The sequence below is a fragment of the Triticum aestivum genome, chromosome 1D, assembly GCF_018294505.1.
Source record: "Triticum aestivum cultivar Chinese Spring chromosome 1D, IWGSC CS RefSeq v2.1, whole genome shotgun sequence".
NCBI lineage: Eukaryota > Viridiplantae > Streptophyta > Magnoliopsida > Poales > Poaceae > Triticum > Triticum aestivum.
This window is the reverse complement of record NC_057796.1, coordinates 210,748,722-210,815,220: the sequence shown is the minus strand read 5'-3', so window position 1 is coordinate 210,815,220 and position 66,499 is coordinate 210,748,722. Positions and strand designations below refer to the sequence as shown.

General features: G+C 44.2%; 2 long non-coding RNA genes and 1 pseudogene across 5 annotated transcripts; 2 read left to right on the top strand and 1 right to left on the bottom strand.

Annotated features, from left to right (window-relative positions):
- The first annotated feature begins 15,149 nt into the window (after positions 1 to 15,149).
- LOC123181036 (uncharacterized) lies at positions 15,150 to 21,667 on the top strand. Of its 3 annotated transcripts, none has more exons than XR_006491458.1 (11): positions 15,150 to 15,540; positions 15,673 to 15,717; positions 15,803 to 15,834; positions 16,575 to 16,669; positions 16,916 to 17,001; positions 17,339 to 19,459; positions 19,592 to 19,636; positions 19,722 to 19,811; positions 20,494 to 20,575; positions 20,835 to 20,920; positions 21,258 to 21,667. It is a non-coding gene; the product is annotated as an uncharacterized lncRNA (long non-coding RNA). The 3 variants fall into 3 exon arrangements; XR_006491457.1 differs by having other exon boundaries at positions 15,151 to 15,540; positions 19,722 to 19,753; positions 20,494 to 20,588; XR_006491456.1 differs by having other exon boundaries at positions 15,153 to 15,540; positions 19,722 to 19,753.
- A 776-nt stretch (positions 21,668 to 22,443) lies between these two features.
- LOC123181038 (uncharacterized) lies at positions 22,444 to 23,394 on the top strand. The gene is made up of 2 exons (XR_006491459.1): positions 22,444 to 22,562; positions 22,742 to 23,394. It is a non-coding gene; the product is annotated as an uncharacterized lncRNA (long non-coding RNA).
- A 914-nt stretch (positions 23,395 to 24,308) lies between these two features.
- On the bottom strand, positions 24,309 to 30,107 carry LOC123181035 (RNA-binding KH domain-containing protein RCF3-like; annotated as a pseudogene). The gene is made up of 8 exons (XR_006491455.1): positions 29,849 to 30,107; positions 27,757 to 28,387; positions 26,797 to 27,195; positions 26,421 to 26,696; positions 25,481 to 26,302; positions 25,091 to 25,146; positions 24,923 to 25,016; positions 24,309 to 24,798 (listed from the first exon to the last, which is right to left on the bottom strand). The product of XR_006491455.1 is annotated as an RNA-binding KH domain-containing protein RCF3-like (transcript).
- Positions 30,108 to 66,499: the final 36,392 nt, after the last annotated feature.

Sequence of the window (66,499 nt, the reverse complement as noted above, 5' to 3'; positions counted from 1 at the left end):
CGGCGGCGCTCCCGTGCGCGGAGAGGAGACGGGGCGCGGGCGGCTGGGCTTCGGCCCGGCGGGCGCGCGCAGTTTTTTTTTAAATACGTTCCGCGGAAAAATACTCGTAGAAAAATAAATAAAAGTCCAAAAAATATAAAATAAATTTTCCCCGTCTAGTTAGAAAATCTAGAATAGGGTGAACATTTTTTTGACACAAAAATAATTTTTTGAAAAAATGCAATATTTTTAATGCAATGAAAATTGCAAATAAAATCCAAATAAATTCCAATAAATGATTTTAACATTTTTCCTCCAGTATTTCAATTGTTTTGGAGAAGTCATATTTTCTCCTCTCATTTATTTTGTTTAATGAAATATTTTTCCGGAGAGAAAAATAATTAAAACCAAAATCCTCGTCTTATTATTTGATGAAAAAATCAAATATGAAAATTCGAGAAAATCCCCAACTCTCTCCGAGGGTCCTTGAGTTGCTTAGGATTTATCGAGGATTTGTCAAAATGCAATAAAACATGATATGCAATGATGATCTATGTATAACATACCAAATTGAAAATTTGGGATGTTACAGTTTTCATTTATTACATGCTTGAAGTCTTGAACAAGACTCCTTTTATACAAAAGGAAAAAATGACAAAGTAGTGCACAATTTCAAGTATATATTTTCAGTTGAAAATTTTCAAGTATATATGTTCCATCTGTTCATTGTGACTAAAACCTGATCGAAAGGTTCCGGTTGTTTTATTTAAGTTTGTTGTAGATGGTCATCTTTGTTTGTGAACTCAAACACTTGTATTACTCAATCACAGTATCAATACAATCCTCAGAAACTACCTCCAAAACTTCAGGAGGACCTGACCCTAACCAAGTCATAGTTCTATTATTAGAACGACCAAAAGACGCTAGCTTATCACTCGCCTTATTCTGTGAACGAGCAATATGAGTAATACAAGCTTGATGAAGGTTTAGTAAACCCCTAATCTCATTAACCAACGACGAATAAAGTGATCGATCAGTATCACCACAAGTGATCATAGCTACGGCAACAAAGGAGTCCATCTCAACTTGTATCGGTAAAGAAGTACGTTGGACCGCCGAAGATAGCCCCTCCAAGCACGCATAAAGTTCAGCCTCCAGGGCATCTCGGCAAAACAGTATTGCCCTGCAAGCAGAAAAGATTATTTTGCCAAACTCATCCCTCAAGATCATGCCAGCACCCGCATTATCACATGCCACAAAAGCTCCATCTGTGTTTAGTTTTATCCACCCATGCTTTGGCTTCTCCCAGCCAGGCAGCTTGGCCGTGTGCATATCACTTTGACCTCTTTTCTCCATCGTAATATATGTCTTTCCTTTCATTCACTGGGTCGGCACCACTGTCATTCTTGATGGCCATCAAAGATGCAAGATAACTCTGCAGATATCTTACGGATACATCCATCTGCGGCGCCGGTTTATAATGCACCACTTCATTGCGAGTATACCAAGCTCTCCAGAAAACAAGCAGAATCATACACCGTTCCATATCACTTCTAGGAGCTAGCAGTTGCAAAAGCCACTCCTTTCCACAGTTGACAATTGTCTGAAGCCGGGGTAAGCTCCAGATTTTTGCCATTCTCAAATATAGATCTCTTCCTAGTTGACACCTCAAGAACGGGTGAAAATTGTCCTCCGTGCCTACTCCACAGACGGTTAACATTTGAGAAAGCATAGGCTTTCCTACACCCTCTTATCTAGCCATTCATTTCTGCATCAAGATTCATGCGAGCACTTTTCTCTTTTTTGTTTCTCCCAAATAAAACAACATATGAACTTCAAACTTGGCAGCTCAACAAAACATTCTAACTAGAATGTTGGAAAAAACTTTCAGAATTTTTCGTGCAATATAAATACTAAAAAGTACATTTTTAATACAAAAAATCTAATTTCGTATATTTATGTTCAACAAAAAAATCTAAAAGTTTTTTCTCACATTCTAGTTAGAATGTTTTGGTGTCTTGCAAAGTTTGAAGTTCATATATTGTTTCGTTTTGAAGAAACAAAAAAGAGAAAAATCTGATGTAAGAAGTTAGTTGTGTAGCACGGATCTTAAAGCAACATTGTAGGGTATGGATAGGAGGTGTCCAGAAGCCCGAGCTTTATAAATCCGCGTCCCTCCACAGACTGGACAAATACTTGTGGTCTCCAATCCAATCTTATGCATATTTTTCCACGTTGGCAACCCATCGGTCGCAACTCTCCATGCAAAATTTGCCACCGTTGGCGGCATGCCACAGTTCCATATGAACTTCCAACAGTTTCTCGCATCGGATGGCGACGAACTAGAGGACGCTGCATTGGACCTATGTGCCTCATCAAACGCCAAATGGTACGCACTCTTTACTGAGAAGACCCCAACTTATCTGGCCCCCATGCAATGACATCTTCGCTCTGCCTGGGTGAAACTCTGATCTTTAAGATCTCGGCCACATCAGCTTGCATGAAATATTGGTTCGGAATTTGAATTTTCCAGGAGCCGTTGTCGTTCAGAAGGTCAGAGACATATCGAATGCAGCAAACACCCTGTCGTGTGATCGGTTTATACGAGAAGGGACATGGAATCCAGCTATCCCGCCACACCCGAATACTTCTCCCATTGCCTATTCTCCAAATTAAACCTTTCTTCAATAGCTCCAAACCATGACTAATAGCCGACCAGGACGATGAGGCATTACCAGCAAACACAGTATCTTCCAACTTACCAGCCGGGTAATATTTGGCTTTGAGTAAGCGAGCACACAAACTCTCCGGCCTAGTGATTAATCTCCACGCCTGACGAGCTAGAAGGGCTTGGTTAAATACTCGAAAATCTCGGAAACCAATCCCACCTCTTTACTTTGGCTGCATAAGATGATCCCATCCCTTCCAATGAACCTTCCTCTTCCCCTTCTCCGATCCCCAATAAAAATTCCTTACCATTCTCGTGAGATCGTCACACACCGAAAACGGTAACTTGAACACACCCATTATATACGTGGGTAAAGCTTGCGCGACAGACTTGATAAGCACCTCTCTACCAGGCTGTGCCAAAAATCCATCTCCCAACTGGACAAGTCTTTTGGTAAGGCTTGTTTGCAAATTCTGAAACTTACCTTTCGACATTCGTCCTTCAGGCGTGGGAAGACCCAAATACTTCTCCTCCAAAACCAAACTTGTGACGTTTAGAACGTCTTTGACCTGCTCTTGATTCGTGACCGGGCACGCCTCACCAAAAAATATCGAACACTTTTCATAGTTCAAACTTTGTCCCGTGGCCGTGCTGTAGAGATCCAAGGATGCTTTAACCTGCTCCGCCTGGTCCCTCGATGCCTGGAAAAACAGCATGGTATCATCTGCAAAAAGCAAGTGGGATATGCCCGGAGCTCTCCTGCAAATTTTTACTGGAGCAATATCGCCAACTTGCACTTTACTCTTCAAAATAGCTGAAAGTCCATCTGCCACAAATAAGAATAAGAACGAAGAGAGTGGGTCTCCTTTCCGTAGCCCACGCGACGGTGCAAATGAATCCAGGAGAGTTCCATTTAATTTTATTGAATACCTCACCGATGTGATACACGCCATTATCCAGTCAATCCATCGATGAGAGAACCCTAACCTTTGCATCACCTGCTTCAAGAAAGCCCAATCCACTCTATCATAAGCCTTGGACAAGTCCAGCTTATACGCACAAAAACTCCTTGAAGGATCCTTCTCCTGTTTAATATAATGTAAACACTCAAAGGCAACCAACGCATTGTCTGTAATCATCCTGCCTGGTATAAATGCACTTTGTTCAACCAATATTATATCATCCAGCAAGGGTCTTAATCTGTTAACAAGGTATTTTGAAATTATCTTGTATGTGACATTACAAAGACTTATAGGCCTATAGTCCGCCATCCTTGAGGGGTTAGATGTTTTTGGGATAAGCACAATGGATGTATCATTACCACCCTCAGGCATGACACCCGTACTGAAGAAATCCCAGACTGCAGCCAGCACACCCTCCTTCACCATGCTCCAATTCCGTTGGAAGAAACGAGCGGGAAACCGTCTAGGCCTGGCGCCTTCAATGGCCCAATCTGGAACAAGGCATCGGATATCTCCTTATCAGTAAACGGTGCACACAACCTGTCATTATCCGCCGGTGTGATCACTCGTTCAAACAAGCTTACTACTTCGGATGCATTCAGGGTAGTGTCCGCAGCAAAAATATTATGGAAATACTCATTTGCAATCTGGCTCATTGTTGTAAACTCCGTATGAACGATTCCAATGCTGTCCATTAACTCCCTGATCTTATTCTTCCTCGCCCTCCAAACTGCTTTACTTTGAAAATATTTTCTATTACGATCTCCTTCCTTAAGCCAAGCAATTCTCGATCTTTGCATCCACATCATCTCTTCCTGATACAACAACTCATTCATTTTATCCATCACTCTCCTTATATCTTCCATGTCCGCGTTCATATTCATAAGCTCCTCCAGCTAGCTTCTCGACTTGGCAAGTTCTCGTGTCACATTGCCAAATTTCTTGCTCCATGACCATAGTGCAGTCATCGTTTTAGACAAGGCTTCTTTCAGCTGCGGGAGGCTATGAATCTCCCCTACCGCTGCCCATGCATCTTCCACCACCTGTGGCAGCGCCGAGTCCCTCTCCCAAAAAACCTCATACCTTCTTCACTTATCCTTCACCGGTCCCGGGTCCGGTTCTCCTTTAAGAAACACAACGAGGTGGTCTGAACATGGAGACGGTATGTGCTCCACAGCAGCAAAGGCGAACAGATTACGCCAATCATTTGTAGCTACCGCGCGGTCCAATCTCATATTGACGTTAGCTGATACGTCTCCAACGTATCTACTTTTCCAAACACTTTTGCCCTTGTTTTGGACTCTAATTTGCATGATTTGAATGGAACTAACCCGGACTAACGCTGTTTTCAGCAGAATTGCCATGATGTTGTTTCATGTGTAGAAAACAAAAGTTCTCGGAATGACCTGGAAATCCACGGAGGCACTTTTTGGAAATATAAAAAATACTGGCGAAAGAATCAAGGCCAGGGGGCCCACACCCTGTCCAGGAGGGTGGGGGGCGCGCCCCCTGCCTCCTGGGCCCCCTGGAGCTCCACCAACCTCAACTCCAACGCTATTTATTCCGTTTCGCGGAGAGAAAAATCAGAGAGAAAGTTTCATCGCGTTTTACGATACGGAGCCGCCGCCAAGCCCTAATCTCTCTCGGGAAGGCTGATCTGGAGTCCGTTCGGGGCTCCAGAGAGGGGGATTTGTCGCTGTCGTCATCATCAACCATCCTCCATCACCAATTTCATGATGCTCACCGCCGTGCGTGAGTAATTCCATCGTAGGCTTGCTGGACGGTGATGGGTTGGATGAGATTTACCATGTAATCAAGTTAGTTTTGTTAGGGTTTGATCCCTAGTATCCACTATGTTCTGAGATTGATGTTGCTATGACTTTGCTATGTTTAATGCTTGTCACTAGGGCCCAAGTGCCATGATTTCAGATCTGAACCTATTATGTTTTCATGAATATATGTGTGTTCTTGATCCTATCTTGCAAGTCTATAGTCACCTATTATGTGTTATGATCCGACAACCCCGAAGTGACAATAATCGGGATACTTCTCGGTGATGACCGTAGTTTGAGGAGTTCATGTATTCACTATGTGTTAATGCTTTGTTCCGGTTCTCTATTAAAAGGAGGCCTTAATATCCCTTAGTTTCCGCTAGGACCCCGCTGCCACGGGAGGGTAGGACAAAAGATGTCCTGCAAGTTCTTTTCCATAAGCACGTATGACTATTTACGGAATACATGCCTACATTACATTGATGAACTGGAGCTAGTTCTGTGTCACCCTATGTTATAGCTATTACATGAGGAATCGCATCCGACATAATTATCCATCACTGATCCATTGCCTACGAGCTTTTCACATATTGTTCTTCGCTTATTTACTTTTCCGTTGCTACTGTTACAATCACTACAAAAACCCAAAAACATTACTTTTGCTACTGTTACCTTTATTATCATACCACTTTTGCTACTAAATGCTTTGCCGCAGATACTAAGTTATCCAGGTGTGGTTGAATTGACAACTCAACTGCTAATACTTAAGAATATTCTTTGGCTCCCCTTGTGTCGAATCAATAAATTTGGGTTGAATACTTTACCCTCGAAAGTTGTTGCGATCCCCTACACTTGTGGGTTATCAAGACTAATTTCTGGCGCCGTTGCCGGGGAGCATAACTCTATTCTCTGAGTCACTTGGGATTTATATCTGTTGATCACTATGAGGAACTTGAAAGACGACAGAACCAAGATTTTGCCCTAATCTACGAGGGGAGGTAAGGAACTGCCATCTAGCTCTGCACTAGATTCTCCTTCCGTTATTAGTAAGCTTGCGACACCTAAACCTGCTACTGCTATGAATTCTGATATGTTGCATGTTATTGATGATGCCACTTCTGCTATGCATGATACTTATGATGAAACTACTACTGTGCCATTAGGTGAATTTCTTGATGAACAACTTGCTAGGGCTAGAGAGAATGAAATTATTGAAGATGCTATTATTGATGATAGTGATGATGAAAGTTCTCCTAATGATTATGAATTGCCTGTTGTTCCTGAGGGTTATGTTATGAATGAAGAAGCTGCTAGAGCTATCTTTGCTTGCAAGGATAGATATGATCTAAAGAAATTATTAGCTAAATGGAAGCAGCAGTCTCTTAATGCTAGAATGAAACATGACCCTGCTTTTGCTACTTCACCTATTTGTGTTACTGATAAGGATTATGAACTCTCTGTTGACCATGAAATTATTACTTTAGTTGAATCTGATCCTTTTTATGGCCTTGAATCTGAAACTGTTGTGGCACATCTTACCAAGTTGAATGATATAGCTACCCTGTTTACTCATGATGAGAAATCTCGCTATTATTATATCCTTAAGATATTTCCATTCTCATTAAAGGGTGATGCTAAGACTTGGTATAATTCTCTTGCTCCTGGTTGTGTGCGTAGTCCCCAGGATATGATTTATTACTTCTCTGCTAAATATTTCCCTGCTCATAAGAAACAAGCTGCCTTGCGGGAAATATATAATTTTGTGCAAATCAAAGAAGAGAGTCTCCCACAAGCTTGGGGGAGGCTTCTCCGATTACTTAATGCTTTGCCTGATCATCCACTTAAGAAAAATGAAATACTTGATATCTTTTATAATGGACTAACCGATGCTTCCAAGGATTACTTGGATAGTTGTGCTGGTTGTGTTTTCAGGGAAAGAACAGTCGACGAAGCTGAAGTACTATTGAACAATATGTTGACTAATGAAAATAATTGGACTCTTCCTGAGCCAATTCCTGAAGAAATTGCTGAACCGATTAAGCCAGCTCCTGAGCCTATTCCTAAACCCACTCCGAAGAAGAGAGGTGTTTTATTCCTCAGTCCTGAAGATATGCAAGAGACAAAGAAATCAATGAAAGAAAAAGGTATTAAAGCTGAAGATGTTAAGAATTTACCACCTATTGAAGAAATACATGGTCTTAATATACCGCCTGATGAAGAACCACATTGTCTTGATAACCCGACACAGGTAGTAAAGGTAAATTCTCTCTATAGATATGATAAAGTTGAAATCCCCTCTACTAAATTCCATAGCTCATGCTTAGATGAATTTGATGACTTTATGGCTAGGCAAGAAAGTTTTAATGCTTATGTTGGTAGAGAGTTAAAGAATAATACTTTCGAGATAGGACGCGTAAACGATAATATGGCTAGAGTTAAAAGTGAACTCAAACTCATTAGCAAATATGCTTCTATGGTTGCTACTCAAGCTGAGCAAGTACTTAAAGCTCAAAATGATTTGCTTGATGAATTAAATAATAAAAATGACTTTGCTGTTAGAGTGGCTACTAGAACTGGTAGAATGACTCGGGAACCTTTGTATCCTGAAGGCCACCCTAAGAGAATCGAGCAAGATTCTCAGAGAAATAATTTAGAGGCACCTAGTTCTTCCAAAAAGAAGAAAAAGAAAAATGATATGACTTTGCATGCTTCTAGTGAACCTACTGTAGACACACCTGAGAATCCCAATGATATTTCTATTTCTGATGCTGAAACACAATCAGGTGATGAACATGAACCTAGTGATAATGTTAATGATAATGTTCATGTTGATGCTCAACCTAGCAAAAATAATGATGTAGAGATTGAACCTGCTGTTGATCTTGATAACCCACAATCAAAGAATCAACGTTATGATAAGAGAGACTTCGTTGCTAGGAAACACGGTAAAGAAAGAGAACCATGGGTTCAGAAACCCATGCCCTTTCCTCCTAAACCATCCAAGACAAAGGATGATGAGGATTTTGAGCGCTTTGCTGAAATGATTAGACCTATTTTCTTACGTATGCGCTTAATTGATATGCTTAAAGTAAATCCTTATGCCAAGTATATGAAGGATATCATCACAAATAAAAGAAAGATACCGGAAGCTGAAATTTCCACCATGCTTGCTAATTACACTTTTAAGGGTGGAATACCAAAGAAACTTGGAGATCCGGGGGTACCAACTATATCATGCTCCATTAAAAGAAATTATGTTAGAACTGCTTTATGTGATCTTGGAGCCGGTGTTAGTGTTATGCCTCTCTCTTTATATCATAGACTTGAATTGAATAAGTTGACACCTACTGAAATATCTTTGCAAATGGCCGATAAATCAACTGCTATACCTGTCGGTATTTGTGAGGATGTGCCTGTTGTGGTTGCAAATGTCACTATCTTAACGGACTTTGTTATTCTTGATATTCCCGAGAACGATAGTATGTCGATTATCCTTGGTAGACCTTTTTTGAATACTGCAGGGGCTGTTATTGATTGCAACAAAGGCAATGTCACTTTTCATGTTAATGGTAATGAGCATACGATACACTTTCTGAGGAAACAATCTCAAGTCCATAGCATCAATTCTATTGGAAAAGTTCCAACTATCATTATTGGGGGTTTTGAATTTCCTCTCCCTACTGTCAAGAAAAAGTATGATATTCTTATTATTGGGGATGTTCATATCCCCGTTGAGGTAACTTAATGTTATTCGAAATTTCTCCGGTTTCGTGTTATTCGGAATGAGTTTGTTAACAAGACTTGATCAACCTTGTTAGTGGATTCATTTTGATGATCATGAGATGGATGAAACTAGAAGGCACAACCTTCTGTACCCTCTTTTTACTTTCTGTTATTTAGAATAAATAAAGCAAAAATAGTATTATCTGTCTGTTTTCTGAATTATCCATGCATTAAAAAATATCCCAAAAATAAAAGTGCTCCAAATGCCCTGCCAATTTAGTCTGATTTTTTCTGGAATATTTGAGGATTTTAGGCACCGAGAACACTGCAGGAGGGGCAAGCACCTGGCCAGGAGGGTCCAGGGCGCGCCCACACCTATCGGGCGCGCCCCCTGCCTCCTGGGCCCATGGTGGCCCCCCTTCATTTATGCCAGCACCCACACACTCCATCTTCTTCCCAAAAAAATCCCCATCCAGCTCAAGCACGAGTTCTAGCTCATTTTGCTGCGATTTTCGATCTCCTTGCTCAAAGCTCCATTCACAAAACTGCTTTGGGAGATTGTTGCTTGGTATGTGACTCCTTCATTGGTCCAATTAGTTTTTGTTCTAGTGCTTTATTCATTGCAAATTTTTGCTGCATAGGTGACCATGTTCTTGAGCTTGCATGTTAAATTTATGAGGTCCCAAGCAATTCTAATGCATGATATAGGCTCTAGGCACTTGTAGGAGTAGTTGCTACCAATCTTGTTTAGTTTTATTCACTTTTATTTTGAAGTTACTAAAATTTCAGAAATTTTTCAGAAAAAAATTATGTTTAGGAGAATGTACCAAGGTGGTTCCTCGGTGAAGAAAGGGCCCAGAATTGCTATGCGTGAGCAAGATGTCGAATTACCGAGGGACGCGAATGTACGAGCTTGTGAGCTTGTGAGTGGCCATCCGATGATTTTATGGTTGAAGCAAGCTTTAAGGAGGAATTTAACGCGTATGTGCGTAATGCTGAACTGGAGGACTTCTTGCAATATAAGTGTCCTCAGTACTATCAATTGACTGATTCCTTTGTGCGGAGGTTCAAATATAACTGTACGCGTAACACTCCTAGTGTCCTATTTGATATTTATGATACATCTTATACCATGGACTTAGAGGATTTTACAACTGCTTGCAAACTCCCGCAGTGGGGTAATATTAATGATCCTCCCAAATATGAATTTAGAGATTTCCTTGCTAGTATTACTATGGGAGAATCCAGGGACATAGCACAAGCTACCATAGGGAGCATTCATTTTCCTGCTATACATTATTTTGCTCTCTTCATTGGTAGATGCATTAATGGTAAAGATGAAGCATGTCATATGTGTGTCCCTGATCTTTGTGTCCTCAAGAGTGTTGTGTTAGGTTATAAAGGTTATAACTTGGGGGCAATAGTTGCACGTAGGTTGCAGAATAATAGTAGAACTGGAGATTTATTTGGAGGAATTTATGCAACCCGTGTGGCTAATTATCTAAATATAGCCCCACAAGAGGGGGGCATGATGATACCTCCTACTTATTTAGATCGTGACCCTATGGTTAATCATCATTTTCTTAGGAGGAATGAACAATTCCTCCATTATCGACTAATCTATAACAGACGCAACATCGTCCATGTTACTCTTCATGCTCCTCTCCTTTTTGATTATCAGGCAAAAGGAAGATATGTTGTCACCAGGGAGGAAGCAGCTGAACACGAGGGGAGAGCGAAGGCTGCTCGCCAGCATGCCGCAGCTCAGGAGGCGGTTGCTGCTGCATCTCAGTACGACCCCAGCTACAACTACGGATATCAGCCAGGCGGTCCTTGGTATTAGACCAACTTAGGCCAAAAGCCTAAGCTTGGGGGAGTACGTATTTCTCACCGACTTTACATTCATGTTCACACACTATTCTAGTTGTCGGTGCTCATACTCTTTCATTGTATTATCCATGCTAGTTTAATTTTCTTTTTTTGCTTTCTTCTTGTGTGTTTGATAAACCTTAAGAAAAACCAAAAAATTAGTTAGTTTAATTTCCATGCTTGTAGTAGAATTAAAATGAAAACCCAAAAAGATTTCCCGTTCTTCTTTTACTTGTTGGGAGCTTTCCCGTGTAAATAGTTTTATTTTCTTTTCTTTCCTTTGGGGGTCGAGAAGACCATATTGAAAATGTTTAGTGGCTCTCATATGCATGATTGTTATTTAACTTAGTGCCCATATTATCTTGTCTTCTCTTTTGAGTTGAATGCTTGCAGATCCCAGCTTAATCCAATGCACGTGCACTATTATTATTATACACATCGTTCGGTCGTGCAAGTGAAAGGCAATAATGACGATATATGATGGACTGATTGAGATGAGAAAAGCTGGTATGAACTCGACCTCTTTTGTTTTTGTAAATATGATGAGTTCATTGTTCCTGATTCAGCTTATTATGAAGTAAACATATTTGCAATGACATTTAGAGATTATAGTTGCTTGTGCCATGCTTGATTAGCTATGAGTTATAATGGTTTACCTTGCGTGCCAACATGCTATTAGAATGATTGTGATGTGGTATGATGAGATGGTATCCTCCTTTAAATGAATTGAGTGACTTGACTTGGCACATGTTCACGCATGTAGTTGAAACAAATCAACATAGCCTTCATGATATTTATGTTCATGGTAGACTATATCCTACTCATGCTTGTACTCAGTGTAAATTAATTTTAATGCATGTTTATGATTGTTGTCGCTCTCTCAGTTGGTCGCTTTCCAGTCTTTTGCTAGCCTTCACTTGTACTAAGCGGGAATACTGCTTGTGCATCCAAACTTCTTAAACCCCAAAGTTATTCCATATAAGTCCACCATATCTTCCTATATGCGGTATTTACCTGCCGTTCCAAGTAAATTTGTATGTGCCAAACTCCAAACCTTCAAATGAAATTCTGTTTTGTATGCTCGAGCAGCTCATGTTTCAACTAGGGCTGCCTATATCTTCCATGCTAGGTGGGTTATTCTCAAGAGGAGTGGACTCCGCTCCTCATTCACGAGAAAGGGCCGGTAACCGGGATGCCCAGTCCCATGATCCAAAAAGATCAAAGCAAATCAAAATAATTAAACAAAACTCCCCCAGGGCTGTTGTTAGTTGGAGGCACTCGTTGTTTCGAGCAAGCCGTGGATTGATGCTTGTTGGTGGTTGGGGGAGTATAAACCTTTACCATTCTGTTTGGGAACTGCCTATAATGCACATAGTATGGAAGATACAACCATCTCATAGTTGTTGCGTTGACAGTGAAAGTATGCCGCTCAAAATGTTATTCAATCTCTATTTTAAAACTGAGCTCTGGCACCTCTACAAATCCCTACTTCCCTCTGCGAAGGGCCCATCTATTTACTTTTATGTTGAGTCATCATCCTTCTTATTAAAAAGCACCCGCTGGAGAGCACACTGTCATTTGCATTCATTATTATTGATTTATATTGGGTATGACTTGACTGGATCTCCTTTACCATGAATTACAATGTTTAGTCAGTCCTTGATCTTTAAAGGTGCTCTGCATTTATGTTTTGCGGTCTCAGAAAGGGTTAGCGAGATACCATCTTGTTATATCATGTTATGATTATTTTGAGAAAGTGTTGTCATCCGAGTTTTATTATTATGGCTCGCTAGTTGATTATGCTATTGATATGAGTAATTGTGAGACCTGGGTGTTATTGTGAGTATGGTTAATATTTGCTGAAACTTGAATGCTGGCTTGATATATTTACAACAACAAGAGCAAACAGAGTTTCTAAAAGTTTTTCTTTATCACTTTCAGTTTATCAACTGAATTGCTTGAGGACAAGCAAAGGTTTAAGCTTGGGGGAGTTGATACGTCTCCAACGTATCTACTTTTCCAAACACTTTTGCCCTTGTTTTGGACTCTAATTTGCATGATTTGAATGGAACTAACCCGGACTAACGCTGTTTTCAGCAGAATTGCCATGATGTTGTTTCATGTGTAGAAAACAAAAGTTATCGGAATGACCAGGAAATCCACGGAGGCACTTTTTGGAAAATATAAAAAATACTGGCGAAAGAATCAAGGCCAGGGGGCCTACACCCTGTCCAGGAGGGTGGGGGGCGCGCCCCTGCCTCCTGGGCCCCCTGGAGCTCCACCAACCTCAACTCCAACGCTATTTATTCCGTTTCGCGGAGAAAAAAATCAAAGAGAAAGTTTCATCGCGTTTTACGATACGGAGCCGCCGCCAAGCCCTAATCTCTCTCGGGAAGGCTGATCTGGAGTCCGTTCGGGGCTCCGGAGAGGGGGATTTGTCGCCGTCGTCATTATCATTAGCCGACCTCGCTCTTCTATTATCGTATGTGAAAGGCAGGCTCGTGAACCCAAGATCAACTAGATCACATACCTCCAAGGTATCCCTGAAGGCTATCATCTGTGCTTCCGCCCTCGGCGTGATCGATAAATGCTCAAAATCCCACATGGCTTCATTAAAGTCACCTATAACCAACCAGGGCAAATTATTAGCAACTTTCAGATTCCGTAACTTAGTCCACATTAGGTGTCTATTTTCCACCCATGGCTCCCCATATACAAAGGTAGCTCTCCACTCCGGTGCACCTTCTCGGGCTTTGATAACAATGTCAATAAATCTGTCATCCTTGTCCAAAACATCAACAACACATTCTTCCCTCCAGTATAGTGCCAAGCCACCGCTTAATCCATTACTATCCACTCCACAAAAGCCCTTCAATCCAAGTTTAGGCTGTGTTCGCTTCATGGGATTTTGATACTTTTCCAAAGGAATGTCCATTCCACAGTTTTATTTCCCTTGGCAGCGTTCGGATCAAAGGAAACATCTACAGTATCCCTATGGAAAGGTTCTCTCAAAGTGGTCATTCCAAAGGATTGTGTAAATCTGGTCTGATCTCATTTTTGGGCGGAGGCCCGAGGCAATCACTATGCAAGCTGAATAAAAAATTACTTCACATGGCACTGAGAGAAGCTAAATCGGTATGCAATGAATAAAATAATATATGTTGTTGCATTGCTAGTACGAACACCTCAGGAAGGTTTCCAATGAACCGGACATCTCTCCTTTTCTCATTCGTCTGTTTTGTATCACGCGTGATTGCACTGTACAACCAAATCCATTCATGTACTTTTTTATATTCCTTAGTTTTTCTGACCTGCATACCGAACGAGGCCTTAGCTCGGATCCGTTTCATCTTCTCTTCCTTTTGTCTCGTTTCACACAAAAAGACCAACATGGGGAACGCGACTTACACAACGTCGCTAGCTCATGAACTGTCCGGGTGTTCCCCCTCCCGGCAGTTCCAACTAAGGCAATTCATTGGGCCCGGCCATACGAGGCCTCTTCGAGCGCGCGGTGATTCCTGGCCGTTTGATGCAATTACTATTCATAGGTTTCACTCCCTGTCGGCTGGTAGCCGTTCAATTTTTTTCACCCTTGCGCTCCTTGTTTCTGTCTATGACTGTTGGGCTAGCGCGTGTGTGGGGTTCATCTGCAGTGACAAGGGGACGCTCAGTCCGCGTCGCTCATTGGGTTGGGGCGTGGCGCTCTCCTGCAGCCCGATTGGCGCACTGGAGTGTCGCGCGCGTGCGTGCTGACCCAGCCGCGGGGCTGACCAGGTGAAGCGACGCAGTCCAGCCGCGGGTGTGACCAGGTGAAGCGACGCGGCATGGGCTGGGGCACGTTGGGGGGTGGGATTTCCGTTTTGTACTCGCGCTTTCGATGCCCAGCCGTGTTGGTGGGGCGTGCTGCGGAGCGGGCCCGACTGGCAGTGGCTTGGGTGTGTGCAGAAAGGTATGTCCTGCTGTGTTGTACGCTGGGTAAAGCGGTGCGTGTGAGGGAGATGTTGGGTAAAAGGGAGAACCCGTCGCTGGTGAGAGGGGTTTGTTCTCTTTTTCCTGTGCCTACATGTGTTGCGTCGCTGCGCAAGGGCCCAGCGGCCCATGGTCTCCACATGTCGGCCGGGGAGGTGGTTGAGTGTGTGGTTTACAGCGGCTGGGTCCGTTCCGCTGCTGACGCCGTACGTCCCCCCTGTCCACTCCATTTTTTGTTTTATCTTTCTGTCCGTTAGATGCAAGCCGGGCTGGCCTCCATCCGCCCGCTTTCCTACTCGCCTTGCATGTTTCTGCCACTGCCTGTGGGTCTGGGTACATGCGTGTTCTTGTTCGTATGGTGGGCTGGTTGCTTCCTGTGTGGCTAAAATAATGAGCATGCCTTACTGTTCCTCCCTCGCTGCCCCTTTTGTTGCCAAGACGGCCTGGTTAGCCCTCGTCCTCCTTCCACTCTCGCTCTCACTCCCCGCCTCGCTCGCTCGGCCTGCAGCTCTTCGAGCCGTCTCCGTCCACCGCGAACGGTTGTGTTTGGAGTTCTTCGTCATGGTTGTGCTTCCTTCGCCTCTCGTGTACAATTGAGGTTCGAGTTCTTCTTCTCTGTCCAAATGTCACCGTCGTTGTGCTTTGTACATGTCGTGCGCCGGTTTCCCTTTCTCTTTCCTCCTGCGCTTCCGCTTCCTTGTTCTTACTTCTCTTCGTGTTCTTGCTGCAGGGTCATACAGCCTGCTGTTTAACGCTCGGCCTGCTGCTCGGGGAGGTAGGGTCTTTCTTGCTCGTCACATGTTCGATAAAATGCCTGTTTGCTCACACGTTCTTCCATGTTTCTTTCTCTTGTTACCCAGGTTTCCCGACGCCCGGGTGATTCACTGGCAAGGTTAGATGTGCTTTTGTTGCTATGCTTCTTGCTGCATGTTGTATCAGCTTGTGAGAAAGTACGACTTTGCTTGCTTTGTTTCATGGCTTGGCTGCTGTTCTTGCCTTGTGAGATCATGGCGCACCTTTTCTTTGTGCAACTATATGCATAAACTCATGTATACGGAGGTTAAGAACGACATGCAAATTAATTTGAGTTTCAAAGTAATTATAACAGCGGCAGTAAGTAATTATAACAGCAGCGGTTTGGTTTTCTTAGGTATACCATTGTTCAATAGCAAAGTTGTATAGTGCAATTGTAAGTTGTGAGCCTTGCAATTATTCTGTTTTGTTTGCCAAAAAAATATGCTGCTTCTTTAGTCTGAAGATTTGCTGTAGGCTGTGTTGTTGGCCAAAAAGTTTTTAGCATCAGGTCAAGCCATTTGGTGGTTTCCCACACTGTCAAAATATGTACTTTCCCCTCTTCTTTCTCTTCTTAGATCGTCTCACCTTAACTAGATGTGTTTAGTTAGTTTGATAATTGTATTAGTTCACTCCTTAAGTTTGCTGGAGTCTCTTGATTTTCCTTTCAGAACATTCTTATGGCTAATGCATTTACTGTTTTCTCTCTGGTGTCTTTTCCTTCCCAATGTTTTTTTATCGATGTTTTGCCTGAAAATAGTCCCTTGGTTAAGGTTCTCAGTCTTGGTTTATTTGAAAGATTTATCATGTTGGGAATTGATTAACTTGGCCCTGTCACAGGGATCTAAACTGACTGATGTTGATGCTGATGCTTCTGCCACTGCACCTGCTGAGACCGTGGACACTACGGTTGCTGAGACAACTAAGCTTTAGAGGTGCCTTCTCTATACAATGAAGCATAAGACACTATTAACTACGTGCCCAGACTGGAAATGGCCATATGGATCATAAAGAATTTAACACTACAAAACCACATACAATCAAACTTCTGTTCATATAACAATTGCAGTTTTGATGCTTCTGTTTTTTTGTTTTGCATGTTGGATTTCTGTTTCTGTTTATACAGAACATGAATATTTGTTTCTTATGTAATCCTTTTGCTGGAAACTTCCTGGTATTAGGGCGGCTGCTGTTGCTGCCAAGAACGTTTTAGCAAAAAAGCTAAAGTAGCGGCTGATCGACGCTTTGGGATGAGCGTGCATGTCTGGTACGTCCCTTTCTGCAGCCCATAGTCCCTTGGCTGATTTGTTCATGCCTTCTTTTTGGTTATTTTGCCACTGCCATGTTTTACATTGTGTTGTCGTTTACATGATAAAGACTCAGAACTGTGGTCAAGTTCTTTTAGAGAATTGATTTCGATGATACCTGTGTTCCCTTCTTACAGTTATCCTTGCCTTCTGGCTTTCAATTGAACTGATACATTAGTTCATATCTACGCCTTTTGTCAACATTTGATGCACTGCATATATTATGAGCTTTATTATGATGGCAGCTTATGCTATGTGGCTCTCTTGTCTTATGAACTGTCCTGTCTTTTGCATTAGGCTGTTTTGTATATAGAAGGTCTCTGCCTTGGCCCTCGCCGCCTTGGGCTCGCTACTTTGGCGCTGGCTACTAACGCCTCCGCCCGCAAGGACAAGTGAACCATGAATCACCGTCGTTGTCTTCAGGCACCTCTCTTTGCACCCTTCTGGACATGCTACTACGTTGCATGCGTGTTTGCAAACCCAGTCTTTGACGCTCATACAGCCATGTCAAAGTTCAGTTGATACACTTCCCTATTTAAGATGCGAACTAAGCTACTTTCATGTCTTGTAAATATTGCCGTTGGCCTTTCCTGCTTTCCCTTGCCTCCTCAATGACCATTTCTATCCATTGTAAATATTCATTCAACCATGCTACCTAATATATGTATTATTAGCAGTGTAATGTTATTTCTTCTGAAGATTATGCATGTGTGCTATTCTCAGGGTTTGCTCAATTATAGTTATGGGTTCTTGCCAGTGGTTATACCGTGCACGCCCTTTGAGCATCATCTTCAGCCTCCTATGCAGCCTAATTACCATGTGAAGCTCTATATGTATAGCTTCACCCTAAGCGCATGATTTCTTTTGGCATCAGACAATCTGCTTATCATGTTGAACGCATTATATGAAGCTCTGTGTTCATAGCTTCATCTAAGGACCAACTTGCTTTTGGAACTGCTCTCTAATCACTATGTATATATTTGGAACCTCTGATGTTCATCTTAGACCCATATAATATCTATCCGTACCACTTAATGCAAATATTTTCCTATGTTTAGTTCATACTATTTCTACTTCTGTAACTGCACTACAGAAGAAATACATTTATATTTCTCTGTATATAATCATCAGCACATACCCTATAAGACATGAAAATAAAATCTATGCTTCATAAGATCCAACTTTAACATTGTTGTTGTATTTGCCATCAGATCAAACATTACATTCTTTTCACTTGAAACCAATTTAACTTCAACACTGATCTCAGCATGTTTCATCTGATGCCTAAATAAAATCTCCTACTCAGCATGCTTCTTGCGCCATCGGCGCAACCGGGTCATCTAGTCTAACTAGTAAACTTGTCTGGCCAACCCGGCCATACGAGGCCTCTTCGAGCGTGCGGTGATTCCTGGCCGTTTGATGCAATTACTATTTATAGATTTCACTCCCTGTCGGCTGGTAGCCGTTCAATTTTTTTCACCCTTGCGCTCCTTGTTTCTGTCTATGACTGTTGGGCTAGCGCGTGTGTGGGGTTCATCTGCAGTGACAAGGGGACGCTCAGTCCGCGTCGCTCATCGGGTTGGGGCGTGGCGCTCTCCTGCAGCCCGATTGGCGCACTGGAGTGTCGCGCGCGTGCGTGCTGACCCAGCCGCGGGGCTGACCAGGTGAAGCGACACAGTCCAGCCGCGGGTGTGACCAGGTGAAGCGACGCGGCATGGATTTCCGTTTTGTACTCGCGCTTTCGATGCCCAGCCGTGTTGGTGGGCTGTGGAGCGGGCCCGACTGGCAGTGGCTTGGGTGTGTGCAGAAAGGTATGTTTTGCTGTGTTGTACGCTGGGTAAAGCGGTGCGTGTGAGGGAGACGTTGGGTAAAAGGGAGAACTCGTCGGGTTTGTTCTCTTTTTCCTGTGCTTACATGTGTTGCGTCGCTGCGCAAGGGCCCAGCGGCCCATGGTCTCCACATGTCGGCCGGGGAGGTGGTTGAGTGTGTGGTTTACAGCGGCTGGGTCCATTCCGCTGCTGACGCCGTACGTCCCCCCTGTCCACTCCATTTTTTGTTTTATCTTTCTGTCCGTTAGATGCAAGCCGGGCTGGCCTCCATCCGCCCGCTTTCCTACTCGCCTTGCATGTTTCTGCCACTGCCTGTGGGTCTGGGTACATGCGTGTTCTTGTTCGTATGGTGGGCTGGTTGCTTCCTGTGTGGCTAAAATAATGAGCATGCCTTACTGTTCCTCCCTCGCTGCCCCTTTTGTTGCCAAGACGGCCTGGTTAGCCCTCGTCCTCCTTCCACTCTCGCTCTCACTCCCCGCCTCGCTCGCTCGGCCTGCAGCTCTTAGAGCCGTCTCCGTCCACCGCGAACGGTTGTGTTTGGAGTTCTTCGTCATGGCTGTGCTTCCTTCGCCTCTCGCGTACAGTTGAGGTTCGAGTTCTTCTTCTCTGTCCCAATGTCACCGTCGTTGTGCTTTGTACATGTCGTGCGCCGGTTTCCCTTTCTCTTTCCTCCTGCGCTTCCGCTTCCTTGTTCTCACTTCTCTTCGTGTTCTTGCCGCAGGGTCATACAGCCTGCTGTTTAACGCTCGGCCTGCTGCTCGGGGAGGTAGGGTCTTTCTTGCTCGTCACCTGTTCGATAAAATGCCTGTTTGCTCACGCGTTCTTCCATGTTTCTTTCTCTTGTTACCCAGGTTTCCCGACGTCCGCGTGATTCACTGGCAAGGTTAGATGTGCTTTTGTTGCTATGCTTCTTGCTGCATGCTGTATCAGCTTGTGGGAAAGTACGACTTTGCTTGCTTTGTTTCATGGCTTGGCTGCTGTTCTTGCCTTGTGAGATCATGGCGCACCTTTTCTTTGTGCAACTATATGCATAAACTCATGTATACGGAGGTTAAGAACGACATGCAAATTAATTTGAGTTTCAAAGTAATTATAACAGCGGCAGTAAGTAATTATAACAGCAGCGGTTTGGTTTTCTTAGGTATACCATTGTTCAATAGCAAAGTTGTATAGTGCAATTGTAAGTTGTGAGCCTTGCAAGTATTCTGTTTTGTTTGCCAAAAAAATATGCTGCTTCTTTAGTCCGAAGATTTACTGTGGGCTGTGTTGTTGGCCAAAAAGTTTTTAGCATCAGGTCAAGCCATTTGGTGGTTTCCCACACTGTCAAAATATGTACTTTCCCCTCTTCTTTCTCTTCTTAGATCGTCTCACCTTAACTAGATGTGTTTAGTTAGTTTGATAATTGTATTAGTTCACTCCTTAAGTTTGCTGGAGTCTCTTGATTTTCCTTTCAGGACATTCTTATGGCTAATGCATTTACTGTTTTCTCTCTGGTGTCTTTTCCTTTCCAATGTTTTTTTATCAATGTTTTGCCTGAAAATAGTCCCTTGGTTAAGGTTCTCAGTCTTGGTTTATTTGAAAGATTTATCATGTTGGGAATTGATTAACTTGGCCCTGTCACAGGGATCTAAACTGACTGATGTTGATGCTGATGCTTCTGCCACCGCACCTGCTAAGACCGTGGACACTGCGGTTGCTGAGACAAGTAAGCTTTAGAGGTGCCTTCTCTATACAATGAAGCATAAGACACTATTAACTATGTGCCCAGACTGGAAATGGGCACATGGATCATAAAGAATTTAACACTGCAAAACCACATACAATCAAACTTCTGTTCATATAACAATTGCATTTTTGATGCTTCTGTTTTTTTGTTTTGCATGTTGGATTTCTGTTTCTGTTTATACAGAACATGAATATTTGTTTCTTATGTAATCCTTTTGCTGGAAACTTCCTGGTATTAGGGCGGCTGCTGTTGCTGCCAAGAACGTTTTAGCAAAAAAGCTAAAGTAGCGGCTGATCGACGCTTTGGGATGAGCGTGCATGTCTGGTACGTCCCTTTCTGCAGCCCATAGTCCCTTGGCTGATTTGTTCATGCCTTCTTTTTGGTTATTTTGCCACTGCCATGTTTTACATTGTGTTGTCGTTTACCTGATAAAGACCCAGAACTGTGGTCAAGTTCTTTTAGAGAATTGATTTCGATGATACCTGTGTTCCCTTCTTACAATTATCCTTGCCTTCTGGCTTTCAATTGAACTGATACATTAGTTCATATCTACGCCTTCTGTCAACACTTGATGCACTGCATATATTATGAGCTTTATTATGATGGCAGCTTATGCTATGTGACTCTCTTGTCTTATGAACTGTCCTGTCTTTTGCATCAGGCTGTTTTGTATATAGAAGGTCTCTGCCTTGGCCCTCGCCGCCTTGGGCTCGCTACTTTGGCGCTGGCTACTAACGCCTCCGCCCGCAAGGACAAGTGAACCCTGAATCACCGTCGTTGTCTTCAGGCACCTCTCTTTGCACCCTTCTGGACATGCTACTACGTTGCATGCGTGTTTGCAAACCCAGTCTTTGACGCTCATACAGCCCTGTCAAAGTTCAGTTGATACACTTCCCTATTTAAGATGCGAACTAAGCTACTTTCATGTCTTGTAAATATTGTCGTTGGCCTTTCCTGCTTTCCCTTGCCTCCTCAATGACCATTTCTATCCATTGTAAATATTCGTTCGGCCATGCTACCTAATATATGTATTATTAGCAGTGCAATGTTATTTCTTCTGAAGATTATGCATGTGTGCTATTCTCAGGGTTTGCTCAATTATGGTTTTGGGTTCTTGCCAGTGGCTATACCGTACACGCCCTTTGAGCATTATCTTCAGCCTCCTATGCAGCCTAATTACCATGTGAAGCTCTATATGTATAGCTTCACCCTAAGCGCATGATTTCTTTTGGCATCAGACAATCTGCTTATCATGTTGAACGCATTATATGAAGCTCTGTGTTCATAGCTTCATCTAAGGACCAACTTGCTTTTGGAACTGCTCTCTAATCACTATGTATATATTTGGAACCTCTGATGTTCATCTTAGACCCATATAATATCTATCCGTACCACTTAATGCAAATATTTTCCTATGTTTAGTTCATACTATTTCTACTTCTGTAACTGCACTACAGAAGAAATACATTTATATTTCTCTGTATATAATCATCAGCACATACCCTATAAGACATGAAAATAAAATCTATGCTTCATAAGATCCAACTTTAACATTGTTGTTGTATCTGCCATCAGATCAAACATTACATTCTTTTCACTTCAAACCAATTTAACTTCAACACTGATCTCAGCATGTTTCATCTGATGCCTAAATAAAATCTCCTACTCACTCATGACTAACATCACTACTAACTGGCTTCTTGCGCCATCGGCGCAACCGGGTCATCTAGTATATATAATAGGTTGAAATACACGGTGAATTTGTCCGTGATGTACTTTTACCTCGGTTGATGCAATGATCTCACCTAGAGGCGCTGATGTTTACTTCTAATGTCCTCAAAACTTGTTCTAGGTCAACATGAACCAATTATAGTACTAGCTGGTGCGATATATGCTGCCCGGATAGCTAAAGTGGGCAGCGTCTGAAGACGGTAACTTTGCGGGTGTGGAGCTTTCAGCTGACGAGGTAGCTTTTGTTTCAAGTTATACTTGCTTATGACAATCGGTGCTCTAATTGACTGAGCAGATGAACTCTTGAGCTATTTGTTGTATTATGCCAAACATGTCCCTGTGAATCATTTCTGTGCATGCCACTCTTGCCATCATTAGTGTTTCCCTCTGAAGTTCCACTTATTCATTTTCCAGAACCTGTCTCAGGCCAGGGGCTTTGGAGCTTGGAACTTCCAGAGGTGTCAAAAGGAAGAACGTCGCTGTTCCTTTAGGTGAAAAAAGACGACACCGTAACAAAGCAGCAGAAAAATAATAACACGGTGGCATGTTTCTTTCTGTTTGGCCGAGTATAAGCTCACTGCTGATTTTGTGCTTCTGTTGGTTTCCTTTGGTTTAAATGAGCATGAGAGATGTTCTTGGCTGTCACTGCCTTGTTTCTTTTTGAAACTGACTCTGGCTGTGAGTCGTTGGTTCTTGGCTGTCTAGTGCCTTCAGCTCTCTGTCCATTGTACAAGAACTTGTCAGCATGCAAATGTGCTAAGATCAATGCTGGCCTACTTCATTAACAGTGATAATTCATGCGTTTTTATTTTTCAAGTTGTTGAGAGGTACTACTGCTAAAACGTCTCATATCTACGAACAGAGGATGTTGATTGGTGCGAATGCCGAGTAGAAGGCATTCTTAGTGCCCTAAGGAAATGCCTTTGAAGTATTTTATGATACTCCCTCTGTCCCATAATGTAAGACGTTTTTCGACACTACACTAGGGATAGAGGGAGTAGTTATTAAGGGGTTTGCATTTTCTTGACGCACAACATGACCATATTCTCTAACCAAGGTTATTTCAACTAACCAAGGTGTTGCGGTTTGCAGGTGTCATATATTGGAACTCAAGAGGAAAGGCCAAGGACCAAGGTCATGCTGCCTTTGGTCTTTGCTAGAAGAACTGTGCTATTTTTTGGCCAAGGAAAGCTCAAGAAAAAGAATCAATGTTAAACTTGTTTGAATATTAGTTAACCTACTGGGTTCTTTTGTTTTTTCACCAGGTTTTTTTTTGTTTGATCTTTTGGAATTCCACATGTGCCATTATGTAGTCTTAGGCAGCCTTATGACTGTCTACCTTCAGATTCGTTTTGCAAAATGAGCGGGAGAAAGGGTTCAAGATGATGGTTTGATCTGTGAAATTTAAATGTATATTTCGACACTAATAAAATTAAAATGTTTTATGTTCACCCTAGAAACCCAGTTATGGACTGATTTGCTGTTCATCCCCACGAAGGCAAACGGGAAATTACCTTAATTGCCATCCATTATGTGGTAATTGTATACATCAAGATAACTGTTACTGAGCACAAAGCAATACATCTTTTTGGGTAGCAAATCACAAAGCATTGTCTAGTGATGGACAATAATATAAGCTGACAAAGGGTAATGGAGACCTAATGTTGTTTCATGTTGTGCAATAACCAATGATAGCTTAATTTAGGGATGTCAACCGGGTCCTGTTTAATCCCGTTTAAAGTCCACTTATGATATGTCAATTCAAAAAGGTTTTTTGTTTGTTTGAGAAAAATGAATTTTCAAGCTAGCAAAAACTAACTAAACGGGATGCGGACGCCATTTATTTGCCACTTACATCCCTGGCTTAATTCTTGCTACAAACAGAATTCTAAGTTGGAAACTATGGCCTCCTAACACAATCAGCAAAATAGCAAGAGTCAGGCCAGTCTCGGAGAAAACCAGATGTGAGTATGTGACGGTGTGAAGTTCACAAATAGCATTGCATATAAAAACAGCTTCAACCATCCAGGTTCCATGTGTACAATGACTACAGAGTTTTTGCAACTCTTGTCATTAGATGTATTTCACTCAAAAGGGGGGTAAAAAGACTAAGAAAACAAGCACGTTTAGCAGTACATCCTTGGAAATAACCAAAGCCCAGATTATTTTTGTCAACAAACATGATCTAAATTACACCGCTCAACCTAGTTAATGTGGCAGCATGGCAGTCGACCTGGAGTTTGCACGGTGTTCTGTTGTTCTTCGCCACAAGCCTCTAGGGTTTAGTTCCACCTTGGATAATGGACGTCGCGAGAAGACTGGGATGGCTGCACGCTCTGGCTGTTGGCACCAATGAAGCCTTGCAGAAGGCTCTGCGCCACTCCCACTTGGTCCGGCATACCTTGGATCTCCATGATGGATTCCGAAGAACCGGGACGGGCTTCAAGTAACTTCATTCTTGCACCAGAGATCTGAGATCGAGAACTTGCATGAGAAAAACTTATAAACTATTACAGGGAATAAAATAATGAAGACTGGCTCAATGGATGACGCAGTCCCATTTGTAGTTCAGAAAGATCAGAGCATAGCTGGTACCTGGCGGATCTCTGCTAGATTGACACCACCAGCTCCAACAATAGATTCCAGAGAACTATTTGGAATCCTCAGTTCAACAGAGCTACTTGAATACCTGCCAAAAGGATTATCTCTCAATGACAATTTCCACGTAGCATTTCAGAAGGGAGATGAGCTGCGAAAACATACCCTGTAACATCTGCCGCTCTTTGATAATCCTCACGTCCATGCATCTGCCCGGCAGCCTGAAGAGTGAAATTTGAATCTATTCAGCACTGAAGCAAATGAGAACCAAATTTATTCAGATGCACATGTCCACGCGTGTGAATCAGCATAAACAGAACCAGACAAGGAAAGTCGATAATATAAGTAAAGACCGACACCAAATCAAGAAAACAGTGAACATCAACTAGAATGATATGAATGCAGATCAGTATAACCTACGGATATTTTTTCCCTCTTCAGGAATCCCAACCAGTTATGGAAGAATTGCATACACTACACAGTTTCAGGTTTCCAATGAAAACTATGAGGTGAGGGCCATTTGCAAAACAGGGGAACTGACGCATTAAACTGTACCTCAGTGTAATCATAAGCATTGGAATTTCCAGCTCTGGTGACGCCTAATTGTTGCATATTACTATTCCCAGCTCTTGAGAGGCCTAATTGCTGAATGCCTCTACTAGAATAGCTATCAGTAGGCATATGGTCATGATAAGAACGATGCGACATGTAATCAGCACCAGGACTAACAGGCAAGGGCATTTCTCTAGTAGGCAAGCGAGCAGATGCTGCATATCTATCATAAGAAGCAGATGGTGGAGCGTCGCTAGCAAATGGACTTCCACTAGGATACTCTCTTCTTTTAGAGAAGTAATCTACTGAATCATGGGGTTTATTGTTTGGTCTGCCATATGGTGTATCGTTGGCAGGTCTCCCATATGGTGTGTCGTTGGCAGGTCTCCCATATGGTGTGTCGTTGGCAGGTCTTCCATATGGTGGATCATTGGCTGGTCTCCCATATAGTGGATCATTGGCTGGTCTCCCATATAGTGGATCATTGGCAGGTCTTCCATATAGTGAATCACTGGCAAGCCCATATGGTTGATCAATGGCAAGCCGCCTTTGATATGGGGAATCATTAGCAGGCCTTCCATAAGGGGTATCATTGGCAGGCCTTCCATAAGGGGTATCATTGGCAGGCCTTCCATAAGGGGCATCATTGGCAAGCCTTCCATATGGTGGATTGGCAGGTCTTCCGTACAGTGTGAATTCCCTGCTAGGAAATATATCAGCAGGAGGACCATCAAAAGAGGAAATTCCATCTCTGAGGATTCTATCTCTAAGCCTCGAAGCAATCTCTGTGATGGCTTTTCTTGCAATATCTGGAGACCCAGAAACCTGAAAGCTCGCAACACATGTAACAGCATAATAACAAGTCAAGAAACAAAAACATTAAAAAGGCAGATATTGAAACAATATGGACAACTTGATGAAGATACAATTGAATATAAATCACCTGCACAAGCTCATCGTGAAAAGATAAGTACTTTGGTTTATCTGCTTTCGAATAAACTCGGATTTCAGCCCCAATACGCCTTCTCATTTTAGTAATTACCTTCCCACCTTCCCCAATAATACAACCAACTTTTCTTGATGGTACAACAAGTCTTGTAACCAAGTTGTGCTCCTCAGAAGGTGCACTTTATGAAGGTTCACTTACTTTGCTCTCACTTACTTTACTATGGAGCAAAATAAGTGCCTCGATTGTTGGGGATACTGGATCAGCCGGAATCTGGATTGAAAAAGTATGTGGGAGATAAAACTGTGAGGACTCAATTGTGAAGATTGGTATGATAAGGAGATAGCAATTTGAACAACCATCTACATCTTACCTCCTTGGATGAAATAACAATCAACCTTTCTCCAGAAGCATCTTTGGGCAACTCCTGAACCATAATGCGAGCACCAGTCTGCTGCTCTACCTGCCGAACATTTGCCCCACTTCTGCCAATAACAGGTCCAATAAGCTCAGAAGGGCACAGAATTTTAATAGAAAACTCTTCTGGTTCAGGAACAGGATATTGCAATGGTCCGTTTCTATATGGAATTATGGATCAAGCAAGGGCATTGGTGGTGGATGATCCACATGCAGGTGGTGGGGACTCGCGCTTCCTTTGTGTGCTTGCATCTATAATTTCTTCAAGAGATGGATTTTCTTTACGAGGATGCCGATGGAGACGAGTAGATATCTCGTAGAGAGCTTTTCTTACAAGAGAAGGTGCACCAGATATCTGACATGATATAAGCAATTACGCATCAATATTATTCATGTCTAAAGATAATAAAGCACACAAAAAAGAGCATGTTGTAAGTGATAGATATCTTATTTTGGCCCTGTTTGTTTGGGCTTTTGCTTCTGCTTTTGCAGCTTTTCTACTTCGGCAAAAAAAAGCCACAAAAGCTCCTAAATAGGGGCTTATGCAAAAAGCACCTATTTAGGAGCTTTTTAGGCTTTTTTGCCAAAGTGGAAAAGCTGAAAAAGCAAAAGCAAAACCCAAACAAACAGGGCCTTTAACTGTCTTGGTAAACTATAATCTAAAAATAAACTACGTGCTATATCAATTAACCCATGTCAGATACCAAACTCTAAAATCCAATTATTTAGGAATTTAACAAGGAATATAAACATAACGGATAACTTCTATAGTAAAATAAATTGATACAGTAGAGTAATGAATCCAAATCTAAGCTAAACAGAAGCAATACAAAACCTGGAGATCAATACAAGCAAAAGACATTACAAGCTGGGACACAACACAACAAAGGATATTTTGCTATTAAAACAAATTTACCTGCACCAATTCATCACTCTTAAGTGCACACTGAGGAAGGTTTTCCGATGGTAAGACACGGATCCCTGCACCAGTATCATTTCGCAATTGTTGTATAATAGAGCCACCTTTTCCCAGCAGGCAGCCAACTTGATTGCCTGGAACCAAAATTCGAGCAGTCACATCACCAGCAGTTTCAGAATTCTCATAGGAAACTCCATCGTTGGAATCTTCATCAGCAGCAATCTTATCATGTATCTTCAACAACGCATCTTGAGCAAAACAATGGGGCTTCATGTTCTCTGAGCCATCAACATTAGAAATATTTTGAATAGCTTGGTCGGAGTTATTTTGGTAATCAAATATAATAATTACTCTCTCGTCTGCACCAGGAATAGAATCAGCAACCCTTATCTTTGCTTTAGTCTCCTCTCTAAGGGCCTTAACAACATGACCACCTCTCCCCAAGACACCGCCGATCTTTTTTCCTGGGCACAATATCCTGTAAACGGTTTCTATTGGCTGAGAGGACATATGTCCGCCATCCTGCCTGTAGTTTAGCCGTTTCCTCTTTCCATCATCAGAATTGAAACGAGTCCTCTTTTTGGAAGTACTTTGATTGTGTCTTCTAGAGTTATCATAATCCATCAGTCTACATAAAGAAAGGTCCATCAGTATAAAGAAACTGTAGAGGTAGCAAAGAAGGTGTTGGGCAGCCTACGATTCCATTACTCCATTAGCTGTCTGATTATGACACATGCATAACCTTCTCACTTGTGCGTACCTCAAAATTGAGATATTGCTGATAAATGCTCATGTTGCTACTTAGACTACGGAAAACTGCTGTAGTTTGTTCACAAGTGCAAGAAAAGGTATAATTTTTTGTAGTCAAATGACTGTTTTCAGGTAGGTTACCAGATTCAAATCTATCAACTGTAACTAAACTAATAAGATCCTCACGGTTTCATCCAGAGCTCCCACCTACTGTATTTCATTCAAATGAAACACTACCACTATGTAATTGGCACAAAGAAACATGGTGCATGTAACACTGCATAAACGGAGTATCAATCGGAAGTACTTGGGAGTTTGGAGTGCAAATCCAGTGCAAGAATTAGTCATAGTATATATCAAAGTGCCAAAAGGACATGTAATTTGAACGAATAATGAAAGCAAGCACTTAAAGATGAAATATGCACAGGGCATAGTGGTGATAAATGACTTAACATCATAACATAGCTTTGCAAGGGAAAGGTAAAACTGCATAAAACTTAAGCAATCATAATTTCATAGAGATCTGAATGGTACAAAATAAGTACGCAATCATAATTCTGTCAGTTTATGGATGCAAAGATGTCCTATCTTTCCAATGATAGAAGAACTGTTAGGCAACCGGAAAGATAAGGCTTGAATTTATAGTATGTACAGAATAACATCAAGAGAAGCTACAGTGCTGAGTGAATAAGGCCAAATATCCCTAGAAAGGAAAAAAAAAGGCATCCAAGCATATGGGACTTGCAGCAGCTCCATGTGAAGTGAAATCTACAGTAACTTGGCTTTGCATCTATAAGTGGTAAGAGTTGATAGTGATAATTATAGCTCATCAGCCCACCACATAAAGCAACATGCCAAATTCACAAACACATAACCAAATAAGCAAACAGGTGCGCAGAATTGACCTAGCCCTTTTCAGCACGCTTACATATATGACTTGAAGAAACTCCACTGATATAGGTCAGAAGAACAAGCAAAAGACGACAGTTTGACCTCGCATATCAGCTCACTACCTCATCCAGCCATAAAATTTTGTTTGGCAAACTGAAGGATCTCGGCCTGGATTCAGAAAAAAGCGCCAGATTGACCACACAAGTCCAGGCGTGTGGGCAGAATTGCTCACACGCACAGCTCACTCACACCCATCGAAGACGCCAAACAAAAGAAGCAGCATTTACATCCCCCCGCGACACAATCTCCATCCATGGGGACCGACATATCGCAGTCACAAACCTAGTTTCTAGTGCCGGATCTAGATGGTGCGTCGGCTGTCGCGCCCAAAATTCGTGGAGGTTAAATTAGGGTGGAACAAATTCCCTGGATAACAAGAAGCTCATACCTTCAAAACTAATGACGAAGATGGCGGCGGCGGCGGCTGGGGGATACGGCAGGGCCGCGGTGCCGCGATAAGGTTGGAGGCGGCGACGCGCGTGACAGGGGGTGGGGGCTCAGGGGTGTGAGACGTATGCGGTGCCACGGCAAGGCGGCAGCTGGAGCTAGGGCACCGGGGAAGAAGAGGAAATTTCTCAACGGGACGGCGCAGAGGAAAAGTCGCTGTGGGAAGAGATGGATTTTGACGGGGACGGGGAAGACGAAAGGAAATTTTTTTATCCTAAATTCATAACCAGGTGCACTTTTTTTTTAGGGTATAACCAGGGGCACATGAGATAGAGCAACGCTACACCTAAGACTATCCATAGTGGGAAAGCGCAACTCCAACGCACGACTCCAAATGGTCCGTCCGCGTTTATTTGGGGATAAACGGACAAAGTAGGCTCTCCAACACACGGCCACAAACGGACCGTCGTCTGTTTTCTGTCCGCTTTCGATCCATTTCCGGCCCAACTTTGGGCCGAGTTTGCGGTTGAACGGACACGTGCGGACGTGAGCGGCGTGTGTCCTTGTCCTGCGCTGGCCCGCCTTTCGGGGACACAGACCCCCCCTTTCTCTTCCTTTGCCTTCCTCCGCCCCCCGACATTGCCGCCGCCACCACCTTCCCTGGCCGCGTCGTCTTCCGCAAGGGTCGTTCCAACCACCACCACGCCATGCCATAGTTGTCTCCGCACCGGCGTTCCGAAAAGCATTTTGTCGGCGTTCTCCTTGTTGGTGGTGGGAGAGAAACTACGGTCGTCGGCGTCGCCCGTCGTCCTCAACCTCTTTCTGTAGGTCGTTCCTTGCCGCAGGGCGCCCTCCAGCACCACCGACCCCCAAAACCTTGCTTTGCTGTCTGTGAGGGGAGCAGGACGTGCACTATCCGGTCGCGCCTCCAGCACGACCGCAAGGCGTTCGACTGTTTGCTCACAAGGTACAATGGATATCGGTGATGAGTTTTTCTTTCACAACTTCATTTGCTCATCGGATGATTCATCCTCGGATGATGAAGAGTTGGTGGCTGCGTTGGTCGTACATGAACACATTAGTAGGAAGCGGCCTCGGTTCAGGGGATCAATCCCCGGCCATGCTCCGGCCTTGAACCGCAATAGGGAGAAAGGCCACACCCTTCTCTATGCCGATTACTTTAAGGATGGTGCACCCTTCAGACCACATCAATTTCGTCGCCGATTCCGAATGAGAAGACATGTGTTCAATCGTATTCATGAGGGAGTGGGCACGCATGACCCATACTTCGAGTGCAAAGAGGATGCCCTGGGCAAGCTTGGTTTCTCTTCATACCAAAAATGCACTGCATGCTTGTATATGGAATTCCTGGTGGTCTTGTGGATGAGTATGTTCGTATGAGTGAGTCCACATGTCTATTCTCAGTGTATAGTTTTTGCGCGGCCGTGGTGGAAGTGTTCGGCCCTGAGTACCTCAGAGAGCCAACTGCCGCTGATACAGAGAGGTTGTTGGTGATCAATGTCGAGAGGGGCTTTCCGGGCATGCTTGGTAGTATAGATTGTATGCACTGAAAGTGGAAGAACTGTCGGTAACGCCCACGATGCGGCTATATCTCCCACGTGTCGAGGCACGACTTAGAGGCATAACCGCATTGTGGTTTTGTCGCAAGAAGGGTCATCTTCACACAATCCCATGTAATGAACAAGAATGGGATAACGAGAGTTGGCTTACAATCGCCACTTCACACAATACATAAATATAATTCATACATCATCCAAAATACACACATAGACCGACTACGGTCAAGATCCAAATGAAAATAAGATAACCCCAAATGCTAGATCCCCGATCGTCCCAACTGGGCTCCACTACTGATCATCAGGAGAAGACACATAGTAACGACCACGTTCCTCATCGAACTCCCACTTGAGATCGATCCCATCATCTGCACTGGCATCGTCGGCACCTGCAACTGTTTTGGTAGAATCCATGAGTCACGAGGACTCAGCAATCTCACACCCGCGAGATCAATACTATTTAAGCTTATAGGAAAGGATGGTGTAATGAGGTGGAGCTGCAGTAGGCATTAAGCATATATGGTGGCTAACATACGCAAAAGAGAGCGAGAAGAGAAGCAACGGAACTGTCGTCATCTAGCAATGACCAAAAAGTGATCCTGAACTCCTACTTACGTCATTCATAACTCAAACCGTGTTCACTTCCCGGACTCCGCCCGAAGAGACCATCACGGCTACACCCACAGTTGATGTATTTTAACTGAGGTCAAGTGAAAAGTTCTCTACATCCGGACATTAACAAAATTCCCATCTGCCTCATAACCGCGGGCACGGCTTTCGAAAGATATTACCCTGTAGGGGTGTCCCAACTTAGCCCATCATAAGCTCTCACGGTCAACGAAGGATAAACCTTCTCCCGGAAAGACCCGATCAGTCTCGGAATCCCGGTTTACAAGACATTTCGACAATGGTAAAACAAGACCAGCAAAGCCGCCCGATGCGCCGACAAATCCCGATAGGAGCTGCACATATCTCGTTCTCAGGGCACACCGGATGAGACATCCTACGAGTAAAACCAGACCTCGAGTTTCCACAAGGGGGCCCTGCAGTCTACTCAGTTCGGACCAACACTCGAAGGAGCACTGGCCCCGGGGGGGGGGGTTAAAATAAGATGACCCTCGGGCTCGCGAAAACCCGGGGGAAAGGCTTAGGTGGCAAATGGTAAAACCAAGGTTGGGCCTTGCTGGAGGAGTTTTATTCAAGGCGAACTGTCAAGGGGGTCCCATAAATCACCCAACCGCGTAAGGAACGCAAACTCAAGGAACATAATACCGGTATGACGGAAACTAGGCGGCAAGAGTGGAACAAAACACCAGGCATAAGGCCGAGCCTTCCACCCTTTACCAAATATATAGATGCATTAATATAATAAGAGATATTGTGATATCCCAACATATCCATGTTCCGACATGGAACAAACTTCAACTTCACCTGCAACTAGCAAGCTATAAGAAGGCCTGAGCAAAAGCGGTAACTTAGCCAAACAACGGTTTGCTAGGAAAGGATGGTTAGAGGCTGACATGGCAATATGGGAGGCATGATATGGCAAATGGTAGGTAGCGCAGCATGGCAATAGAGCGAACAACTAGCAAAGCAAAGATAGAAGTGATTTCGAGGGGTGGTCATCTTGCCTGCAAGGTTCTCAGAGTTGTCGAAAGCTTGATCCTCGTAAGCGTACTCAACAGGTTCCTCGTTCACGAACTCGTCTCCCGGATCTACCCAAAGACAAGAACACAAGCAATGGAACCACAATCAATCACGGGAAATGCACAAGCAACATGATGCAAAACATGTATGATATGCGAGATACGATATGCAATGCATATGCGTGCTCCGGAAGGAAAATGATAAACAAGGCAGTAACTTGGCAAACCAAGCATGCCACTGTAAAGATGAGATGATTTCGGTCGAAATCGATATAAAGATCACCGGAAACGGATGCACGGTTTGTAAATGGCAAGCAAAACAAGAATGACACGAATCTGCGATTAACAACATGATAGCACTTAAAATGCAACAAGTAACAAAGCTACATCACTCCAACGTAGCAACAAAGCATATGGAAGTAATCTAAAGGAGATGCTTGACAAAAGATGAACACTGAGCTACGGCTAGATCACAACATAACAAGCTCAAACGAGCATGGCAAAAGTGCAAAAGATATCAGGTTCACAGACTTGGTGAAATTACTGGACATGCCTGAAACAGCATCAGGTAGCAATGTTCAGAGCACGAAATCAACATGCTACAGGAACTTAACATGGCAAAGCAAGGCATGAAAGTATTCTACTAAATGCATATGACAAACTTCCCTTACTGACCATAAGCCAAAAAGGACCAGAAGATATGATGGAAACCATGCAAACATAGCAAGTTTCGTTAACAGGTTTCAGACTTAGCAGAAAACAGAGCATGGCAGAAACAATAATATGAAGGCATCTTGGTGAACTTGATGCACTCACCACAAAGCAATGCATGACAAAAAAAGCATACCTACAGTAAGATGGCATGTTTATTAAGCTATCCATAGCAAGAGCAAATACATAGCATGTATGTATCAACTACAATAAGCTTGGCAAAATTGAATAACACGTAAACAATCTGCCAGAAATATTTTATAGCAAAAGTAGAGCAAGATTGAGTCATGCTATGGCACTCCATAATTGTAAATAAGGGCAGGAATGGATCAATTACAACAATATCTACAAAACATCCTTACTGAACATCTCCAAAATATGCATGGATCTCTCTGTAGCATCAAGTTTACATGGCAACAAAATAACAGCAGACAAAGACTTAGAGAAATTACTAAGTCCCTGAAATCAGAAACATTACGGGGCCTAGTTTGCATGCTTGTGCTAGTCACCACAGAGATCACAAAAATACATGGCATAAACCACTGGTAATATGGCATGGCATACAACAAAACACATGTAGAGCTCATACCCATAAGATGCACAGATTAAATGCAACAAAAATAACAAATCTCCAAGTTCTGCTAAGTAACAGCAGACAACAGCAAGTAGCACTCTTGCACCAAAGATTTGGCATCAAGATGGCCTCTAATGAACATGGTGCAATTGAACAAAATGTAGAGCATCACGAGACGAACAATTTTTCATATTACACGCGCGAAACGAAGCTATATACAGAGAGTTATGCCATGATGAACAGGTGCATGTAATGTCAAAATGCATAGGACTTAAAGAAATTTCGAAGGGATTTCGGGTCAACCTTCGGTCTTCCAGATCGGATCGGCCTGATGGATCTCGCCGGAGTTCGCGGGGGAGACGGCGGAGGAGAGGAAGGAGGAGGCCGGAGCGACGAGGGGAGGCGCCGGCGGGATCGGGGCCGCGAGGGCTCGCCGGATCCGGTGGCGGCCGAGGGCGGCGCGGCGGCGGGGTCGCCGGACGGGCGGCGCGGCGGAGGGGTGGCCGGACGGGCGACGCGGCGGAGGTCGACGACGGCGCGTGCAGGCGGAGGCCGGGCGGCGGCGGCGCTGGCGCAGGAGGCGGCGGGCGAGCGCGGGCGCGGGGTGGCGGCGACTGGGCTCGGGCGGGCCCGCGGCGGGCCTGGCGGGCCGGCGGCGCGGGGGCGGCGGACGCGCCACGTGGCGGACGTGGAGTGGCTGCGGGGCGGCGGCGGATTTGTCCGGCGGCGCCGGAGGGCGATTTTTAGGGTTGGACTGCGAATGTATTTCGGGAGAGGTGCATATATATAGCTAGAGGGAGCTAGGAGAGTCCAAATGACGTGCGGTTTTCGCCCACACGATCGTGATCGAACGACCTAGAGCATGAAAGAGAGTTTGGTGGGTTTTGGGCTGTTTTGAGGGGGGAGGGTTTGCTGCACACACAAATGGACTTTGCGGTTACCCGGTTAACCGTTAGAGTACCAAACGACCTTCAAATGGAACGAAACTTGACCGGTGGTCTCCCGGTGGTATACCAAGGCCACTTGACAAGCCTCATCGTGGGCGTTACAAGTTGGTAATCAGAGCCATCCCCGACTTAGGAGCCCCCTGCTTGATCGAATCGCTAGCGTTGCTGAGTCTAGAGCAAAAATGTTTTGAGTCTTAGGACTATATATATCGGAGAGTAGGATTCTTTTTACTCCTCAGTACTTTCGTCGCTCTGGTGAGGTCCCCTGACTTAGAAGTTTTGACTATTCTCTCCTCGATTTTCACTAAAAATTTTTTTTAGGATCACGCGGGTATCTTAGAATCGTTCCGATGGTTTTGTGACGAGAACATTGTTCTTGGTGCCTCCTGTCATTTAGGGGTTGTGGCAGTGTCCCGGGGAGTTGAGCTCTGAGGTGTTGTCGTCACAATTTTATCGTTGCAGTTCTGGAATACCTGAGTTTCGCCGACATCGAAATCTCTTTTATGCAGTTGTTGGTGAGATCACCTCGACGCCACCCAGTACTGGGGCGGGAGTTCGGGAGTATTGCCATAACTCGTACAACGGATGTTTTTCGAAGGTTGAGGTACACGATTTCCAAAGGTTTCTTGGTTATGTGTTGACGGATGGATACAGACGGATCTAGGGATTGCTAGTTTGGGTGATATATTTTGTGTCCCCTGTATCCCCAATACCAGATTGCATAACCAGAAAGTTTCGGGAGTTTATAAGTGGGAATTCAAGTAGCTCTTAGGATATCTTTCCGACAAACGGATGATATGAGATTGGGGTTCGATGTCTAGTGGTCCGCCTATACACGGTTGGTTTTACAGTGGTCTCGTAGTGTCTTAAAGAGTCCTTGGCTATGCCGACTCGGGGACGCTTCGTATGTCATGTGCACTGCCTTGCACATGATGGTGTTGTACGATTGAGCCCGTGTGGGCCCCACCACGAAAACTTCGGACGAAATATCTATCATATGTTTGTTCCGGCTTATTCTGCAAGCCAATACTTTGTTTTGTTTTGAATTGTGGTATTCAAGTTGCTTCGAAGTCATATGTGGATTCCATATCTTTTTCAAGTGGCTTCTCAACTTATGGAAGTGTGATGATTTACTATGGAATTCATTCGTTCATCCTCGTTCGAATGTTTTTTTGTGAAGACTATATGTTGCAAATTTCTATCCGTTGATTCTACTTGTCTATTTGTCTATCAAGATGCTAACGGATGTCACCCTCTTCAGGATGGCTCCGCCAACACGTCAGAATCCAGATCGCAATGAAGGGAGTCAAGCGAACCCTCCGCCACCACCTCCGCCTCCGGAGGCATGGCAAGCTATCATGGCAGCCACCAACGCCAATGCTCAGACGATTCTGCAATTCTTGCAAGAACGCACCCAAGGGCAAGGCAATCAAGGTCAAGGCAACAATCAGCCTAACTTCGCTACACTCAAACAGTTTCTCGCAAATCAGCCCAAGTCTTTCAGCTACTGTGCCGAGGCCACGGATGCCGATGATTGGCTCGTGGACATCAACAAGCATTTTGAATGTAGCAATATCAGGCCTGAGGACTATGTCAAGTTCGCTTCTTTTCAGCTCAAGGACCAAGCTGCTGATTGGTATCAACAATACAAAGATTCCAGAGGAGGTCGTGTGATCACTTGGACTGACTTCTGTCTGGACTTCAAAGCTCACCACATTCCACAAAGTGTTGTTGAGAGCAAGCGTGAGGAGTTCCGCAATCTCAAGCAAGGCAACATGTCAGTGTATCAATTCAACATCCAGTTTCAGAAACTTGCTCGCTTCGCTATACAAGACGTTCCTGATGAAAAGAGCATGATCTATCACTTCAGAGGTGGCCTTAGAGAGGATCTGCAGTTAGCTCTCGTTCTTGTTGAGCCTACTCAGTTTGATCAATTCTACAATATGGCACTGAAGCAAGAGGCTGCTCAGCTCAAGTGTGAGGCTTCTAAGAAGAGAGTCAGGGACGCAGTGCAGTCTTCTTCTTCCTCACTTGTGGCAGCTAAGCAACAGAAGTTCTGGTTGCCTCCTCCTCCTCCGTTTCGTCAGCCTTACCAGCAGAAGAACAAAGGTGGCCATGGTTCTTCCAACTCTGGCTATCAGAACAAGTCTCAGAATCAAGCCCCAAAGTCCAATGCTCCTTATCATCGTCCACTCTCAGAGGTGACTTGCAACAAGTGTCAGCAGAAAGGTCACTATGCTAACAAATGCTTCAACCAAAGGCGTCTTCCGCCTCCTCCTCCTGTCAGATCTTCCAGCAATGCAGTGGTCAAGCATAATCCAAAGTCTGCAAAGGTGAACATGATGAATGCAGCTCAAGCGGAGGAATCTACTGATGTGATAATGGGTAATCTCTCAGTTAATGATATTCCTGCAAAAGTCTTATTTGATACTGGTGCATCGCATTCTTTCTTGTCATACCCATTTGCATCGAAGCACAATGTTGACACAGAGATTTTATCCAAAGTTATGCAAGTTGTTTCTCCGGGAAAGCTTTTGACTTCTAGTTTGGTTGCTCTCGATGTTTCCATCAAGATGGGAAACTATAAATTTCTGTCTTCTCCAGTTGTTCTTGGTGACTCGGATATTGATCTAATTCTCGGGATGGACTGGCTTTCTAAGCACAAGGCTCAACTTGATTGTGCTGCCAGGGAAATTCAGTTGACACACTCTTCTGAGGATGTGATTATTTATGCCGCTCGTGATGAAACCATTCGGTTGTTTTCTCTCAATGAGAAGGGCGAATTAAATGCCATCTCTCAAATTCCAGTCGTTTGTGAGTATCAAGATGTCTTTCCAGAAGAGCTTCCGGGTATGCCTCCTCACCGGCCAGTTGAGTTCGTTATCGATCTTGAGCCGGGAACTGAACCCGTTTGCAAGCGTCCATACAAGCTTGGACCCAAGGAGCTGAAGGAATTGAAGAAACAGCTCGATGAACAAGAGCGTCTGGGTTTGATCAGACCGAGTTCATCTCCATGGGGTTGTGGTGTTCTTTTTGTCCAGAAGAAGGATGGCACGGACCGACTTTGTGTCGACTACCGTCCATTGAACAAGAAGACAATCAAGAACAAGTATCCACTTCCCAACATCAATGAGCTATTCGAGCAACTCAAAGGTGCTAAAGTATTCTCCAAGCTTGACCTTCGTATGGGTTATCATCAGATTCGCATTCGTGAAGAAGATATTCCCAAGACAGCATTCAGAACAAGCTTTGGTTCTTATGAATATACTGTCATGTCTTTCGGCCTTGTCAATGCTCCTCCAGTATTCTCTCGGATGATGAATTTCATCTTCAACCCCTATACCAATGAATTCGTCCTGGTGTATGTCGGGGATATACCCCGCGGTATGACCCGGCCAGACTTGGCATTTCGCTGATGACCCGGCGGAGGACTAGCGACTCATGGGTCTGGCGGCTCATTGGTCAGACAGCTCATGAACCAGACGACTCATGGATGGCCCCGACGGCGGGTCAGATAGAAGACAAGGCCCAAGGCCCAGAAGGCCGGCTCACGTTTATGATGGGCCGGCTTAAGAAGAAAGGGATGACGAATATTTCCTTTACGAGGAAGCAAGACCCGGACTTGTAATTAACTTGTAAGAGAAGATAGACTAGTCCTAGTCCTACTAGGACTCCGCATGTAACCCGCCCCTCTAACTTATATAAGGAGGGGCAGGGCACCCCAAAGGGGGACAGGGCAACAAGAAATAATCTCTAGGGCTAAACACCGAGAGCCGGAGCCGGCGACTCTCCCGTGATCATAATGAGACCTAGCCTCAAACAACACGTAGGGTTGTTACCGGATGATGTTTCCCGGGGCCTGAAGCTGTCTAAACCCTTGTCTTGTGCGTTGATCCGCCCTGCGTCTCTCATCCCAATCAACCCATCTCAAGCTACTACATAGATGCGCTGGCCTCACGACTAAGTCCTCACGCTAAGGACATCTGCCGTGACAATTCCATGACAGTGTATCTCGATGATATATTGGTCTTCTCCAAGAATAAGAAGGATCATGCCAAACATTTGCGATTGGTGCTCGACAAGCTCAGAGAGTATCAATTCTATGCGAAGTTTTCCAAATGTGAGTTTTGGCTTGATGAAGTTCTTTACCTTGGTCACATCATCTCTGCCAAGGGCATCGCTGTTAACCCCGAGAAGGTGTCCGCAATTGTGAATTGGGAACCTCCTCAGAATGTCAAGCAGCTCCGCAGTTTTCTTGGTCTTGCAAGCTATTGCCGAAGATTCGTTGAGAATTTCTCTAAGATTGCAAAGCCTCTTTCCAACCTCCTCCAGAAGCATGTGAAGTATGTTTGGTCTCCTGAGTGTGACGTTGCTTTCAACACTCTCAAAGAGAAACTAGTCACAGCTCCTGTCTTAACTCCTCCTGATGAATCCAAGCCATTCGAAGTTTTCTATGATGCTTCTCTCCAAGGTCTCGGTGCCGTGTTAATGCAAGAGAAGAAAGTTGTGGCCTATACCTCTCGTCAGTTGAAGCCAAATGAGAAGAACTACCCCACTCACGATCTTGAGTTGGCGGCAGTTGTCCATGCTTTAATAACGTGGAGACATCTCTTGTTGGGAAGACAAGTGGACATATTCACCGATCACAAGAGTCTCAAGTACATCTTCACTCAGCCCAACCTCAACCTCAGGCAGACTCGATGGGTCGAAATGATTCAAGAGTACAATCCGAGTATTGAATATACTCCAGGCAAGGCCAATGTCATTGCAGATGCTTTAAGCAGGAAGGCTTATTGCAATAGCTTAATTCTCAAGCCTTTCCAACCGGATCTTTGTGAAGCTTTCCGCAAGCTAAATCTCCAAGTGTTCCTCAAGGCTTTCTTGCCAACCTCATAGTCTCTCCTACTTTGGAAGATCAAATTCGTGAGGCACAACTTCTTGATACCATGGTGAAGAAGGTGAAACGTGGCATCGACAAGGGTCTTTCCAAATACAAGTGCTATCGCATTGATGACAGAGACACTTTATTCTTCGAGGACCGGATTGTGGTTCCTAAAGGTGATCTAAGGAAAGTCATTATGAACGAGGCGCACAATTCTCTTCTTTCCATTCATCCTGGAAGTACGAAGATGTACCATGACCTCAAGCAGTCATATTGGTGGACTCGAATGAAGCGAGAAATTGCTCAATTCATGAATGAATGTGATGTCTGTCGAAGAGTGAAAGCAGAACACCAACGACCAGCTGGTCTCCTTCAACCTCTTGCTATCCCAGAGTGGAAGTTTGATCATATCGAAATGGACTTCGTGACTGGTATTCCAAAGTCCAAGCGCGGAAATGATGCTATCTTCGTTGTCATCGACAAGCTTTCTAAAGTGGCTCATTTCCTTCCAATCAAAGAATCCATCACAGCAGCTCAGTTGGCAGAGCTATACACCTCCAGAATTGTCTCCTTGCACGGCACTCCACAATTGATTTCTTCTGATCGTGGAAGCATCTTCACCTCTAAGTTCTGGGACTCCTTCCAGAAGGCCATGGGCACAAACATTAGCTTCAGCATAGCTTTCCATCCTCAAACTAGTGGCCAAGTCGAGCGAGTCAATCAAATTCTTGAAGATATGCTCAGGGCTTGTGTCATTTCCTTTGGCATGAAATGGGAAGATTGTCTTCCATATGCCGAATTCTCCTACAACAACAGCTTCCAAGCAAGTTCGGGCAAGGCCCCATTCGAGATTCTCTATGGCAGAAAGTGCCGTACTCCTCTCAATTGGTCAGAGACTGGTGAACGCCAACTTCTTGGCAATGACTTAATCACTGAAGCTGAAGAAATGTGTAAAGTCATCCGTGATAATCTCAAAGCCGCGCAATCGCGCCAGAAGAGTTACTATGATAGTAAGCACCGTCATGTGGTTTTCGAGATCGGAGACCATGTCTACCTCCGCGTCTCTCCAATGAAAGGCACTCGTCGCTTCGGTATCAAAGGGAAGCTTGCCCCTAGATACGTGGGTCCTTTCAAGATCATTGGCAAAAGAGGCGACCTCGCCTATCAACTTGAGCTTCCTTCCAACTTCGCGAACGTGCACGATGTGTTCCATGTGTCACAGCTCCGCAAGTGCTTCAAGACGCCTGAGCGCACTATCAACTTCGAAGAGATTGACCTCCAAGAAGATTTGTCTTATCATGAGCACCCCGTTGCTATTCTTGAAGAAACTGAGCGCAAGACTTGCAACAAGTCAATCAAATTCCTTAAAGTGAAGTGGTCGCACCATTCCGACCGAGAAGCCACCTGGGAACGCGAGGACCATCTCCGTTCCGAATATCCGGAGTTCTTTCAGTCCTAGATCTCGGGACGAGATCATCTCGTAGTGGTGGAGTGTTGTAACACCCCGGATGTAACTTTCCATATTTGTAACTCCAACTCTTGCCATTTTCGGCTATGTGTTATGATATTCCCTCCATGGTCGGGTTTTGTCTTTCGGTTTGCATTTTGTTCATGTCATGCATATCATATCATGTCATCATGTGCATTGCATTTGCATACGTGTTCGTCTCATGCATCCGAGCATTTTCCCCGTTGTCGAGTTTCGTTCCATTTGGAGAACGTTTGACACCCGCTCACGAAAGAAAACAAGAGGGGTGCGCCGGAGGAGATGGGAGCGCCGGATTGCAAAACGGACAACGGGGAAAATGCTCGGATGCATGAGACGAACACGTATGCAAATGCAATGCACATGATGACATGATATGATATGCATGACATGAACAAAATGCAAACCGAAAGACAAAACCCGACCATGGAGGGAATATCATAACACATAGCCGAAAATGGCAAGAGTTGGAGTTACAAATATGGAAAGTTACATCCGGGGTGTTACACTGTCCATTTGCTTGGCAGGGGCAGTACAAGGGGCATGTGAAAGGTGCCACTATTATACTTGAAGTTGTGGCTTCACAAGATCTCTAGATATGGCATTCTTTCTTCGACATGGCTGGTTCTCAGAATGATATTAGTGTTCTTCAGCGGTCTCTGGTGTTTGCAAGGCTTGCAGAAGGCCACTCCCTGGAGGTCAACTTTGAGGTCAATGGCCACCATTACAACAAGGGATATTACCTAGCTGATGGTATCTATCCTCAGTGGTCCACTCTTGTGAAGAACATACCCAATCCGCAAGGAGAGAAGAGATAGAGGTTTGCCCAAATGGAGGAGAGTGCTAGGAAGGATGTGGAACGGGCTTTCGGTGTTGGTGTGCTTAAGTCTCGGTGGGGTATCGTTCGCAACCCCGCATTGACATGGTGCACGAAGAAGCTTTGGGAGGTGATGACTGCTTGTGTGATCATGCAGAACATGATCGTGGAGGATGAGCGCGATGATAGCATCTACGACCAAGGGTTTGATTTTCAGGGTGAACATGTTGAGCCTGAGCATGCACCTCCTGCAACCTTTGAACCGTTTGTCGAGTTTCATTGGGAATTGCGTGATTTTCATACTCATGTCCAACTCCAGGATAACTTGGTTAAGCACATGTGGACTCACATTGGCAAACCAATAGATCTATCTATCGGTTTAATTTCTTTGCGTGCAAATCCAATTTGACTATTCGATATTAATTTTAATTCGATTGGGTTGTAATAAGACTATTTCGGACGTGCAACTATTGCCATGTTTAATTTCAGATATTTGTTATATTCTCGAACGGATGAGATGCGACCGAAATGGAGCCGTGCATTGGGCGCACGGCCGGCGCATCCACAAATCCGGGCGGACACGACCCATTGCCACCCCAAACGGACGAAACGGACGTCCATTTGGGGTCGTGCGCTGGAGTTGGCCTAACTTCAAGAGTAACATTGGGTTCAACTCAGCAAATTTGCCTATGTGGTAGTGAGTAACTTAGCTATTTACCATAACATCACATATCCCAAGACAATATGAGTCTATAACATAATAAATGAAACTTTACATGACACCGCACATATGTTACTACCCACTATGAAGGTAGTAACATAGCCTAAGGTAGCGTGTATGTTAATAGTGTAAGTTACTCTCCACTGTGACTAGTCTAACAGAATTGATAGTTATGAATGATGTGGCCTCACTTGGTTGGTTATTACAGGGCCATGGAGTAAACACGAAGATTGCATCCATGGACTACCCACAGTGGAAGTAGTATAAGTGATAACATCACATATATTTAGGCAAAATAGATGATATGGCAAGTAATTAATGGGAAAGAGAGACATGTGGTAACATAGTACTCCTCATAACGTTGCATCATATAACCATCTCACGTACTTAAACATGTGGTAACATAGTACTCCTCCTTACATGGTAACATAGTACTCCTCATTACACTTAATGTTGTATCATATAACCATCCCATAAATAAACTTATTATCATGATAAAGACTATACCACATCATATGCAAACGTGCAAAACCAAGTTAGACATCCTCTAACGGTTTGGCAAAATTTATTTATGTGGTTGCTAGGGTTTCTGGATAACACTAACTACCTATGTGCAAAATCAAGGCGATAATTCTTGTTGCTAGATTAACTTTCAGGGTGTATGAGAGAAGAGACTTAATTAAATATCTCTAGCCCCACACTAAACTTCGTTTAATACGCATGACCCCTAAAAGATCGTTCATCTTCATTGCCCTATTATGTACACGACAGTTCACTATTCTTGACTATGACGAAGTCCAAATAACTGTTAGCATATTGTCAACAGCCAGAGTTGACCGATTGTTGGAACTTTGTACAAAGCTACATCATGACATCAATGAATTGAACTGAAGCAACACAGGGAAGCATAACGATCGTTACCGACTCCGGAGTGCAGAAGAAGTAGACGAGATGGTGTATATCGTACTTGGAGTCCCTCGAACCGTTGATGACAATCCCGTGAACCGCACGACATCTCTACTTGGTTGCAAGTGTACGGTCTTCATGATCCGGCAGCGCTTCACCGTCCAGAGTTAGTCGTCGTCGGAGAATTAGAGGGAGGAGATTAGAACCACACTGGGTTTCTAATTATGAGGACTAGAGGAACTAGGTCTAGCTCTAATTAGTCAATTAGGACCAACTAAAACTAGAACTAGATGAACTAGAGGAGGCTCCAAAACTTATGCGTTCAAAAGTGCCCAAAACCTCTAGTATATATAGGTTGGAGGAGGGGAGAGGGGCGCCACAGGGGGGAGAAAACCTCCCCCTTAGGCCGGCCAAGGAAGGAGTTTTCCACTCCAATTCGGCCTCCCCTTAGCCTCAAAAAAGGCAAAGGGGTGGTGCCTCCCCTATTGGGCCCTCGTGGCCCAATTATCCTTCCACCACCTGGCCTTTTAAGACCTGTTGATATTAAATTAAATATAAAAGCCCTCTAACAATTACTAGAGCATATTATATATAATTTAACACCTCCAGAAACATTTTTCACATATATATTATTTATCGATAATACCTGGTATTGCCCGATAAACTCTGAAACCCTTCTGGTGATCCCGAAACGCTTTCGGTTCCTCTAAAAAATATTACGAATATTAATAACATAATTTCACAAATAAATCCTCGATACTCTCATCCTACTAACACTCAGCATATCATGATTAACTTAAGCTTGTAACCTGTAGTTTCAGTAAATTATAGACATGAATGAAACCCCTTCGTTCAATGACAGATAGCGGAACCGTGGACGTCCATATCGATCCCTATGTACAAATGACATTCGAGTGAACCTTTGGTTATCATGTGATGTTCCCTTTGCTTCACAATACTTTAAAACCCCGAGGAGTGCCCGTATCCTCCTGAGTCATCCACATGCTCACTATACTGTTCCCCTTGTTACCGGTTTTGTTCTTCTTTCTCGTTATGTGTTCCGGCATCCCTGTGACATAGTCACATGTGTCTGTCGAGACGATGATCGATGCCATCATACCGAGAGGGCCCTAAGAATATCTCTCCATCGTCAGAGGAGCAAATCCCACTCTCGAGCTATCTAGTCGCTTGTCAAACTTTCCAATGAACCTGTAAGTTGTCATTATGATCACCTAGTTATAGATGACATTTGAGCAACCATATGGTAGGAAGCGACTACGATACTCTCATGGTCCGAGGAACTAAAAACACATGTTAACACTCTGTGTTACAATAATTGATTTCAGATGATATTATCTCAAAGTATAACAAACAAGTTTGGGTCGACTCAATATGATTGTTCTTCTAACGTCATACTCTCAATGTTGTTTTAGGACTACCATTACACTTAACAATATCCTAAAATTCAGAAAACATGATCACCAACAACACTTGAGCCAGTCTTAGAGGCAAGACTAGGAATATATTCTTTACTGTTTATAATTCCATACGTGCATATGAGGTTTCCACGGAATCGCATATGAGGTTTCCACGAAATATAAACTCTTAATTATGAAACCGAAAAATAATAATACAATATTATTGCCTCTAGGGCATATTTCCAACAGCTACTCACAAGACATCATGGTGAACATATTTAGTGGGCATGGATAAATATGACAGTCTGAAAATATGAACCATTCACCAATAAAACACACAACATCAACCACTATAACAACAAATAACACTGAGAGATAATAACAACAACTGATCTACACAAACTGGTCATAGATGGGACAGAGATAGATGGGGAGATGGTGCTACTGATGTAGATGGTGAAGATTACTTGGATGAAGATGCTCCCCTTGATGCACTAGTGACGGTGATTGCTTCGAGATTGCACAATCAGAGGTGGTAGATATGTGTAGAAACAACCGTCCGGGAAGAATAGCATGGTTCCACTTCGAGACGGCGACGGGAAAATCTCAAAAAAAACTTGTCTTTGCTTTTCTCTAAGAGAGGGAAATGTGCATCGAAGAGGGCACCTAGGGAGGATTGTTGGGCCTGGGACCAGCACACACCCCCAGGCCCTGACTTTGGCCCATAGTTCCTTTTGGTCCATAAATGCATCTTGTCTTTTTTACTTTGTCTTTCTCTACTTTTGGAAATTGATTTTATTTGCAAAAAAATTGTTCCCCCCTCGAGCGGTGTAAGGGCATATTTCTCCCTAAGTAGTTTTGGTGATTGATGACAATGCTTTTGCGGACTAATCATGTGCATTGAGCATTTCAGATATCTCATGTCTAGGCATAAGACGATTCAGTGCCCCTCGGAGTCTATCGAAGACAGTTGCCTTCTACGTTTCTTTTCGGTGGATTTGAGTCATAGGAAAACCGTACTATTAAGAGGGGGTCTGCTTCAGAAAGGTTAGGGTGGAATCTACACATACACATCTGTTCTTTTGCACCACCTTTCCTTCGCTTCATTGGAGCTCCTGTCCGTTTTCCATGTTTGTGCACATTGAAGGCAGCAAGGTGCTAGTTTCCAGTGGCTAGCGGTAGTACCGCTCAAGGGAGCGGTAGTACCGCAGGTGCCAGTGGTAGTACAACTCCAAGGAGCGGTAGTACCGCTGTCGCTAGCACCTGTTGCATGCGCCTACGATACTAGTTGCGGATGTAGTTTTTTACTACCGCTCTTGAGCGGTAGTACCGCAAAACTGCATCTGGTACTACCGTGCCGGATTTTGCACAGTCTCTGCTTCAGCGGAGGTAGACACGTAAGTAATTTTACTACCGCATGACCTGTGGTACTACCGCTCACTCTAAATTGCCCTGTTTTATCCTACCAATTACTCACTTCTATGTGGTTCTCTTGTTTGCTTTGGTCTTTGCAATGACTTCTTTCGTTATTCTCTTGTGTTTGTGTTGTGTGTCATAGGTGGTGGCTCCGGTTCCGGTTCCAGATGCTTGAATCCCTCTCGTGATATGAGTTCCAAGCGACTTCACAATCAAGCTGCACCCGAGGGGTCCAACTTCAAGAGGACCGCAACCAAGTCCAAGGAGCCCAATGTCAGTTGGGATGGGCTGCCTCAAGCAGAGTTTTAGATTCGCTGGAAGATCAACCCCTATGTCAACCCTAGGTTTCATGTCAAGGGCAATGACTTATTCTGGACCAAGCAACAACAGACTCTCATCTTCCTAGATGTGAGCAAGGCAAAGAAGAATATCTATGTACTTGTTCAGTGGATTGACATGGATCATCTGAGGAAGGACCAGGCATATTTTGGTGAATTCTGGACATGGTGGAGCAGCTTAACCTCGAGGAAATCATCTCTTTTCACCTTGACTATGATCCTGAGATTGTGGCCCAGTTCTTTGCTTCCGTCCACTTCCACACTAACGAGGAGCAAACAATGACTTGGATGACCAATGGTGAGAGGATGTCTGCTACCTGGAAGGAGTTCATGGATAGCACATTCGCGATGAGGGGCTTGAGAAGCTCATTGATTTTCGCCCGCACGAAAATCCTCAAGCTGCCCCCAAGGAGAAGCTGCTGCCATACCTTGTTGAGAAGGTGTCTGCCTCTGGCGAGGTATCTCATGTACTGAACCCATTTCTTGATGTCATGCACAGAATATTTCGCAACACTCTCTTTCCTCGTATGGGAAACAAGGACCAGGTGCACTCCTATCTGGTGGATATGCTTCTCTTTTGTGAGAAAGGGCGGATTCACATCCCTGGACCACTTGATGTTCCCCACGTCATGTGGAGTGAGCTTCAGTCGGCTGTGTTTCACCGTAAGGTCCCCATCTATGGATCTCACTTGTTTTACTTGATCCGGGAGAAGTGGGGGAGACCTTTCCCGGTGTGAATTTTCAAGCTCCCAACTGGATCCGTTATGAGCCCATTCGGCTGCGTCTCAAGGACAAGTGGGCTAACACTACCACTAAGCCTGCTGCTGCCAACATGGATGTTAATGAGGTTGGGTTTGAGGATGAGGATGAGGACAGTCCCGAGATGTATGAGCCCTCCTCTGCTGAGCCATCTTGGGCCGGGAAGCTCAAGAATAAGATGAAGACTCTGTTTTGCATGCAGGCTAAGGGGCAGTATCTGACACATGTTGCTCGGAAGGAGAGTCGTCAGAGCGACAAGCGTATTCTGAGGAAGCTTGGCGAGACCATCTCGAGTGGGTCGGAGAAGAACATTACACCTGAAGCTGCTTGGATGAAGAAGAAGAACTTTCAGTGGGTTGATTCTGATGAGGAGTCTCTTCCAGCCGCATCAGAGGAGGAGTTTGTTGGATGAACTCTCTGCTGTGGGAGCTACCACCTATGTCTTAGGTGTCATCTCTGTCTTTTTGGTGTCTCCATGCCAAAGGGGGAGAGAGTGTAGGATTTGCGAGTGACCTCATTTTTGTTGTCTCTTTGCTTTCGTTGAACCTTCGTCGTTGCTTTGGTTGGTTTTATTTGTGTGTGAGACCAGGAGACTTATTCTATCATATGGTGTGAGACATATGCTATCACTCTTATCTCATTATTGTCCAGTTTGTTAAGTAGCTTGTGAGTCTATTTGTTATGTGCCCTTATCTTCATGCTCACATGCTATGCCTTGCCTCCATGCTTAGTGATATTTAGTTTGTTGCAAGGAATGCCTCGTCTATAAAATTTAGGGGGAGTGTTGATCCTAGTTTGTGTGATTTGCAGTCCAAACCATATATAAAGAATGCACACATCTAGGGGGAGCCTGTCTATATTTTTTAGACTTTGGGTTTGCATTGGTTAATTACATATCCTTATGAGCAAATCACGTATTGTCATCGACCCACCAAAAAGGGGGAGATTGTAAGGGCATATTTCTCCCTAAGTAGTTTTGGTGATTGATGAAAATGCTTTTGCGGACTAATCGTGTGCATTGAGCATTTCAGATATCTCATGTCTAGGCACAAGACGATTCGGTGCCCCTCGGAGTCTATCGAATACTGTTGCCTTCTACGTTTCTTTTCTGTGGATTTGAGTCGTAGGAAAGCCGTACTATTAAGAGGGGGTCCGCTTCGGAAAGGTTAGGGTGGAATCAACATGTACACATATGTTCTTTTGCACCACCTTTCCTTCGCTTCATTGGAGCTCATGTCCGTTTTCCATGTCTGTGCACATTGAAGGAAACAAGTTGCTAGTTTTTAGTGGCTAGCGGTAGTACCGCTCAAGGGAGCGGTAGTACCACAGGTGCCAGCGGTAGTACCGCTCCAAGGAGCGGTAGTACCGCTATCGCCAACACCTGTTGCATGTGCCTACAATAGTAGTTGCAGATGTAGTTTTTTACTACCGCTCTCGAGCGGTAGTACCGCAAAACTGCGTCCGGTACTACCGTGCCGAATTTCTACATAGTCTCTGCTTCAGCGGAGGTAGACACGGAAGTAAATTTTTTACTTTCGTGTACCTCCTGTGGCCGTTGGAAACTACCCTACGGTAGTACCGTAAGGATTTGCGATAGTACCGCTCCAGCGGTTCTACTGCATGTTGCCTCGTGTAGTAGTCCATCCTATGGTCACTACCGTGCGTGCTGTAGTACCGCACCAGGCAACGATAGTACCACAACCTCTTGCGGTAGTACCACATCGTGGTGCGGTAGTACTGCAGTGCACGGGCTGAAAGTGGGGTAACGGGTGGATTCTTTCCCCCACTATATAAAGGGGGTCTTCTTTCCCAAGAAGACTACCTCTTCTCTTCTAAAACTCCATTGTTGCTCCAAAGCTCCTTTTCGCCCGATCTCTCTCCCTAGCCAATCAAACTTGTTGATTTTCTAGGGATTGGTTGAGAAGGCCCGAATCTACACTTCCACCAAGAGAAACTTGATTCTCCGCCACTAATCCCTTGCGGATCTTGTTACTCTTGGGTGTTTGAGCACCCTAGATGGTTGAGGTCACCTTGGAGCCACATTCCATTGTGGTGAAGCTCCGTGGTATCGATGGGAGCCTCCAATCAAGTTGTGGAGATAGCCCCAAACTTGTTTGTAAAGGTTCTGTCACCGCCTTCAAGGGCACCACTAGTGGAATCACGTCATCTCGCATTGTGTGAGGGTGTGAGGAGAATACAGTGGCCATAGTGGCTTCTTAGGGAGCATTGTGCCTCTACACCACTCCAACGGAGACGTACTTCCCCCAAAGGGAAGGAACTTCGGTAACACATCCTCGTCTCCACCGTCTCCACTTGTGGTTATCTCTTCCCTTTACTTTGTGCAAGCTATTATTGTGTTGTATCTCATCTTGCACTTGTTGTTGTTGTTGTTGTTGTTGTTGTTTGCATCATATAGATTGCTCACCTAGTTGCACATCTAGACAACCTATTTGTTGCTAAACCTAATTTGATAAGAAAAGCTAAAAATTGGTAGTTGCCTATTCAGCCCCCCTCTAGTCAACCATATCGATCCTTTCAATTGGTATTAGAGCCTCGTCTCTTTATTAAGGGTTTCACCACCTGAAGAGTATGGTTGACACCGGGGAGGAAGTGCCCGAGGCCGTGGAGTTGACTTCGATCACTCGAGACGACTTAAATGAAGCTATGGCTTCACTTAAGATGTCCATGACGACCGAAGTCAAGTCCATCCTTAAAGAATTACTTGAGGGGATGAAATCCACTCCCAATCCCTTGGTTGTGGTTAATCCCACGGCATCGGAGTCGGAGGCCAATTCCGGCATGGAAACGGGTAAAGATACTCATGGTCCTTCCCCTCATGACAAGAATGGGACGGGAACCTTTGCCTCGGTTCCCCCTCCCCTGGTGTATGGAGGACCGGTCCCCACACCTCGCATTAATAATTATGGTCCCCCTCCCAAGCTTATTAAGGGTGATTTTGCTAATTGGGTCTTTCGCATTAAGTCTCATTTGAATCATTGCTCAACTAACCTTTGGGGAATCATTGAGCAAGGCTTCTACCCACATGATCCAAACAACTTCACCCCAAGAGAAGAAGTGGACAACCAATACAATCACTCTGCTTTGTTCATCCTTCAAGATGCGGTCCCACCCGAAGATCTATCACACTTGCGACCATTCACTCGTGCAAAGGATTGTTGGGAGCACATTGTGTCTATGTACAAGGGAAGCTCAAGCATCCAACGGTCCAACTTTGAAGTGGTCCTTGATGAGGCCGATGAATTCGTGATGCTAGAAGATGAGGATTCACGTGATCTCTACCGGAGGGTGACAACTCTTGCGGTTGCTCTCCAAGATCATGGAAGCAAGCATACGGATGACACTTGGATCAAGCGCAAGTTCCTCAAGGCCATCATGCCATTCAACAAGGCCATGTCTTCCATGATTCGTCAATTTTCACTCCTTAACCTCAAGTGAAGTGTTGGATGAGTTTATTGCCATGAACATCATGAACAAGACCGCTGACAATGCTCTTGCTCGTGTCCGGTCAAAGAAAATCACTCCCACCTTTGCCTTGAAGGCCAAGGCCATTCCGGAAGAAGAAGAGGAAGAAGAAGAGGAGTGTGGCCCCGAGGACACCAAATATGCCTACCATGAGCACATGGCTCTTGCGTCAAGGCAATTTTGGAGCAACAAGAGGAACTCAAGGCCCAACTTCACCAAGAACAACTCAAGTGGGTTGAAGAACAAGCAACGAGTAAGGACTTGCTACAATTGTGGCAACGTGAGTCACTTTGTGGTGGATTGCCCGTACGAGAAGAGGGAAGACAATGGTGGCAAACTCATTCGCAAAGACAAAGCCAAGTCTTTCCCTAGCAAGAACAACTTCACCAAGAAGCCTCCTCAAAGGGCTTGGTAGCACATGAAGAGTACCCCTCCGATGATGATGAGGAAGATACAAGTGGAGAAGGAATGGCAATGACAACCATTGCCATTGCTACATCTTCCCCCTCTAAGGTGTCTCTCTTCGGCGCCCCCAACGAAAACACCATTGCCAAGTGTCTCATGGCCAAAGGTATCAACAAGGTAACTCCTAACATCAAAACCACCATCATTACTACTCCTTCATTGTTAGATTGTGTTGATGATAGTGAGGTGGAGAAAATTGATGAGAATGAGTTCACCAAGTTTGTGATCAAGCTCAAGGCACATATGAGGAGGAGGAGTGCAAGCGCAAGTGTACGCCTACACCATCCGTGAGGGAAGCTTGGAAGTGACGACGGAAGAAGACAATGCAAAATTTGCACTATCGGACTGTCTGGTCGCCCAATCGGACTGTCCGGTCCATCTAGAGAGCAGTTTTGGTCTGTGCAGAAATTGCACTACTGGACAGTCCGGTAGCACCAAGAAGCACTTTGGTGCTCTCTTGGAACAACTTGGTGAGGCCAATGATATCATTGAGTCGCATGAGGATACTGTATCCAAGTTGGAGGGGCATAGTCGTGACTATGGCGATGAGATTGCGGATCTTTCCATTGCTCTAGAGGAAGAGCGAGATCTTCGTTTGACTCTTGAGGAGTCACACAATGTTGATCATGCTAAATTAAAAAAATATCTTGATCATGCTATTGTTCTTACTCGTGTGCTTAAATCCGAGAAAGTTGCACTTGGGGTTGGCCATGATAGACTCAAGGAAGAGTTTGATACAATTGACAAGGCTCCCAAGGTCTTGAAGGGTGCTCATGCTTCTCTCAAGGAGTCTCATGATCAACTCCAAGTGAAACTAACTAAGGAGATTTCCACTTGCCCTCCTTTTGTTCTAATTGATAATGCCCATGCTACTAACCCTTGTTGTGAGCATGTGCATCTTGTGGAGGAAAATGCTAAGTTGAAAGAGCAACTTGCGAAGGGCCTTGTGACTTGCATACAAGGCGAGAAGAACCTCAATGACCTTTTGAACAATCAAAAGGAAGTTGTAGGAAAGGAAGGACTCGGGTTTGCACCCAAGTCAAAGAAGAAGAAGAAGAAGAACAAGACCAAGCAACCTCTCCCGCTCAAGGACACCTTTTTCAAGGCGAGTGAGAGTACTCATGAGAAGAAGAAGACCAAGGAAGTGGGTGGTAATGCCAAGAAGGGCAAAACTGCCCCGAGTAACAAAATCAGCGACTTTAACCCCTCTTATGTTTTGTGTCGTGCTAGTGATGGGCATGTTTATGCCAAATTTGTTGGTTCTTCTTATGAGTACATTGAATGGTCTATTTGGGTTCCTAAGACCCTTGTTTCTAACATCAGAGGATCCCATTCAAAAATGGGTACCTAAATCCAAGCATTTATCTCTTGTAGGAGTTTGCTTCCGGTGGGGTGTCATGGTTGCTCGATAGTGGAGCAACAAATCATACGACCGGGAGCAAGGACTTGGTGGTGGATGTGCATCCAATTCCATCTATGCCCACCCATGTCCAATTCAGTGACGCTTCAACCTCTAAGGTAGTGGGACTTGGCAAGGTGGTCATCTCTCAAGATTTATCTATTGAGAAGGTCATGCTTGTTGAGTCCCTTGCATACAATTTGCTTTCCGTTCATCAACTTGCACTCATGGGCTTTTCTACTTTCTTTGATCTTGATACCGTGGCCCTTTTGTGGAGCAAGACTCTTAAAGTAGCCTTTGTTGGGCATGTCGAGAACGGTCTCTATGTGGTGACCTTTTCGAAGCGACCCACTAAGACCGCGACTTGCCTAATGGCTAAAGTTGATGTGGGTTGGCTTTGGCATCGCCGACTAGGCCATGTCAATATGAGATCTTTGCAAAGTCTCCTCAAAGGGGATCACGTTCGTGGACTAATAAATGTGAGCTTTGCCAAAGACCGTGTTTTTAGTGCTTGTATCGAAGGGAAGCTTCATGAAACAGCTCACCGTCCTTCAACTATCATCTACTCGAAGAGGCCCTTGGAGCTCCTTCACATGGATCTCTTTGGACCTCCATCCTTTGATAGTCTTGGTGGAAGAAAGTATTGCTTGGTGATTGTGGATGACTACTCAAGATATACATGGGTATATTTCTTCAAGAGGAAGAGTGAGACTCAACAAACAGTCATCAACTTTGCAAATGAAGCTCAACGCCAACATGAAGCAAATATTTTGATGATTAGAAGTGACAATGGCACCGAGTTCAAGAACTACACCTTGGATGAGTTTTTTAGTGATGAGGGGATCAAGCACCAATATGCCTCACCCTAGCTATACCCCTCAACAAAATGGTGTGGCGGAGAGGAAGAACCGGACGTTGATGGACGCGGCAAGGACCATGATGGAGGAATTCAAATCTCTGTGCAACTTTTGGGCCGAAGCCATCAACACCGCATGTCATGCATCCAATAGGTTCTACCTCCACAAAGGCTTGAACAAGACTCCATATTTGATTCTTACCGGCAACAAGCCCAACCTCAAGTACTTCCGGGTGTTCGGTTGTAAGTGTTTCATTCTCAAGAAAGGTGTCCGTTTGTCTAAATTTGAACCTAGAGCTCAAGAGGGCATATTTGTTGGTTATGCTACAAACTCTCATGCTTACCGTGTCCTCAACAAGTCCACCGGACTCATTGAGGAGATGTGTAATGTTGAGTTTGATGAAAATAATGGCTCCCAAGTGGAGCAAAGTGGTCTTTGTGATGTAGGTGATGAAATTCCTCCGCAAGCCATAAGAAGAATGGGGATTGGTCAAATACTCCCGCCATTGAGGAACCCCTTGTGGCCGAAGGAGAAGGACAATGCTCTACTCAAGTAGAGCCATCACCTACGCGAGACCCACATGCTTCCGAAGAACAAAGTGAAGGCCCTCAACTCAATGAACAAGATCAAGGGCAAGATCAACCTCATGAAGATGGCAATGCACCAAATGATGCCCCAGATCAAGTTCATGTCTCCGAGCTTGCTCAAGATCAAGAGCAAGCTCAAGTTCAAGAGCAAGCTCAAGATGGTGCTCAAGATCAAGAGCAAACTCAAGATGGTGCTCAAGATAATCCTCAAATGCCTATCGAGGAACTTTTGGAGCGCCGTGCCGCCAAGGTGGATTCCAAGCTCGAGCGTCAACAACATGTCATGGAGAATGTGCTTGGATGCTTGAGAAAAGGGGTAACTACTCATAAACAATTGTCAAATTTTTGTGAGCATCATGCGTTTGTTTCGTGTGTTGAACCCCAAAAGGTACATGAGGCGCTTGATGATGATGATTGGCTTGAAGCCATGCATGATGAACTCAACAACTTTGAGCGCAATCAAGTTTGGGAATTAGTGCCAAGGCCAACGGAGGAGCATAATGTCATCGGGACCAAGTGGATCTTCAAGAACAAGCAAGATGCGAACGGTGTGGTAGTTCAAAACAAGGCAAGATTGGTGGCACAAGGCTACTCCCAAGTCGAGGGTATCGACTACGGTGAAACCTTTGCCCCCGTTGCTCGTCTTGAATCTATTCGCATGTTGCTTGCATATGCTTCTCATCATGATTTTAAATTGCAACAAATGGATGTGAAAAGTGCATTTCTTAATGGTCCTTTGGATGAGTTGGTGTATGTCAAACAACCTCCGGGATTCGAGGATCCCAAGCTCCCTACTCATGTATACAAACTCAAAAGGCGCTCTATGGCCTTAAACAAGCCCCCACGTGCATGGTATAAGCACCTTACCGAGTTTTTGCAAGATCGTGGGTTTGAAATTGGGAAAATCGATCCCACTCTTTTTACTAAGAGGGTCAAAGGGGACTTGTTCATATGCCAACTATATGTTGATGATATCATTTTTGGTTCTCCTAACAAATCTTTCAATGATGAGTTTGCCGCACTAATGACCAAGAAGTTTGAGATGTCTATGATGGGAGAGTTGAAGTTCTTTCTTGGGTTCGAAGTCAAGAAAAGAAGAGAAGGAACATTCATCAACCAAGCCAAGTATACCCAAGATATGCTCAAGAGATTGAAGCTAGATGATGTCAAGCCGGTCAAGTTTCCAATGCCCACCAAGTGCAAGCTTGACAGTGATCCCAATGGTAAAGCGGTGGATCAAAAGGTATATCGCTCCATGATTGGATCCTTACTTTACCTTTGTGCATCTAGACCGGATATCATGTTGAGTGTGGGAATTTGTGCACGGCTCCAAGCTGCACCTAAGGAAAGTCACTATGTGGCTGTCAAGTGAACCTTTCGATATTTGGCTCATACCACAAACTTTGGCTTATGGTACCCCAAAGGAGCAAGCTTCGATCTCATGGATTCCTCGGACTCCGATTGGGCAGGAGATTGTGTGGAGAGGAAGTCAACTTCCGAAGGGTGCCAATTCCTTGGTCACTCTTCGGTGAGTTGGACTTCAAAGAAGCAAAATTGTGTGTCTCTCTCGTCCACCGAGGCTGAATATGTAGCCGCCGCAAGTTGTTGTGCACAATTGCTATGGATGAGGCAAACTTTAAAGGATTACGGTGTCACTTGTGACAAAGTGCCTCTTCTATGTGACAATGACAGTGCTATCAAGATCTCTCACAATCTGGTGCAACATAGCAAGCCGAAGCATATTGAGATTTGCCATCATTTCATTAGGGATCACATCAAGCGGGGAGATAATGATATCATCTACATCAACACTCAAGAGCAACTAGCGGACATCTTCATGATAACCCACAAGTATAGGGGATCACAACAGTTTTTGAGGGTAGAGTATTCAACCCAAATTTATAGATTCGACACAAGGGGAGCCAAAGAATATTTGCAAGTATTAGCAGTTGAGTTGTCAATTCAACCACACCTGGAGATTAATTATTTGCAGCAAAGTGATTAGTAGCACAGTAATATGATAGTTTTGATAGTACCCGCAACAACAGTAGTAACGGTAACAGTGATAGTAATAGTTTTGTAGTAGTAACGATAGTAACAGCAGCAGTAGTAACTTAGAAAGAACAATATAAGAGAAATTTGTAGGCATTGGATCGGCAATTTGTTGGATGATATTCATCATATAACAGTCATAACCTAGGGCGATGCGGCACTAGCTCCAGTTCATAAATATAATGTAGGCATGTATTCTGTAAATAGTTATACGTGCTTATGGAAAGAACTTGCATGACATCTTTTGTCCTACCCTCCCATGGCAGAGGGGTCCTATTGGAAATTAAGGGATATTAAGGCCTCCTTTTAATAGAGAACCGGAACAAAGCATTAGCACACGGTGAATACATGAACTCCTCAAACTACGGTCATCACCGGGAAGTGTCCCGACTATTGTCACTCCGGAGTTGCTAGATCATAACACGTAGTAGGTGACTATAACTTGCAAGATCGGATCTAGAACATAGATATAATGATGATAAAATAAAAGGTTCAGATCTGAAATCATGGCACCCGGGCCCAAAGTGACAAGCATTAAGCATGGAAAAGTCATAGGAACATCAATCTCAGAACATAATGGATACTAGGGATCAAGCCCTAACAAAACTAACTCGATTACATGATGAATCTCATCCAACTCCTCACCGACCAATGAGCCTATGAAGGAACTACTCACTCCCGGTGGGGAGGATCATGGAATTGGCAATGGAGAAGGGTTGGTGATGACGAAGATCGAAGATCCCCCTCTCCGGAGCCCTAAACGAACTCCAGATCTGGCCTCCTGATGAAGAACAGGAGGTGGCGGCGGCTCCATCTCGTGAAATGCAATAATTCTTTCTTCCTGATTTTTTTCTAGAAATATGTGATTTTATAGCGTCGATTTCAGGGTCTGCGGGGCCACCAGGTGGGGACAACCCACCTAGGCACGCCTGGAGGGGGTGGCAGGCCCTGGTGGGTTGTGCCCACCCAGGTGCCCCCCTCCGGTGGTTCTTGGTTCCAGAAATTATCTTTATTTGTATAAAAGTTCCAAGCAAATTTTCGTTCCAATCCGAGAACTTTTATTTCTGCCACTACAAAAAATACACTTACGTGATTATACGTGTTTGTCACAGTAGGTCGCGTTTTTTGTCATGCATGTACATCCATGACGATTTATGACAGAATCAAGATAGTCATACCTGTGCTGTCGTAGAAGTGTTCCATGACATTACCAAAATTATCATCACGGAAGTGTCCACTTCCATGACGATAAATCGCGCGTCACAGAAGTGCTTTCGTCAAGGGTGACCGACACGTGGCATCCACCGTAACGAAACGCCGTTAAGCTATCGGGTCGGGTTTTGGATCTGATAACCCGTTAACAGCCCCGACCAATGGGGATTTTCCACGTGTAAAATCATCATTGGCTGGAGGAAACACGTGTCGGCTCGTTGTTGGGACAGATGTCATCCACTCATTGGACAGAAGGCGCCTATGATACGTCGACACATGGCACGGCCCAACAGAGGCCCATTCCTGTGAAAAGGCCGGCCCGTTTGACTTGGTCAAAAGGTGGCGGGCCGGCCCATGGAAAGCCTGTTAATGGCCTGTTCGCATATAGCCCATTTACAGCCCGCTAACCCAAGGCCCGTTACGCCCTATCCGAATTAGGCCCAGTAGCGTCATCTGGGCCATCCAATATGATTCCAGCCCGTTTTCACTTTTGGCCCATGTATGGCCCATGACATCTTTCGGCCCATATGAGGCCCTTTGTAACTCTTGGCCCATTAACGACCCATGGTGAAACTGGCCCGTAATGAACAGTGTATCACTTTACACCCATTAACGGCCCGTGGTGAAACTAGCCCGTAATGAACAGTGTATCACTTTATACCCATTAACGGCCCGTTATTCCGTTGGGCCGTTTCCAGCCCATGTTATCTTTCAGCCTTCTCAGAGCCCGTTTATTCTTGGGCTCATTTCCAGCATTCGTTTACTTATGGCCCGTTACTGTTATTTTCTGCTTATGGGCCAAATTTAGCCCGTGGTTACAGTCGGCCCATTTGTGGTCGGTTAATACGTTGGGCCATTTTCATAGCGTCATCAAATACGGCCTATTAACGATGGCCCATTATGGTCGGCCCATGAACGGACGATTCCAACTCTAGCCCGTTTACGGCCATAATGCGGTCTGTTATTGGCCCATGTTTGCCCAATCGATCATACGGCCCGTAGAAGGCCCATTGTTTCTACGGCCCGTAGAAGGCCCATTGTTTCTACGGCCCGTAGAAGGCCCATTGTTTCTACAGCCCGTAGAAGGCCCAGTGTTTCTACGGCCCGTAGGAGGCCCAGTGTCACTACAGTAAATATTAGCCCATGGTTATTGTGGCCTAGTTTTAAAAAATAGGTTATTGCAGCCACTAGCAAACCGCGGAAAAAGAACTGCAATGACTACAAGCAAACAAATAAACAAGACAACAAGGAAATAAATAAGCAAGCAACTTACGCTAGGCTATCATGGCTATCACACATATTACATCCACTGGGCATCAAAGTTCGCCACCAGTGCAAATAAACGCGCCGATAAAAGAATATACAAAACTGAGAGCACTTCAGAAGGCACTAGGCCTGGCCAGGTCGGGCCCCCCAAACAGCCGAAGAAGCTGAGTAGACCTCAGTTGTGTCAACGATAGATGCATCAACAGTAGATGTATGGCATGATGGTGCGCATGGCAGTCCTCTGACATCTTCATTGCATCTTTGACTTCAAGTCGGAGCTGAGCTGAAGCAAGCCTTTCCGCTTTAAGTTGAGACTGAAGAAGTCGAACTGATTGAGGCAGCGACTGCACAGAGGTTGTCTCACACCTGCTGGTGAGTAGCTTCAACTCACTGTCTTCATCAAGACAGGACCTTGGGGTCATCTCGCTGTCCTCAAGATGGTTTGGCTCACTATCTTCCCTAAAGTTCTGCCTGGCATAAGAGATATGACTCTGAAAGAGAAACAAGGAGACACGTAACAGGTTTCACAATTATATAAGCAAATAAATGGATCTGTTCTGCATAAGGAACATGTTTTTACAACTACAATTTGAAATGGTAGTTGTTGCAAACATCCAATCAGATGTAAACAGCAAAGCAAACAGCCGTGGAGGAAATGATGCCTATCCAAATCTATACTAGAACAAAGTTTGAAGGCTTGAGAAGGATGAACTTACATTACATGTTAACACGGGCTGGACAAAGCCCTTCTCCAGGTTGACGGAAGGATAATTCAATAAATTCCCCAAAGAAAATTCTTTATAAGCGTTGCCATTATTCTACATTTTGCAAAGAGTAAATATAGATCAAATAATATTGGAAGAAATAGAGGATAATGAAGCTCAGGTGCAGACTGATGATACATAATCAAATAGCAATTAATTAAGTACAGCGTTACAAGGCAAAAGGGAGAGAGGTACTGACAAGAGCAATGCAGAGCCCAGTATTGTTGTGAGATCGTATGATCCTTTGAGCAAGGAGATTCATCTGAAATTAGTTTTCATACAAGAGAGAAGGTAAGGCACATGCAGAAATTTAGGAGTTCAAATTTTGAATTGATATCATAGACAGTACCTGACGCTGGGCTCTCAGCAGTTCTAATAGGGGTTTGGCCACTGGAGTAGGGGTAAAGTATGGTACAGTTGGGCCTGTGTTTTCTGTGGCTGTTGATCTATCTGATTTAACAGGTATCACTACCTTTTCCAAATACCTAGTTTGTACTCCTTGAGGATCAGCACTCACCCTCTTCCTTTTGGACATCTATTACGAAAGAACAACATTTGACTGGAAAAACATAGTGTGACGACACATGGAATAGGTACAGAAAATGGATAGGTATGGCATATACTCATATATGATGCTTAAACTAAGCAGATGGTGTAACAAAGTAGAAGTAATGCAAGAGGTCAGATGCAAAATATGTGCGACCAATACAACTTTGGAAAGTTAGAGCAAGCACCTTGATGCGTGAATAAGATAGGCCATCCTCCACCATGCCAAGTTTGTTAGCCAGTGGATTGTTCCGTCATATTCCTCTCGTGCGCCCATTCTCATATTCATTTTGATAATGTTCAATATCTGACATGCATGAAAACATAAAAACAAGGAGATTTTCTTTGTAATGCAGAAGTGATTCTAATCCAATACTGCCTCCCTGTAAACCCCTTTGTGCTATCTCTTCAATTCTTTTAAGAGATGCCATGCATGCTGTAATTTGGTGTGTGCATTAATATAATGTGGCCTACTACTCAAAATATGAGAGCTCCAGAAGTGATGACACTTCGCAGATGACAGCTTCAACATATAGTAAAGAAGAACAAGTCAACCTGACCTGACAGATTCAAAATATACTAAGGGAGAACAACTCGACCTGACCAGTCGACCGCAAGAGAAGAGGATCATCTTAAAGAAGAGCAGAAGAGCAAGCAGATTGAAGATATTACAAGTCTTTCAATATGATGTCGGTTGGCCACCCATGATGAACCAGAGCGCACAGAGAAATACTATTCTTTCCGGTCTCTCCATATGTGGCTCACATGCATTTCGAAACTAAAGTAGGAACATTTAGCTAACCAATTAAACATCTCTCAGTTTTACCAATATCAGCAATAATATCAGATATGAATTTGTACAACTAAGCTTGTTTAGCTCGATGGGTGGAGCAGTGCTATTACGACACGAACCACGTAGGCTAATTGTGGTCATCATAAAATGGGGAAACCATAAGCATGATGAGTACAGTGTTGACCGTGGCAGTGGGATGGCAGATATGAAGCTGCAAACCGCGCAAAGGGTAGTTAGCAACCGATGTTTGCTTTGAAATAACAACTAAGATTTGGTATGGACAAGAAAGTACGGTCAACAAGTGACAAAGAAATGCAATTATGCTGTCTCTCTATATGTCGCGACATGCATTTGGAAACTCAAGTGGGACCTTTAGCTAACCAATTAAATGTGCCGGTTAACTAATATCAGTATCATATCACAATCATATTTGAACAACTAAGCTTTCGAATTCTGAGTGTTGTGTTGTTTAGCTTTAAGGGTGGAGTAATGCTAGTACGACAGAAAGCACCTACGTAGATCATAGTAGAGTAGATAAAAGGGGAAAACCCTAAGCATCAAGAAAAAAATCAGGAAAGTGGAACTAGCTGGACCAGTGGGTAGCGCACCTGCTTTTTGAAACGAATATAGGAACATTAGGTGACCAATTAAACGTTCTCTATTTTAGTGATATGAGCATCATATCAGATTCGTATTTCAACACGTAAGCTTTGGGTTGAGGTCTTGAGGAGCAGTGCTAACATGACATGAAGCACCTACGATGATGGTAATGAATATAAAGGGGGGAAACCATAAGCTTTACGAGTATAGTGCCCGTGCCATGGCAGATCTGAAGGTGCAAACCGGACAAAGCTACTTCGCAACCAATGTTTGCTTTCAACTAGCCACTACGATTTGGTACGGACAAGAAAAGTACAGTAAACAAATTACAATCTATTTTCCGGGTGAGATCAATAACTTAAGCACATATGGAAGAGTACCACCTCTCTTGCGACGCCGTGTAGGCCTATGCTGATACGTTGAGGGTATTGTGGGTGCGATGGCTGTCGGCGGCGGGGAAGAAGACTTTAGACGGCAGACAGCCGGTTCGGGGGATAAATCCTGTTGCCGTGGACGAGGCGGTCGTAGGAGCGGCAACGACAAGGTGGGCGACGGCGCCGATGAAGTGAGAGGAGGCGATGAAAGGATCCTGGTCCAGCGCCGTGGATGAGAGACGTCCATCTCTTGAAGTGGACGACGGGGTAGGGGTAGCGGCTCCGGCAAGGTGGAGGATGGGGTGGCGGACGGAGGAGGCTGGCCGCAGTGTGGAGGTTGTCGTGCCGCCGATGGTGTATGAATGGGGAAATGGAGGGGAGGGGGGATCTCAAACTTTGGGACACGCTTATCTGAAATGTGGGAAAGTTATGAACTTATCCCCCGTTTAAAATTTCGGACATCGCGTCGGTTGGGGATAGGACGGTAATCTCGCATCTCCCAAATATTTGCCGGTAACTATTTCAGGCGAGGAGAGGGTGTTTTGCCCCCCACGGTTGGCGCCCACGGTGTATGAATGGGGATGACAGGTAGGGCGGTTGTGTCACATCTGAGGGAAGTTACACATCTGCCCCTATTTAAAATATTAGCCTACATTGATTTCGGACAAGGAGAGTTTGTTTTGCCGCCCACCGTGTATGAATGGGGAAATGGAGGAAGAGACACATGTCTTTCGGACGAGCTTGAATCAAATGTGTTTTGCCGCCCACGTTTGGCGCCCACCGTGTCTGAATGGGCTCAGAGGCCGTTGTGTCACGTCTGATTGAAGTTACTAGTCTACCCCTATCGACAGCAGTGTAAATCTGGTTGATAAGGATGTCAAGTGTCAGGGGTAGATAGTAATTTCCATCTCGCAAACACTTGCTTCGGGCAGCCCGCAAATTATAGTGGGTGTTTAGCCGCTTCGTTCAAAACATGGGAGAATTAGCATTCACGTTTGCCCTGGGCCCTGGCAAACTAAATTCAAATCCAATTTGTATTCGATTACGAATATCCATAGATAATTCTACGTTTTGTTATTTATTTCTTCAAAACCACAACAAAGATTTATTCCACCTTTATATATGATTATGATTTAGAAATGTCGTGATCTTGGAATTCAGTAGGTTGGATACACTCTGAGTCAAACAGTTATTTCATCCAATACAATATGCTCACACGAAAAACACTTCACCTTATGTCAATCATACAAGTACTGAGGATTACCTCGCCTAAAAAATTCGGATCATTACAACACATGGACAACATAGGGGGTCTTGCAACATAATCCATTCAGAGACATGACACAACATGCAAGTACAATAATCTAATGACAATTTCAACTGGTATCTAAAGAAGAACCGGGATTACCCTGGGCTTCAGATAGCAGAAACAGCAGGACCTCCTCCGTCTTCAAATGCAACATTCTTACTTCCTCCAATTCTTGGGTTGCTTGCATGATGCGTGCCGCTAATTCCGTAATTTTCAGCCTCAAGATAAAGATTACCTCATTCATGGCAGCCACACCATCTCTTTCTGCCTCTAGTAGAGCCTCAAGCACTATCATATCTGTGCTCAGACTCCTCTCCGGCGGTGTTTCCTCTGAACTGCTACCATCTGGTAACATGGATGGCGCACTGCTTCCACAAATAAATTCTGGGGTTGTACATTGTGTCCTAGTGTGAACGACTGATACGTCCATTTTGCATCATGCTTTTATATCAATATTTATTGCATTATGGGCTGTTATTACACATTATATCTCAATACTTATGGCTATTCTCTCTTATTTTACAAGGTTTATCATGAAGAAGGGGAATGCCAGCAGCTGGAATTCTGGCTGGAAAAGGAGCAAATATTGGAAACCTATTCTGCACAGCTCCATAAGTCCTGAAACTCCACGAAACCTATTTTTGGAATTTATAAGAATTATTGAGCGAAAGAAACACCTCAGGGGGCCCACACCCTGGCCAGGAGGGTGGGGGGCGCGCCCCCTGTCTCTTGGGCCCCCTGGTGGCCCCCGGTGTCCATCTTCTGCTATATGATGGCTTTTACCCTGGAAAAAATCGTGGGCAAGCTTACGGGACGAAACTCCGCCGCCACGAGGTGGAACCTTGGCGGAATCAATCTAGAGCTCCGGCAGAGCTGTTCTGCCGGGGAAACTTCCCTCCGGGAGGGGGAAATCATCACCAACGCCATCACCAACGATCCTCTCATCGGGAGGGGGTCAATCTCCATCAACATCTTCACCAGCACCATCTCCTCTCAAAACCCTAGTTCATCTCTTGTATCCAATCTTGTATCAAAACCACAAATTGGTACCTGTGGGTTGCTAGTAGTGTTGATTACTCCTTGTAGTTGATGCTAGTTGGTTTACTTGGTGGAAGGTCATATGTTCAGATCCTTAATACATATTAATACCCCTATGATTATGAACATGAATATGCTTTGTGAGTAGTTACGTTTGTTCTTGAGGACATGGGTGAAGTCTTGCTATTAGTAGTCATGTGAATTTGGTATTCGTTCGATATTTTGATGAGATGTATGTTGTCTTTTCCTCTAGTGGTGTTATGTGAACGTCGACTACATGACACTTCACCATTATTTGGGCCTAGAGGAAGGCATTGGGAAGTAATAAGTAGATGATGGGTTGCTAGAGTGACAGAAGCTTAAACCCTAGTTTATGTGTTGCTTCGTAAGGGGCTGATTTGGATCCACTAGTTTAATGCTATGGTTAGGTTTACCTTAATACTTCTTTTGTAGTTGCGGATGCTTGCAATAGGGGTTAATCATAAGTGGGATTCTTGTCCAAGTAAGGGCAGTACCCAAGCACCGGTCCACCCACATATCAAATTATCAAAGTACCGAACGCGAATCATATGAACGTGATGAAAACTAGCTTGACGATAATTCACATGTGTCCTCGGGAGCTCCTTTCTCATTATTAGAAATTGTCCAGGCTTATCCTTTGCTACATAAAGGATTGGGCCACCTTGCTGCACCTTATTTACTTTCATTGCTTGTTACTCGTTACAATTTATCTTATCACAAAACTATCTATTACCTACAATTTCAGTGCTTGCAGAGAAAACCTTACTGAAAACCGCTTATCATTTCCTTCTGCTCCTCATTGGGTTCGACACTCTTACTTATCTAAAGGACTATGATAGATCCCTTACACTTGTGGGTCATCAACGACATCCTGAAAGGTTTCCGCTGGACATAAGTAAGAGATAGTTATCGTATGATCCAGGCAGTAAGCTTACATGGTAAACGACAGACGAATTATTGCCGAGCATGGCAAGCTATATTTAAATGGTTCGAAGCAGCATCAGCCGAAAAGAAATTAAAATGGTAAGATGAAACTAGGGATGTAAGTGGCAAATAAACGACATCCGCCAGTCCCATCTAGTTAGTTTTTGCTAGCTCCCTAGTTCATTTTCCTCAAAAAACAAAAACTCTTTTGAACTATCATACCACTAGTGGACTTTAATCGGGATTAAACGGAACCCAGTTGACATCCCTAGTTGAAAGGGAGTGTACCACCGCTATATTTAAGTTGCCAAGGCATCTAAGCAGTTGAAATAATCTGAGAAAGCACTTAACAGTGTGGCCTCATATAAACTACAAAGACAGTCTTGTGATTAAGTTGAGAGAAAAAGTTAAGGACTCAAATGAAATAGGCATGCATTTCTTTACGATAGTACAGCAGGCACTGCTGACATATTGGCCAACTCAGGTATAGCGTAACAACAAACAAGCATTCGAACCAAGCAATACAGCAAAGCAGACAACTAAACTATTTGTAATTCGGTAGGATTACAGGTTGAGGGCACAAGCCAAGAAAGCAGCCCACTCACATTACATTTCACATGTACTAAAACACACTGGCTTACCATATGTTGCTGTGAAGCCTCGCTGCTGTTGCAATGTTCTTTGAAGATATCGTCAGCCCATTAGTCTGTTCCTTTTAACTTGTTTTTTCTCCTTCTTCCCCTAGATACTTTGATTACCTCTTG